The 72,089-nt window shown below is 41.4% G+C and overlaps 1 long non-coding RNA gene across 1 annotated transcript; it reads right to left on the bottom strand.

Moving 5' to 3' along the window:
- Positions 1–18,344: 18,344 nt before the first annotated feature.
- LOC118665840 lies at positions 18,345–32,866 on the bottom strand. The gene is made up of 3 exons (XR_004970745.1): positions 32,789–32,866; positions 25,262–25,419; positions 18,345–18,458 (listed from the first exon to the last, which is right to left on the bottom strand). It is a non-coding gene; the product is annotated as an uncharacterized LOC118665840 (long non-coding RNA).
- Between the last annotated feature and the right edge of the window lie 39,223 nt (positions 32,867–72,089).

Genomic DNA, 72,089 nt, shown 5'->3' with positions numbered 1-72,089 from the left:
CTACCTTGCCATAGCTCCCCCTGCCTCTCCCCCCACTAATCTCTGTAACCCTGCTGCCAGATGTGAGGCAGGCAGCCCACCTTAGGCTATATGCTTGGGGAAAGCATCCTCACAGAGACTCCTGGGGGAAAAGGAAAGACATAACTTTTTGATCTTGATCCATAACAAAGAATTTGTCTTGGGATCTTTGAAATCTTGGGAGGAAAAAAAAAAAAAGACCTGTACGTTCAAAGCTTTCCTTCTTTGATGTATTGTAGACTACGGGGGTGGGGGGAGAATTTTCCCCTCTGGGTAACTAACCCTTTATTCTGGGAAGACTCTACAATGGATATCTGGTTATTAAAAGGAAAAAGCAAATATTCTAGAATGCAGAAATTCAGACGCTGCCTTTCCAAGGGGATCCGGCTCACGCACAATAACATAAGAAGCTGTGTCATCGAGGGTGGAATGCAGCTCTGCAAATTGTTTTCCACAGGAAAGTGTTTCAACTTTATTTAGTCTTCAGAGTCTCTGAGAAAAATTGTTTCCCGTTCTTGGAAAATTTGTGGATGCTCCTACTGGAGTGGAGGCTGGAAGCTGCTGTGGGAGGGGCATGGGAACCTACCCTCACCCAGGCTGAGGAGGGATCCCAGGGCCAGGCTGGGCAGCTTGGGCCCTACTCTGCAATATTCAATCTAGACTAATTAACCCAGACTTTGGAAAAGGACTGATGTTTACTTTATTGTCTTCTAGTTCAGTGTCTTGTTAGGGATCTTAAGGCAAGACTGACTCTCCCTGGTGAGGACATTTCAACTGTTAATCATGCTGGGCCACATTAGAAGGGGCTCAAAAATAAGGGAAGACTTGGGGAACATTGAAACAGGAACGATAAGGCAAGGACTCCATGTGAAGAACCAGAGGGTCTCCCCCTCCCCCTCCCCCCTCCCCCTGTCCCTCCCCTCCCCCTCCCCTCCCCCTCCCCCTCCCCCTCCCCCCTCCCCCTGCCCCTGTCCCTCCCCCTCTCCCTGCAGCGGGTAGAAGGAAAAGCAGAGTGTAGGACTGGGGAAGTGGCCAGAGCGGGGCTGGGCAGTGAACTGCCCTGTGAGCTTTACAATTCCTCATTTCTAGGACCCGCTTTAACTCTCTCAGAGTTGTAATTCCTGCCCGTTCGCTCCAAAAGCTTATTAAAGTTTTATTATTCATTAAACTCAGGGTTAGCCATACTGTTGGGAATTAAAGGCCCGGATAATCATTAGCACTAGTTCACATTACAGGTTCAAGAGCGGCTGGCAGCAAAGTGAAGGAAGGGTCTGTGGAGGAACAGAGAATAAAGATATGGTCGGAGTGGTGGTTGGCGGCACAACTGTGGCTGCAGATTGGTGAGGCAGCTGTGAGGAGGCAATGCCCCTCCCCAGATATCTGGGAGGAGAAGGGATCTTCAGAGGGAGGCCAGGACCTACGAGATTTATGCTGGTGGGGACACCGTGTCAGCAAACAAGTGGGTTATATTTAGTAAAGTTTCTCCTTTGCCTAGAATGACACAGGGCAAAGGCTTGCAGGTTCAAGGGCTACACTTCCTTGCCCTAATAGGAAAGTGAAAAGCCTACAGACCCATACATTGTAAATGCCCGGATCTTGAACAGGTGAACCCCTGCACACAGTGTGATGGAAGCTTCTCCAAGTTGCCCGGGGCTGAGCTGAGCTAAGAGACTAAGAACCCTCAATTATTTCAGTGTCACGTGCTCTCCCAAAGACCCTGACATGCAGATGTAGATGAGCCATCAAAACCGTTAGCCGGAATCCTCTCTAGTCTTACATATTTAAAGATTAAAAAGCAATTTCCTCCAAATAATGATTAGGTCATCCACTTATTAGCTCAGCTTTATATCGTGTTTTAGGAGGCTTGGTCCCTGACTTTGGTGAGGGGAAAGCTACAGTAGAAAATACAAAAAGCAAACGGCAAAATTTCATATTAGATTCATCCCGAAGGTAAAAGTCAATGTCTTATCAAAGAATGGTCTAATAAAACTTGTTGAGAATGTCTTCTGTTAAACACAGCTGTCTAGGTCAAAATGCTTGAGATCAGGTTAAAAAGTGTAGATGAGAAAAGGAGCTCCTCTGGAAAGCAACCTCACAGGTTGATCTGATCATCCATTCCTACCTGGGTAGTCATAGTGGGTAGGCATATAAGTTCTTTAGTAAAAAGTTTGTCTTTGGCTTAAACAAGTCCTGCCATTGTTCCTATGCGTCTAGGTTAACACACCTTTGAAATAAACCGTAACCACCATCAAGAAAGCACATAATCTTGTTAACTACTCTGTAATTCAATCCCCGCCTTGCTTTCTCCCACGTTCACATGATCTTCCTTTCTTTCCCTTTTTAATTTCAAATGCATAAAAGCAGCAGCAAAACTTACTCTCAGGAACATTTGAGATCTTGCTCCCTGGCACAGGTCATCAGCTTGGCTCAAATAAACTCCTATAAAAATGTTCTACAGGTTTGGACATTTCTTATGGTGACAAAAGGAAAATAAAGCTACAAAAACCAGAGAGCGTAGCCCACCTGGGTATTTAAGTCTGCAAAGGAGCAGCACAGGGAACCCTGGTCCACTGGATCACGTCTACCCAACCACCAAGAGTGGCAGAGGCGCGGTAAAGAGAAGGGTGTTCAGGCCTGCAAGAGCCTGAGCGAGGGTGAAGTGAGTGAACTCACAGTGACTGAGGAATTCTGTTTTTCCAAAGAGCAGTCAGGTGCTACTTGAAATCCGTGGCTTGGATTCGAGTGGTAATAGTGAACATGGTGAGAAGTGGGTAGAGTCTTGATATATGTAGAATGCAGAGCCTACAGACTTGTGGAGGTTTGAAAGCCGGCTGCAGCAGACACATATGTTGGGGCAAGAAGGTGAGAATATAGAGAATTGTGTTAACGATAGACCTAGATCAGAAGACAAAGGTCGGGGGTTTGAGGTTGCATGTGACATTGGTTCAGATTAGGGAATTTACAGAGCCATATGATGATGACAATCAGGATGATGGCAGCCAGTGAAGAGAATAGGCCAGTAACCTATGGACAGAGCAATTAGAGTTCCATTAGCCAACGAATGCACAGAATCATCAATCCTGTCCCCATGGGATTGGGACAGATGTGGGAGATAGCAAAATCATGATATCAATCATTGGCAAAAGAGGACTTCAACTAAAAGGGCCAGTTGGGCCCTAACCGGTTTGGCTCAGTGGATAGAGCGTCAGCCTGCGTACTGAAGGGTCCCAGGTTCAATTCCGGTCAAGGACATGTACCTTGGTTGCGGGCACATCCCCAGTAGGGCTGTGCAAGAGGCAGCTAATCGATGTTTCTGTCTCATTGATGTTTCTAACTCTATCCCTCTCCCTTCCTCTCTGTACAAAATCAATAAAATATATTTTAAAAAAAGGGGCCAGTTGGCATGTTGAACCATGGTTTCAAAAGCCCTTGGGGAGATAGGGGTGGCCACTCAGGAAGCTGTGCTGCCAGGCATGGGGGGTAGAGCCTGTGAGGCTGTGGGGGAATCCTGGGTGCCAGTGGGGGCACAGGGCAAAGGAAGCCTGCTGTCACCCCTGCTGCCTTCAGGTACTGTAGACGGTGATCAGAGCATAAATAGGCAAGACCTAACCAGTGGGCTCACACCGGTGGTTCAAACCCAGGGGTCAGCAGTGAATAGCTGGTAGCCCAGAGCCCTGAACTTGTCCTCTATCCAACACAAATGAAAACCACTCAAAATTAGCTTGTTAGAAAACATAAAAACACTCTGCTGGCCCCATCTCAAAAGAAATAGTTTCTAGGCAATAGGAGTGGTCAGCACACCTGGCTACTAGTACACACTGGGAGAGATCCAGGTAATGGAACCCCAGATCACATTACAGACGCAAGTCCTAGAGTTACTCCAGGCATCTGATTGACTCCAAATAGGAGGGGTTTTAGAGAATAAGATAGCTACTGAAGAGGAGAAACAAAAACCAGCCCCATATCACCTGGACCAGGGCTCAGGGACCCCACTTGGACAGTAACTTTGGTGTGGGGGTTGAGGGAAGGAGACTCATACTTTTCTGTGCTCGCCCAGGTCTAAGGATGCTACTGAATTATGCGTTCTGGCCCCACAGCTCAGAACCTCGCAAAATTAAATTTAATTTTACTTTAGACTTTGCCTCAAACTTATTAGTCAGCAAGTCAGACCCTTGCTTAGTCCCTGGGTTATAAATATTCTATATCTTTCCATACCCTTATCAGCACAAAGAAGGTATACAGAGAAAAGTGCCTGGCTAAAAAAAGTGCTTTTTAAACCCAAGTGACTTACTTCTCAGTTTTCTTTTAGTTAAAGAAAGATTTCCCTTTTAAAGAGAGACGTGTATTTCTGATATCATATTTTTCTTTCTCAAAGAAAGGGCTTATTTACACTGTTCTTTCCCATCGGCTAGAATGCAGATCTCCTGGTACTCAGGCCAAGGTCACCCAGGACACATAAACCACAACTGTGTGCTCTTCTAAGTACTGGAAGCCACAGGCAACAAGGAAGGAGTGCACTCAAGCCCCACTTCACCCTGCCACACCCCATCCTGAAACCAGCGGGCTCTCCCTGGCCATCCTCCCTGTCTCCTGGGGGGCAGCTTTGCTGGGAGCCCTGCCGAGTTTAGAATTTTTGGCCTATGTGCGGTTTTTATTTTGCTCTTCTCCCACCGTCATTCCCTCTGATTGTTCTTGGTACCTGGGCAGAGTCCAAGTGTATACTTTTAGGGAAAGAAAGCATATTCACAAAGTTTTGTGGAAAATAAATTTCTAAATGTAAGTACATTCCCACAAACTAATGCTACAAATCCTGTAATGTTTTATCTTTTAGTTAAACTTGGTATCGGCAGTGGCTATTTCTCAGAGTCTTAGGTAGTCCTTGACGTTCATACAACTTTTACATCGTCTCCCCACTGTCATATGTTGGATCTCTGCGGATCAGACATTTATGCTCAGTTGACAAATGCATGCAAGGCCATGTTATGGTGGTTCTGCCTGCCAGCCAACATTCTATTTTTGCCAGTTATTATTTGTGGATGTTCATGCAATTATTTGAGTACCAATAGCTTTTTATTTTATTATCTTATAACAATGTCTGGAAGGTGGCAAAATGAAGGGGCCAAAACCAGTGATGATGCAGTTAGGGATGCGGAGGGCAGGTCATTGCGACCTTCAGTCAAATGCTCCATGGGCGTGAAATGGTTGACTGTACGTTTAGTCGTGGAGGAAAAGAACCATCGAGAGAGCACAGATGACATTCTGAAACAAATCAAAGACACCGTGTGCCCGTGGAGGAACTGGGGGCTGTGTAAGTGCTGGCTGAGAATGAGCAGCGATCCAAACGCAGGGAAAAATAGACAAGGCTTCAGAGACACAGCTTCCCACCCCCACCTTCTCAGAGAAGATGGTGCTGGCATCCCACGTGCTCCTGAAAACCAGTTTAAGAAAACTTATCTGACACCATTAAATAGCATCAGCTAGTCCTTACCCTAGCTTTAAATACGTTTCTTCTCTCGGCTGAGATATCTGGCCATTGAGGTAGGTAAGAAATTAGTTCAAAACATGTATTTTATCTATACTTTACTATTTTTTCATGTATTACATAATATGCACACATTGCACAGTCAAGCAAAAATAATTTTTAAATGACAGTTATAGATTTTATAATGTCTGGGCTCTCTAGAAGTAGAACCCACTGTGTTTGACTTTCTGATTTTCAAATACATTTTCAGGAATTCATTATATACAAATGGAAGGGACTTCCTGTGTGATGTACTGGGGGACCATTTATCTCTCTCATTAAGAATACAGTGGAGTTCTTTTGAGAAAGGATATTCCCTCCTATGATGCAAATGTTGAATCTATTTTCTGTGTGTTTGCATAAATAAATGAAGCGGCATTTCCTTTCAGTATCGAGGTCACTTGCTCACTGGCTTTCAGGCCAGCGACTGCTGCCTGGAGACATTTAAAAGGTAACAAGCAAATAACACCCTGAAGTCACTGACAGCTACAGACCTGACCATGCACTAGAAATATTGTTACTATGATTCAAGTAGAACTAACCATTTTATGTTGGAGAAACTAAGAATCAAGAAGATACTGTATAGTCTACACTGGAAAAAGTGGAGGTCCCAGTCCCATGGCTTGCCTTTACCTGGAGTCTTGGGTTCAAACAAAATCAAACCTTAAAAAAATGCTTAATTAACTTCAGAGAATTAATATAGATTCCTTTGCCAATAGATCTGTTTTTACTTTTTTCAAATATCTTATAGTGGAGTTGCTCACAGCAGCTTGCTCAGAATAGTTTGAAACTTGTGGTGACCTCTATTTTAAACCGTTCTAAAAATATGGCTTTCTAAATATGTTTTCTTAGTTTACATTTTGAAGTTATAATCCCTAGTCTATGACCAAATGTTTAGAGATATCAAAATAAAACCCTCTAGTATAAAACTCTATCTTTTAAAAAAAATTCTCACTGGAGGATATGTCTGTTTTGTCTTTTATTGATTTTAGAGAGAGTAAGGGAGAGGGAGAGAGAGAGAAAAACATTGATATGAGGAAGACACATCAATTTGTTGCCTCCTATACACGCCCTGACTGGGGATCTGAGGATTCCCACAAGCCAGGTATGTGCTCTGACAGGGAACTGAATACTCGCCCCCCGCCCCCCACCTCTCTGTGACTTTTGTTTGTTTGTTTGTTTTGTTAATCCTACCTGAGGATAGGTAGGATTAAAGCTTCACAGATGAAATGGTAAGTGGAAAAATACTTTGTTCCTTAAGCCTCTACAAGGCCAATTTCAATTCAAGAACTACCGGAAACCAGAAGAGTAGCAAGACCTTAACAGCACTACCTAGGCACTCCAAAAGTTTTCCTTTCCATGTTTCTACTTTAAAAATACCATTGCTTTTTAGAGAGAGTGGAAAGGAGGGGGAGAGACAGAGAGAGAGAAACATTGATTGGTTGCCTCCAACTCGCGTCCCAAACTGGGCAGAGGATTGAGCCTGCAACAGAGGTACGTGCCCTTGACTGTAATCGAACCCACAACCTTTCAATCCACAGGCTGACACTCCAACCACTGAGCCAAACTGGCTAGGAGTGAACCCTCAACCTTTTGGTGTACGGGACGATGCTCCAACCAACTGAGCCATCCTGTCAGGGCTAACGCTATATCTTATTTGCATTTTGAAGAAATTTAAAACATAAATATAAATATTTAATAATTGCATCCATTTGATTTCCTAGGTTAGGTTGTGTTTGAAAGTATTTGGTGCCTCTTTGAACCAGATTCCCACTGGAAGCTGAAGGTATTCCCATAATAGACAATTCAATTGAATAACATTACCAAAGGTGATGATAGATGGGGGTTTAAGTATTAACTAATATATGCGCATTGCGTGTTCAAGCAAAAATAATGTTTTTAATCACAATCATGGATTTTTATAAAAATGTTCTGAGCTCTCAGAAGCAGAACCCTCTTTATGCTTACTGTTTAACTTTCACTTTGTCAGAAATTTGAGAAGGTGCAACAGACTCTATATCTGAAAGCAATTTTGAAAACATATATAAATGCATGGGAAAGAAAAGTCTGAAAAGATACTAAATTGTTAACAATTTAAGAGTGGTTAAGTAACAGTGGTTATACCTGGTTGATGGGATTATGGACTTTAGTATTTCATTTCCTGTCTTTCCCAAAACTTCTAAAATAAAAGTGTATTTTTAAAGTAGAAACATGGAAAGGAAAACTTTTGGAGTGCCTAGGTAGTGCTGTTAAGGTCTTGCTACTCTTCTGGTTTCCGGTAGTTCTTGAAATTGGCCTTGTAGAGGCTTAAGGAACAAAGTATTTTTCCACTTACCATTTCATCTGTGAAGCTTTAATGCTTTCTTTACACCTAATAATAGACCATAAAGTTACTAACTAGCTCAAGTCCCAAACCTTGAATAAAACCTTTCTAAACCTGGAAGATTTAAAATACATTAAAAAATAAACTCAGAGCCGACACTAAGGTGGAGGTGCTTATGGTTAGGCATAAGTAGGTATTTGTAGATATTTATTGTAGATAAAATACATACTGAAGCCAAATATCCAATTTTAAAAGATGAATGAGTGGATTAATAGATTAAAATTAGTTGTGAGAAAACAGTTGGTTGTGACCATAGATAGGATTTTTTATAGCACTTGCCTGAGGAGTGAGAAGATGTGAATTGCTCTTCTTCACATGGTTTTTTACTCTCTGTGAATGCAGAAAAATCCATTATAAACCCAGGGTCTCTCCGTTTGATTTTCTGTAAAGTAAATGTGCCTTTCTGATCGAGATCCCTGGAAAAGAGCTTGTCAGTGACAACACCCCTGGGATCAGGGACTACCAGGAGTACTTTAAACAGTTATGCTAGCTCACACCGGGCCTTTAAGAATTTAGTAACTTTTAAATTGATTTCTTCGTACTATTTTTAAGCTGGCCTTGCTCTGCCAACGGTGAAAGTTTGGCGTCCTATCTCTCCCAGGAGAGCTTCACCCCATAGAATTCAGTTTACTTGTTTGTCTTGTTGTTATTGGTCCAGAGTCCATGTGCTTGATGTTTCAAAAGGTCAAAACTCAAAACATCAGAGTTAGGAGTAAGGAAGGGTTTTTTGGTGGAGAAGGTGCTGACAGAAATCAATAACAATTAAAACAAACAAACAAACAACTCCAACAGTGGAGCTGGGATGATGTTAAAAGTTGGCTACAACTGGAATTGTGCAGCAGATTTGAAATCCCAAATCTTAATGAACTTGCCTGGGTAGCAGACAACTTTACCCCAAGACTGGATAGCAGCAAACAAAGGAGGACAGCAAAGGCATTTGGCTTTCCCAAAGTAGTGGCGTAAGTGTCATTCCATTATTACACCATCTTTCTAAACTTGACAACAAAAGTAAAACATAACCAATGGACATAGACACCAGGGGGTGAGGGCATGAGAGGGTGTGGGGGTAGGGGGTGGGGTGGGGTGGGGGAGGGGCAATGGGGGGGATAAGGACACATATGTAATACCTTCACACACACACACACACAAAAAAGTAAAGGGATAGGATATGCTCTATTGACCATAGATTTTACCCACTTAGTTTCAGGGAAGGACTTTTCAATAGAGGCCAGGATCTTGGGAACATAGGCACTCCTCAGGGATCTTCACATAGAAACCAGTGGTTGGCAAACTGCGGCTCGCGAGCCACACGCGGCTCTTTGGCCCCTTGAGTGTGGCTTTTCCACAAAATACTGACTTCTGCGCATGGGTCACGAAGTTTCAATCGCACTGTACATGTGCGTCCGCACGTGGCATTTTGTGGAAGAGCCACACTCAGGGGCCAAAGAGCCGCATGTGGCTCGCGAGCCGCAGTTTGCCGACCACTGCTAGGCTGTGCTATCTTGGCATCTTACTAGACACCTTGGTCTGATCACTTGGGTTCCTTGTGGCATGATAACTCTGTGACAGCTATAAGCCTGCACTGTCTCACATCCTCAACTGGGCTGAAAGATGTGAGTGGGAAGAGGGTTCCTACTGACTCTAAATGCCTAAGGGCACACCCTATCCATCTTCTTGGGACTCTTCTGTTTTGATAGATGGTCTTTTAGTGTCACAGAGAATTTTCCTTGCATTTCTTTTTTAGCCCCAACCTTATATTTAACATTTAAAGCTATCTCCTTATCTGCCATCAAGTTAGATGATTTCCAGAGAACTTACTATATGTTACTTAGATGTAGAACAATTTGCATTTACACTCCTATTTATTTTATAGTCAAAACACATGGAAACCAAGAAAATGTTGTGGGTTGTCAAGAATGGGGACTTAAAGGGTATGTTTTCCCAAACCTCTCTACCTTATGTTAATACCGGGGGTTGTCCATCCCAAATGATAGCTTCTTATGTGTCAACAAACTGGAGACATTTTCCAATTCTGCAATTCGTTCTGCTTTTCTTACGTTTCACAATCGTTTGTGGGGAGGGATGGGATATGTTCAGGAAAGGAACAATTTACTTGACAGAGGGAAGCTCTGAAGTGGTCACAGGTTTGGGAAACAGGTATGCATGCAGCTTCAGGGTCTCCCTTTTTATGAGAGACACAATGATGATCCCAGTTTATGCCTGGAATTCAGAAAAATGCCCAAATCATGCAGCTAGATGGCATGTTGTCATGTGCCCTGAAGATAGAGAATGGATTGTGTCAGCTTTTAGTCTGCAGAAACTGGTGTGCTTAGGGGTATAGATTTGGCTCAAAGTTCCTTGGATCTAAAATTTTTGCTTCATTTATTAAATCTGGAGTTCTTTTAATAATTAAAAAGAAAAAAAACACACCAGAAGGGCAGTACAGAGAAGATGTGGATTTGGGAAAAGAATTGAGAAAAGTTCTGGAGTCATTAGAAAAGCCTTTAGATTTTTTGGTAATGTAGTCACCTAGAGAGACCAGACTGGCCATAGAAAGCTGAAGATTAAATTGCATAGTAACCTACAGTTTTGTATTTTTCCTTGCCACAAAGGGAAGGAGACGATAGTTGAATGTAGTCTGCCAGAAAAGAACAAAATTTTATTCAGTTGGGTGCCAAGCCTTGTGTTAGGTGTTCTAGCTACACATTTCAATTAATCCTCACCATAATCCAACCAGGCATTATTATGTTTTCCATTGAATAGTTAAGAAAAGTTATTAATCAGGAAGGCTAAATGCTTAAAAGCAACCCCTAGATCTCAGAAACATACAAATACAGATGTATTACTTGTCCAGAAAAAATTCATTGTGGATGTTTCTGGCTGGGTGGCTCTCCTCAGGGCGCTCCTCCAACTTATACCCCGGGGATCAGGCTGCTCCCATCATGAGGCACCATCAATGGGGGTGGGACAGCGAGGAGAGGGAGCAAGGAGAATCATGTGGCATCATTACAGCTAAGTCTGTAATTGGTGTATAACATTTGGATGCACACTCAGTTGACTAAACTGCTTCATATATCTGTCCAGATTCAAGGGTGGGTTGGAAATGCACATTAACTATGTTTGTGCCCACAGCTTGAGGAAAGCTGAGTACGGGTGAGCATTAGAGGTTTTGCCACAAACACTAACAAATGAGAGGTTAATGATTTGTTGATGATTTTCTGTCTTCTTTCAGAAAGATTTAAGGCAGAGGATGCAAGGTACATGCTCCAAGTCACACAGCTGTTAGGAGGCACAGCAAAGATTTGAGCTCACATTCACATAGTTCCAAAGCCTACAGTAGTCTGAACCGTTAGCTTCTCAAGCTATACTCTACCCAGGCGGAACTTTGTAGTATACCCTTTCAGACACTTAGGAGCGCAAAGCACCTTTTTCATACTGGCACAGGACACATTTCTTTCCAAAGCCTATTAGAGAAGACCAAAGACAAATGTGATTGAACCGTAAATGTTGTGGGTGTGTTTTCAGGATATGGGTAGGAAAAAATTTTAAAAGGGCAGAACTGTGGTCAGTTTTGTTTCCTTCGTTTTATTTTATTTTTCAGAAGTAAATTTCTTCTTGTTTACACATACTACTTAGACCTGTGGGTTTCTCTCACTCTTTTCATTTGGGCGTAGAGATGAGAGTGCTTCTGGAAAGGTTGCTTAGCCTCTCAACATTTCACTCTTGATATAATTATAGGCTTACTTCCAGCCCCAGGCCATCCAGGCACAACACCAGTTTTTCCCATACACCTGGGAATAAAAGCCTGCCATCAAAGCAAACACTTCTCTCTCATGTCAGTTTAAAAAAAAAAAAAAAAAGTCATTCAGGAAACGTCCATCCCGAGGCTAGAAAAGGATGTCCTTTCTTTCTCTCCCTTTCTTCCTTCCTTTCTTTCTTTCTTTCTTTCTTTCTTTCTTTCTTTCTTTCTTTCTTTCTTTCTTTCTTTCTTTCTTTCTTTCCTCTCATGGTCAAAGATAATTAATTCAAGGTCAAGTTGAAGACATTTGGGTTAATAGGTGCATTTCCCCCCCCTAAATAACCCTTTATTTAGAATGAAATTAAAGAATTCTGTAGCTTATGCCAGATGGCCCTGGGCAGGGCACAGGCAGTGGCTGACCTTGTCCTGTACCTCCTGAGAGGCCCCAGAGCCAGCAAACCTGGTGGACAGATTCAGACAACATGGAAGCACCTCCAAGAGGGACATACCCAAGGAGCAGACTCAGCAGGCACCAAAGCCCCACTAAAGCAAGTCCTACTCTGTGGGTCCTCCATGGTGGCTGTGGCCAGTCCTTGCAGCTTATTGGCCTGGCAGAAAATCCCTCCCATTGATGTGCCAACCGCAATTGAGGCTCAATTACAACAGGAGGGTGAACAGAGCCCACAGGAGGGTGTGGGGGAGGGTAGGGGGATGCACCTGAAGCTCCCAGCTGAGGTGACCAGGCAGGCTGAAGTGCTGGGTCGTACAGGACACCTATTATATAAGGCCACTCTACCAAGACCAGTAGACATAGCAGCTCTACCTATTTTATAGAAACAAACACAGGGAGGCAGCCAAAATGAGGAGACAAAGAAACGCATCCCAAATGAAAGAAAAGGAGAAAATCCCAGAAAAAGAACTAAGCAAAATGGAGACAAGCAATCTGCCAGATGTACAATTTAAAATATTGGGTACTCAGTGAACTTAGGGGAAGAGTATATGAATTTAGTGAGAATTTCAACACAGAGATAGAAAACATTAAAACAGAGAAAGAAAACATAAAAAGAACCAGTCAGAAATGAAGAATACATAATAGGGAATCAATAGTAGAGTAGATGAAGTAAAGAATAAAATCAGCAACTTGGAGGATAAAAAAGCAGAAAACACCCAATCAGAACAGCAAAAAGAAAATGAGTTTAGTTTAAGGAGCCTCTGAAACAACTGTAAGCATACCAACATTCACATCATAGAGGTACCAGAACAAGAAGAGAGAGAGCAAAGGATTAAAAACCTATCTGAAAGCTCTGGCCAGCTTGGCTCAGTGGATAGAGCATTGCCCTGCTGATTGAAGGTTCCCGGGTTCGATTCTGGTTGGGGGCACATGACCAGGTTGCGGGCTCAATCCCCAGTGTGGGGCATGCAGGAGGCAGCCGATCAATGATTCTCTCTCACTGTTGATATTTCTATCTCTTCTCCTTCTCCCTTCATCTCTGAAATTATATATATCTGAAAAAAATAATGACAGAAAACTTCTGTAACTTGGTGAAGGAAATAGACATACAAGTCCAGAAAATGTAGAAAGTCCCAAACAAGATGAATCTAGAGGCCCATGCCAAGTCACAACGTAATTAAAATGTCAAAGGTTAAAGACAAAGAGAGAATCCTAAAAGCAGCAGAGAGCTCCCATAAGACTGTGAGCTGATTTCTCAACAGAAACTTTGCAGGTCAGAAGGGATTGGCACAAAATATTCAAAATGATGAAAGCAAGGACTTACAACCAAGATTACTCTACCCAGCAAAGCTATAATTTAGAATTAAAGGACATATAAAAAGCTTCCCAGGTAAGAAAAAGCTAAAGGAGTTTGTTACTACCAAACCAGTATTACAAAAAATGTTAAAGGATCTTCTTTAAGAAGAAGAAGAAAAAAAGATAAAAAATATAAATAATAAGATGGCAATAAATACACAATCTATTAACAATTACTTTAAATGCAAATGGATTATATGCTCCAATCAAAAGACATACAGTGGCGAAATGGATAACAAAACAGGACCCTTACAAATGCTGTCTATGAGAGACTCACTTTAGATCAAGACACACATAGACTAAAAGTAAAGGAATGGAAAAATATATTTCATGAAAATGAAAACAAACAAACAAAATAAGCTGATGTAACAATATTTCTGCCAGACAAAATAAATTTCAAAAACAAAGGCTGTATATAATGAGACAAAAAGGATCCAGCAATTCCACATCTGTGTATTTATCAGAAAAAACCCAAAACACTAAATCAAAAAGACATATACATCCATGTGTTCATTACAGTGTTAGTTATAATAGCCAAGATATGGATGCAACCTAAACCTTCCATCAACAGAGGAAAAGATAGAGAAGAAGTGGTGCATATGTACAATAGAATATGACTCGGCCATAAAAAACAATGAATCTTTCTATCTGCAACAAGTCTGGGTTTGAGTGTGCCTCTTTCTGATGACATGCTCTTGAACAAGGTTATTTCAGCTTACTTACTGATCATCAACCTCTGTGTCTCTAAAATGAGGGTGGTAAAAGGAATAACCCTTCCTTGAAGGATGGCTGTAGGATTCAAAATAAAACATGCAGCAAGTCTGGCTCAGAGTAGGGGCTTCAGAACCAGTAGGTATTACCCACCAGCAGCTGGTTTGAATCTTAGTCAAATAATCATGGCAAGTTTCCTGCTAACCAGAATTGGCCCAGGCCCTGCTTAATTTGAGTGGATTATTCACAGTTATCCATCATTCATTCCCTTATTCACTCAATATGCCCATTCATAACCACTGGTAACTGATTTTAGAATTGTTCTCCGAAGTTAGGAGTAGAGGAGGATAAGGGTGGGTGTCAGATGATCACAGAGTAGGGACAGACCCTGCTGAATAGACCTTATTTCAGTTGCATTTTCACAGGGTGTATCCCCAAGCACAGGTGGGCATTTAATAAGTTTCCAGTTAGTCTGTGATTTCATATTATATCAGTAGAGATATAATTTATTAACCCAGAAACCTCACATCCTTCTAGTACATATATAATAAAATGCCATTTTTATTCAGAAATATAAATTAAATAATTGGCATCCATAAAAAAGTTTCATGACTCAATAATAATAAGATAAATAGCCCATTTTTTAAAAGGCTACACCATTTCAATAGACACAAAAAGATATGCAAATGGTCAAAATTAAATTAAAAGAATCTCATCATCATTAGTGATCAGAGAATTGTAAATTAAAACCAGAAAGAGATATTATGAGATAAAAAATCTCTAGAATAGCTAAATTTTAAAAGATTAAACTATCAAGTTTAATGATAGTTGATGAGGATGTGGAGTAACTGCAATTTTCTGTTTATGAGAATATAAAATGGTGGGCACAGTCACTTTGGAAGAAAGTATGACAGTATCTTATAAAATAAATATAGTTATATGACCTCACATTCTCACTTGTAGGTGTTTGTCCAAGTGGAGTGGAAATATATATTGACACAAAAACTTTACATAGATGTTTACAGTAGTATTATTCATAATAGCCCTAAACTGGAAAAAACTGGTGAATGGCTAAAAAAAAATTATGGTACAATGGAATACTGCTTAGCAATACCAAAGAATGAAATATTAATACATACAACATGATAAATCTAAAATATAGTATGCTAAGTGAAAGAAGTCATTCACAAAGCTACATATTGTATGGCTCCATTTATATGAAATCTTAGAATAGACAAAATTATAATGACAGAAAGCAGAGCAGAGTTTGCTTGAAGCTATGGATTGAGTATGGGAATCAATGAGAGAACTTTCTAGGTCAATGGAAATACTCTGTGAGTTGATTAGAGTGGTAGTAGTTACATGGCTGTATGTATTTGTCAAAAATCACCAAACATTATAGTTACAGGGGTAAATTTTATTGTATGTATATTACAGCCCAATACAACTGAAAAAAAAATCACGTCTGGCTTTAGGTAGATAATTTTTTAAAAAGAAAGGAAGAATAGTGATGAGGGTACTACACTTCAAAACTCACCAGTTTTAGTCCTGGTTCTCCAAGACAGATGCCACACTGGAATTAAACATGGGAAGTTTTTATTAGGGGAAATGCCTACATGAAAGGAAAGAGAGAAGAAGCCAGGGAAGGCTGGGAGAGCCATCAGACCAAGATGCAAGGCACATCAGATACCAGTAAATACTTACTGAAGAAATTAGGAGCTTCTTCAAAAACTTAGAAGTCAGGGGCTGAAAAATGAAGTTGTGTTCACATAACTTCTTATAGATAGTGATATTAAAGAATTTTAGGGCAGAGAAAGATCTTAGATCTAAACTAATCCTAGATCACAGCTATGGAAGCCAAGGACTTGACAGAATGATGGTCTTCAGAGGGTCTGTGCTGGGAACTGGATTGGAGCAGGTAGCTAATTTACCTGGGTGGCCAGAAGCAGACAAATGCACAGAGGGTGAGTGGGAAGTGTAGGTGAGGAGAAAAGCCAAGTCAAAACAGCTGGATGCATCCAGTTTGAGGAGTTATAAATAAGAGTAGGAGATGAGTCAAGTAATTAGTAACCCAGAAAATCAGGAGAAAAGAGTGCAAGGTGAAATGAAACAAAACAATTGAATCTCAGGTGATGAACAGACTTTTTTTTAAAAGAAAGTTTTATGGTACGGTACAGGAATAGGCCAGCTGGTTTCATGTTATTGATGAAGCCTAGAAAGATGAAAGTGATGCTTAATTCCACACAAATAGTCACCATTTGGATAGCAGTAACTACAATGACAGTTTTATTGAAGACTGCCTAGTGCAATCAGGTCTACAAAATATGTTTAGAATAATATGTGTGCTCTATGCATGTATTTAAAGACTTCCAAGGGCTGCTCTGAGTAATGCAAATGCATTTCAATGTGAGTGAAAAAATGAAGATAAAAAAAAAGGAAAGCAGTAACCTTGAAGGGCTGGCACAAAAAAATAAAAAACCAAGGAGATTAAAAATTAGACTTAAAAACCACATTATAGTATTGATTTGGTACACTGAAGAGAGTAGAGCATTAGCGGTAACTCAATAGGAGGGTAATTAGGGATAACGGGGTATCCACCAATTTAAGAATTTAAACATGTTTTGGCAATGTTTTCTCATTTATGGTTTTTATGAAAAATAAAATGCACATTTCCCATGAATTTTCTCCTATTATTGATCAGATATTTGAAAATAAGATGATACTGTCTGAAATGTAGAGACTATGTTGGAGCAGGAAAAACCGAGGTAGGGGAAATTAAGTAGGAAGTTGTTGCTTAAATTCCCACAAGAGATTGTGGTGGTCTAAAAAGCAGATATTAAAAAGTGTCAGTGGGATGGAAAGGAGTGGGTAACCTGACGATATGAAGGTGGAATAATGATTAGGACTTGGTGGTTGCTTGGGTGGGAGGGGAAAGGGCCGAGGGGTTAGCGACTATACACAGGTAAGGGGTTTGGGTATCCATGCAGATGGTATACCTCTAGGGCATCCACATGGAGATACTAGGAGGCAGCTGACTACAAGGATCTGGAGCTTGTTTTCCTATGGAAATCTGCACATTTAAGTCCTTTGTCTGAACACTTTCCCACAAACTCACATCATGGTACCCACCCTATCTGACATGTTCTGCTACCCCTTCTAATGCTCCATCATCACACTCCATTAATTTCCTTTCCAACAGTTCTGAAGCACCCAGGACTCATGTTCTTCTCCAAGTCCTCACAAAATCACCCCTTTCAGATTTTCTCCTTTCTCCTCATTTTCAACAGGCCCACTAAAACAAGCCAACTACACACACTACCTTGCACAGGAAAGAGCCATAACAGAAACACAGCCCTGTCTCCATTCATTTCACCCAGAAAGCATTTCTCTCTCCCCTTTATAGCCCCACCATCACCTAAAGCAGTGATGGCGAACCTTTTGAGCTTGGCGTGTCAGCATTTTGGAAAACCCTAACTTAACTCTGGTGCCGTGTCACATATAGAAATTTTTTGATCTTTGCAACCATAGTAAAACAAAGACTTATATTTTTGATATTTATTTTATATATTTAAATGCCATTTAACAAAGAAAAATCAACCAAAAAAATGAGTTCGGGTGTCACCTCTGACACACATGTCATAGGTTCACCATCACTGACCTAAAGCCACAACAATGAGAACCCAAAACAAACACAGAAATCTGAAGACATTGGCCCAATTGTATACGACAAATTCCATTTTCAAACTAGAATAACACAGTTTCCACACTAACAGTGGGCGGGTTCTTACTGTTCTACTTTGTGCACCTTAAGGACCCTTTTATGTGGTCTTTTGTAAAACGAAGTCACGGTCTTCCAGAAAAGTGAGTTGAAATCTCAGTCTTTAAAGGGTGGCATTGCTTGCAACTTTCAGAAGACAGCTCCCATTTAGAATCCCCCATTTAATTATATGATAATATGACCCAATGAATTATAATGAATATATTTTAGCAAATTGGCATCATTCTATAAATAGAAAAGCATGAAAAAGATAAAAATATTGGAAGAAAAATCCCCTGGCTTACATCAGTTAGGATTAGATTTGGCTCTGATAACAGAGACCCAAACAAGTGGCTTGGACATGAAGGAAGCTTGTTTTTCTCTTACCTCCGAACTGGAAGTGGGCATTAGGGGCTCTGCTCTTGGACTTCTAGAGACCTTTGATTCCATACATCTCTAGGCGGCAGGCTTCATTTTCATGGTGCAAAATGGCGTCAGGAGTCTAGGTTTCACATCCACGCTCTGGGCAGAAGGATGGAGGAGAGTCCAAGCAGAAAGGAAAGACAATCTTTTAGGAACTGAGTTTAGGAATTGCCATAGGAATTTCACAAGCCAGAACTTAGTCATATACCATGCCTAGTTGTAAGAGGGGCTGAGCTTTCTTTTTACCAAATGGCCATGCACTGGCAAAAAATGGACAGTTTCTATTACAAAGGAAAAAGAGAAAACAGTTTTTTTGAGGGGGGGGAAGACTACTAGGTCTGCCACAGACTGAATTTCTGAACATTTCCTTAAAACAGATTCCTAGATTATTGGGTTAAAGTGTATATGCTATATTTTAAAAGTTTCTAGCTGAAACAGCTAGCCATTCTTCTCTTCTTTCTGGACACACAGGCGCTATTTCCCAGTCTCCCTTACAGTAAGATACGGTCGTTGACTGAACTTGGCCTCATGTAATTTGAGCAGGAGTGATATATGTCACTCCCCGGCCTGGTCCTAGAAAGTCTCCCGTGTTTCTCACCTTTCCAGCTGGTCAGAATGGAGATGTGCTCCACACAAACTTGAAAGCCATATATTAAAGATAGAAGCTGGTGGCATATATTCTCCTAGATCAGTGATGGCGAACCTATGACACGCGTGTCAGAGGTGACACGCGAACTCATTTTTTGGGTTGATTTTTCTTTGTTAAATGGCATTTAAATATATAAAATAAATATCAAAAATATAAGTCTTTGTTTTACTATGGTTGCAAAGATCAAAAAATTTCTATATGTGACGCGGCACCAGAGTTAAGTTAGCGTTTTCCAAAATGCTGACACGCGGAGCTCAAAAGGTTCGCCATCACTGTCCTAGATAGTATTTATTATGTGTGCAAGAAACAAACTTCTATTGTTTGATTCATTCTGCTTTTGGGTGTATTTTTGTTATCAGAGTTAACCTACCTGAGGCTCTTCACAAATACTATGACATTCTTTCCAGAAAGAGTCCATCAGTTTACATCCCGTCAAACGGAGATTTACAGCAAGATGGAAACTTACCCTCCTGACTCCTCCTTTCTTTCTTCCAGCCCAAAGAGTGGCAGGAAGAGGGAGAAGCAACAATCCACTGAGAGAGCCATAAGCCACAAGCCTGTATCTCTCTGATTTTCAGTTTTACCCTGACTAGCCTCCAGGTAAGAGGAAATTGCTAATGAGAAATTTAGAAAACAGATTAGCAGCCTGAAATTCTATGCAGACGCTTTTAACCAGATGAGCTTTGTGCATAATAGCTCAGAAGCTTGTACACAGTTGCAAGGATTGAGGGGTGGGGGTTTGCTGAGCAATTCACATTTGCCAGGCTCTCCTGATGGGTAGTTCTTGACTGAAACACAACCTGACCAACACAAAGCATCTGCCAGTTCCCTCAGCATCCCGACCTCTGCTGAGGATGCTGTAGAGCAGGGCTCGCTCACCCTGGCTCTGGTAGCCTGCAGCTTGAAATCTCAGGAGTGTCTTATCTCTGGCCCATGAAGGGGGAAGGGAAAAAGGACCTGGATATCCTAGGGCTTATCCTTATGCAATGGTTGTTTGGTTTATTCCCTGGGTGTGACTAATTGGAATTCCCCTCCTGCTGTGTTTTTCATGGGTTTTGTTGTTGTTGTTTCAGGAGCCTGGGTCTGAACCTCAACTATAACTGACATATGGCAATAGTTGTGCTCTCAAAAAATGTTCTATTTAAAATATTCAGGCTATTGTAACTTCAAGTGGTTGTTTGTAAACTTAGAAAAACCTGGGAGAAGCAGAAATAGCTTTCTATATATGAAGTAACAAATTGGTAGTTGCTTTATTTCACACTTTTGGATAAGCACTTTTTTGTATGATATTACTGAGAAAGTGCTCTAATACAGCTTATTTTGTCAGTGCACATTACTTTTTTGACATTAATATATTGTGCATTACATTTTTTTCCCTATAAATACGCACATGCTCCACTCCCTGAGACAGTCTAAGATAATAACCAACAAAATGTAAAAAAAAAAAAAAAAAAAAAAAAAAAATTGTTCTAACTAGTTGGTTCACACCATAAACATTAAATGAACTATTTGACTGAATTTTCCATCTTCCAACTGGTGACTTTTGCATGTTTATAAAAGTTCAGCTTCCTGATTTATCAGCTAATGGCCTTCATTTAACAATACTGAGTGCCTGTTAGGCCAGGTATTGTTATAGTCCCAGGGACTTTGTTTTGCATAAACATACAATCTTTGCTGTCAGGGACTTGAGACCTATCAATGATAGATAAATAAGCAAATTAGAAAACAGATTGTCACAGAGTGGTAAGTGCTCCAGGGAAAGTAAGGAATGTACTGGAGAGTTCCTAGTAATCAGGAATTCAGCCACATGAAGACCTGTAGGAGCAGAATTCCAAACCAGGAGCCATGTTCCTGAGGCAGTGGCTGAATAAAGTGGCCAAACCAATGCAAGGGGCTGAACCAAGCTCTAGTCTAGTGGTCTCATTCATTCATTCACTCATTCAGCCAAAGAGAGCAACAAAGAGGTTCCAGCTCCTGTACTGGAGTCTAACTTATCTCTGAAAATGTAGAGGTCACTCTTCTAACCAACTCTCAGCTTTCAGTCATAAAATGCTCTCGTCTGAGGTTCTTCTAGTTTCTCAATGGAGATCTTTACACAATTAGGGCTTACTTGGCTCAGTTAATCTGCATCTTTTTCCTTGCTTTCCAAAAAGTTTCCTGCTTGCACACTTCAATGTCTAGCGCCAGCTGGTTGTCGGGTTCATTCCCTGGATCCTCAGCCAAGATCTCCATTTAGCTTTCTCACTCCTTCCTCCTAAATCTAGCATTGCCAGTTCCATTTACCTTGACATGGGTTATGGTAAAATGCTGGAAATAGAACAGATTAAAAGCACTGACCTGCAGAATTAGGGAGGAGTTAGCATTGTCCCTTAGTGAGATGTGGCTTCTGGGGTGAAGGCCTTGTGCTCTGCACTAAGAATGCTGGACAGGGGAGGCATCTAGAAGCTCTTGTGGCTCTCAGATCTTCCAGCCAAATTCCTCTCCAAGGACTTCAAGTTGTGCAATAGTCTTTAGTTGCTCACTGCCTAGACTACAGTTCTGAAACGTTTGCAAATAAAGCACCAAGCCTTTTATAATAATTCTTGGGGAATTTCAAGATATATTCTTTGGCTAGCACAGAATCTGAGATTTCTTACTTTGTCTTGACCATTTCTTCTCTGCAAGACTTGATGAAAAGAAGATGCACTTATTTTCCAAGGTCCCCTGAAAAGCAAGCAGGCCCTTGTCTTTCAAATATCTCTGGAATTCATTCACTTCATTCCATCACTACCACCTGCATTTACCATCTCCTTTCACCCGGACCACTGCATTAGACTCATAACTCATCTCCATTTCATTCATTCTCTACTCAGCAGCCAGAGCGTCCTGTTCAAAATGCAAGTCTGTTTTTGTCCTGCTCATGCTTAAAACCTCTCAATGGTGCTGCTTTGCTCTGTGATAAAGATAAAACAGAGAGGCTCCTACATGCTCTGGCCCCTCCCACATTTCTGGCCACCTTTCCAGACCTGTTTCCTTTCTGTGCCTTCCTGGGCAATTTAAACAACATCTTTGGGCCACAGTTCCTTTGTCTATAAAATACAAAGAATGACACCTATCAGCAAAGGAGATAATGTGTGCAAAAGCTCAGCAGGTATTGTGGGAGGCACAAGGCAAACAGAGAGGAACACTGAAGATGGAGGCGATCATGAAAACTGAGCAGCTTCAGCCCCATTCTTCAGCATTTGTTCAGAACTAAGCAGCCATTCCTCCTGGGGCTGAAGGCCCAGCTTACATAGAAGAACTTTGGCTCACAGTTCCTGACCCCCCACTCCCCCAAGTGAATCCCCAGGACCCCAAGGTTTCCAAAGTGATGAGCCAAGCTGGAGAGAGGATGGAGGGGTGAGCACCCACCTGGTAACAGCCACGGTACACCAGGCTGCTGCTTATTGGCCTTGTTCCCCTTGGGCTTCCCGCCTCCTGGTTGCCAGGGGGATCCCTCAATGCATCATCCTTGCTGGGCCTTGAGGCCAAGCAGTCATCTCGATACCACGGAGTCATTTATTATTTCTTGCCATGTCAAATAGCCTTGAAATGTTGATTAATTGCTAGGCAGCCAAGTCTCAGTTTCAAGGATGCAGAGACTGAGGTACTTATCAAGGATACACTCTCTGGTCTTGGGTGGACAAGTTTCCTTTTGGCATCCTGCAGCCTCTTAGTCACTTCTAGTTTCCCCCTTTCAGCTTTTTTCTTGGGTTACAGCCAACTCATCTCTTCAGCTTAAAATAGCAACGGGCAGCCAGCACCCTGGTGAGGCATGGCCTGCCAAAGGACAGCACTCACAAGCAGCCCGTCCTGGAGCTGGTGGTGACCCTGCAGGAGACGTAAGTCAAGGCCACAGTACCGTGTAGATGCTGACCCTCACGACCCTGTGTACTAAGTGCAAGCTCCTTGGTTGTCTTAAAACACACACACACACACACACACACACACACACACACACACACACCCTCCAGCACTTTCTACTTGCCAGACTTTCTACTATGCTAAGTACTTTATGCATAATAATTAATCTCTACCACAAATCTATAAAATAGAAACAATTGGAACTTCCACTTTAGGAAATAGCCACTGAGAGTTTAAATGATTTACCCAAGGTTATTTAACTAGTAAATGACTGGGACTGACTCCAGAGCCCACACTTATAATTATGGACCTTACAGACCTTCAATGTGTAGACCCCTCCAACCACAGGAACTGAACAAGTCTATAAATTTAAAGTACTCAAAGCAGTACCAACAGAGTAAGTGCTCAGAAAATGTGCTTCCATTCACGTAGCGACAGAGTCATAGTGAAAGAACGGGCTCTTAGCCAGGCAGCCAGCTCTGCCACCAGAAATGGGATCTTCGCAAGCTATCTCTTTCCTTCAATTACCTCATCCGTGGACTGGAAATAACAGGGCGGTTATTTCCTAGGGTCATAGTGAGAAGTAAATGAGTTAATAGTTGTCAGTCACTTAGGACAGAGCCTGGAACTTACCATGCATTTGCTACACTACATATAGGTACACGTGTATGTGTGTATACAATGAGCTAGGCATGGACTCTGTGTGCTTATAGGCCTGGATTACAAGTCCCGGTTCTTTCTTACTGTCTAAGTCGCGTTGGATAAATGACCTGCCCTGTCCAAGCCTCAGTTTCCTTACCTGTAAAACAGAATAAAAATATCTATGGATAGAGCTACTTGAGAATGAAATGAGACAAGGTATACATGAAAACAGAATGACGCACGTATTAGGTGCTTAATAAATGTGATTTCTTCTCCTTTCCCTAGCGGGGCTCTCCTTGTAGTCTCAAAGGTGTAAGATCATTTCTGCCCAAGCTTTGCTACTGTCTCTCCTATAATGCTCTCTTGTTTCCTTACTGCTCTCTCCTTTGTCATCTCAGGAACCTTCTAGTTGTACATAATGCTCTGGGAACCTTAGACAATCTTGGAGATGTTTAATTACAGTAATTTTGAAATTGTAAAGGGCCATGGGTCAGCTGGCATGTTTCTCGGCCTTTCCGGTTGAGCGGGGCACAGGCCACGTGTGTAGCCTCCCAGACAGACAGACGTGGCCTGTCTGCTCTGCTCACTCTGGACATTCCGACTGCAGTTGTCCATGGGACCCACATGGGATCCATCTAGTGCCGGTTCCCCCCTTGATGGTGTCTGTAGGAATGAGTTTGCTTGGGGCATATAAACACATATAAAGGGATTAAATAAAAAGAACTGCCAATTCTTTGATACCTGCCTCAATTTGCCAGCATGCTGTGTGCTCCTTGTTCAGGGACTTGTCTTCTTATTTTCCAATCTTACTCAGCAATTAGATTCCTATATTATTGTCCCCATTTAACCTGAGATGATTCACCCATTGAGCCTTCCAGCTGAGACAGATGGTTTCGGGGAGTAAATTTCTGAAAAGTGGCTGAGCATCAGAATCTTCTGGAGTGCTTATAAAAAAATCCAGGTGAATGACCATTCCAGACCTATGGCCAGTCAGGAGCCTATGCAACCAGGATACAGAACCAAAGACCCATGTTCAAATGCCGGCCCTGCACCCATAGTCTGCTGCACTTTATTGCTACTTGCAGCACTGGGGCAGAGAAGCAATAATCAGTACTTTCTAACAATCTGCTCAAGTTAAATTCAATGCTCCAGGTAGCACGGTATGGAACCGTTCTGTTTGGGCACAGTAATACATTTGGAGGGAAATGACATCTCCATCTGAATAATTGCACTTCATCTTTTTTCGGATCTTGATCAGGCATAGAGTTGCATCCTCAGGAATTCAACCCCAAAGAGACAGGGGTTTCAAATCCACCACAAACATGGGCTTGACTAGGCTTTCTAGTGCAACATCTTTTTTCTTTCCTTCCTTCCAGTCTTTATTTCTTGACTATGGCTCCTTTACCTTCTTTTTAAAAATAGCAGCTCTTTGATATCACAGGCTTTCATGCAAAGCTTCTGCAAATCCTTTTTGGAACTAAACTGGAATTAAGGAATAGGCAACAGTCCATGTCCCCTAAACTCAGCTATCTGGAGTGAAACAGGCCTTAATTAATATGAGACACAAAGCAGTGTTTTCTAGATTTACCCAAATCACTGTGTGGATGCTCCAACTAACTATCTATCCTCACATCAAGTTTATTCCTCAAAGTCTGGGAATCTCCAGTGATTCTCTACAGGCACTGAGCACCACGGCCCTGCTGTCACACGCACACCTGCTTGTGCTTACCGGGCTGAGGTCTCCATTGCTGCTGACCCCAAAGTGGCCTTTTGAGGCATTGCCTTTGGCACTGTTCATGCCAAAGCTGTGCCTGCCCAGGGTCCAGGACAATGATGTCTGCCTGGCTCGAGGCTGGTGCTGTAGCAGCTGCTGCTGTTTTCTGTCACCTAGAGACATTTGAGCAAAAATCTATTTTAGTTTTCACTTGCCCTTTTATTCCAACACCTTCAACTTAAGACTCAGGCACAAGTCCCTGGGTGCTAGGCCAGAAGACATCTGAGTGATAAGCACTGTGCTGTTTTCAAAATAACATCAGGACTACCCCAAATGCCACCCCAATCCTGGACCATTGCAATTGAGCCTAGTAGGTGTCCTCCACTTCCTCTCCCGGTGGAGTGGGTCCTTCCTCGGAGGCTTCTGTCCCTCAGGTATACAGACCCATGGTAGGCCCACCCCACAAATCATCCAGGCATTCCCAGACTTAAGTCTAAATCCTTACTGGGGGAGGGATGCTAGCTAGCTTAAGCTCAGATCCCAGATATAGGTAATAAATGAATAATTGAGTAACTTAATAAATAAAAGGGGGAGAAAGGAACAGAAGGAAAAGAAAAATGGAAGGAAAGGAGGCAAGTAAAGAGAAAAAAATAGAAGATTTTGGAAAGCAGATCTTTATTCAAGTTCTAAACACACACACACACACACACACACATTCTCTCTCTCTCTCTCTCTCTCTCTCTCTCTCTCTCTCTCTCTCTCTCTGTCTCCTTCATTTGGTGGGGGGTGCAGAGGAAGAGTTTGTGGGAGATCCCACACTGCAGTGCACATAGCAATAGCTGGATGTAGAGAAACACATGTAAACTAGAGGGCTAATGCTGAGGCTGAATGAGGTCCTCTGCTCACCCCTGGTTCTCAGGAAATTGGGAACCTCTGGGGAAGGCCAGCAAACCCGAACAAGCTTTGATCTCTTGTCAATTTATTGCTCTGAGAGAGCCTTGATACTTGGGATTTCCCTAGGACATCAAAGTGCAATGATTTATTTTAGCTTAATTTCATCTGTGCTGCTTGGAAGCTGTATGACTTCCTGGAATAAAGATTCCAGATATTCAGGCAATGAATTTGAGAAGCCAGAGCCTCTTTAACATTGCCCCGTAGCTCAGCACAGCACCACACACCATGCCGGAAAGGGTCACAGGAAAACCATGAAGTAATGCGTTCCTTTTTCCTCAGTCTTGGAGAACGAGTTGTCTACTCGTTCCTGAGGACTGGGGAACAAGCTCACAGGCTCCTTAGCTCCTTTGGCCATTGCTTCCCATTTGCAACATCTAAAGCTTTCATACACGCAGGTGGTCAAGTATCTGGCAACATGCAGGCCTTTAGCACAGCCTACTCCATGCAGGCAGAGCTGTTGGCGAGAGGAAGGAATGAACGTGAACATGGAGTGAGAACGTGAGCCTGCCCAGGGTCATCTTAAATATGGGGACTTAGCCTTATTGCCATCAGGGGAAGGGCCGGCTTCAGCCTCCCCCCTCCCCTTTTCCTCCACCTGTCTTTTACACATTCTGGCTTTGTATAGCCCCTAGTCGGCAAACTGCAGCTCGTGAGCCACACGTGGCTCTTTGGCCCCTTGAGTGTGGCTCTTTCTAAGCCTTAGGAGTACCCTAATTAAGTTAATAACAATGTACCTACCTACATAGTTTAAGTTTAAAAAATTTGGCTCTCAAAAGAAATTTCAATCGTTGTACTGTTGGTATTTGGCTCTGTTGACTAATGAGTTTGCCGACCACTGGTATAGCCCATCTTTCTGTAGTCCTTGCATGCTTCACCCCTCTTCCTTTAGGAATAGGTGAGGGACCTAATAGATACAGTGATCCAGTCTTAGGTGGCATTCAATATCTCTTTGATGAATGAATAAAGAATAAATGAATGAATGAATGAATGGATGAATGGATGAACAAGTGAACAAATAATGATCTAAATACACATATATTATGTGCATTTTAAAAATATGCATTCAGAATAATTTCTCTATCTCTATAGTATGAAGGAATGAAGATCAAGGGCTTTTATAATGTCTTGTTAAACCAGAGAGTTTAAGAAACATATCCTTTGGTACCTGATTTCAGAGTTAAATTATAGAAAATGAGGATTACTTTTTACTTGGCCATGGTGAGGGAAGAGGGGGTCGGGTAGGAGAAGGAGAGGCTTAAAGAAGGGGAGACGTCCATCTTGGCAGAGTGGGGGTTAGCAGCTGCCATTCTACTCCTCCCAAACAATTCCCAAGGGTCAACTTTCAATTCCCAAGGAAAGCCTGATGGATGGATGTTGACACCTGACGCTGACAAATCCACAGCACCTCTCCCCTCGGTCTGCTGACTCTGAGCATCTTCCTCTTTCCTGCTGCTGTGCTCTATATGTTCGTGTGCCCCACCCCCCATTCACATGTGAAATTCTAACCCCCAGGTGACAGTATGAGGAGGTGGAGCCCATGGGAGCCCTCATGAATGGGATGAGTGCCTTTATAAAAGAGGCTCCAGAGATCCCAAGCCCCTTCCAGCAGTGAGGCCACAGCGAGAAGGTGCTGGCTATGAACCAGGAAGGTGTATGTTGGAGCCTGGATCTTGGATGTAAAACTGCGAGAAAGAAATGTCTGTTGTTTTAAGCCTCCGGGTCTGTGGTACTTTGTTGTAGCAGCCTGAACAGACTCAGATAACGATTCTCTTCCCTCTTACTCAAACTTTGGGTCAGACTGAAAAGCAAGTCTGGCACCCACTTTCCAGATGGATTAAGGTGGCCCAGGTTTCAGAAACTATAGGGCCCCCTTGCTAATATAGCACCCTGGTAAGAATTAGAAATAGGGGTCCCTATGACTGGCACAGCTCCACAGGTGCATGGTGAGATGGGTGGAGATGTTGCTTTGTGTTAATTAGAAAAATACTCTGAATCAGTCCTGGTCCTGGCAGGACAGAGGTGACAACTGAAAACTGGATAATTGAGAGGAGCGTAAGGAAGGCACCATTTATAGATACGTGGGAAAGTTTCAGGGGAAACCACAAGGCATGGCACACAGTACCCTGGTGCTGGCAACAGTGGGCAGTCAGCACCCAGGTCTGAGGGGCAAAGGGAGAGAACCCTGTACTCAAAACCCAACAGTAGCTATGGGAGCTGTGACACTCAGCAAAGGAAGAAATAGAGACAATGGCCAATTGGGGGGCGGCGGGGGACGGGGAGGGGAGCCAAGAGAACAAATTCTTTCCCCTTCGATCTCCAGCCAGAAGTTGGGAGTGAGGGATGCAGTCCATCCAGGCCAGCCCTCCAGGCCACAGAGGAGGGCGGATGGAGGGGAGTGGATCTGGAGAGGCAAATGGAAACTCTGAGCAGGAAGTGTCCCCTCCTCCAGACAGCTGCGGCCCTGGCCAGCCACCCCTAAGGAGCCAGCTGTGCACTGCATTTCAGCACCACGGAGTCTCCTTGGCCAGATGCCCTTCTGCAGGCACAGCCAGCATCGCCATATGTGGGAGTCCTAAGAACTTTGAGGACTACACCCCTTTTCCTGTGCAAAAATAGTACAAAAGGATCCAGTGCCCAAAAGTAAACAGAGAAAAAGAAGACATTCCAAGGAGATGTCTCCTCCTCCCACTCTTCTAATTCTGCTCTACTTTCGCTATGAACCTCTTCCTTCCTTCACCAAATGGCACCACCATCCACCTGGGCACCTGAGGTACATCCTGGGATTCACTTTGACCATCTCCTCCTCTCTTGTCTTCCACATCCAAACAAACGATCGCCAGCATGTAGGCTCCCCTTTGGAAACGTGTCACCTCCTCTCTATCCCCACTCCGCTGCCAAAGGTCATTGTCATCTCTCCTCAGACTGGCCACTACAATCATTTCCAAACCCAGCCCCTGCTCCCACATGTATCCACTTTGTCTTCCTCTCTCTTGCAACATGGCTGGAGCTATCCTTCTATAGAGCATTGATGGGATCACACCATCCCACTGCTTAAAATCCTTCTGTGCTTTGCCTCTTTCCTTTGGCAAATTCAAATGCACTCCTCTGACAGAGAAGGCTCCTTAGGATCCTGCCCCCACTAGTCCCGCAGCTGCAGCCTCATCTCTCACCGTGTCCAGGCATGCTCCTCCTACTCTGAACCCTGACCCTCTTGCAATTCCTCCAGTGCCCCATGCTCCCTCTCACCTCTAGGCCTTTGCCCAGGCTCTTCTCTCTGCCTGCCATGCCCTCTCCCCAGGACAACATCCAACTCAGGTCCATTTCCCCATCGAGCCTTAGGTGAAGCATCTCTCCTTTTCGGAATGCTGCACTGGCCCTTCCTCTCTTCCCCTACAGGCCGCAAGGTGCACTGCATCTGCACCCATTCTCCACGCTCCATTAACACCTCTGCGCACCCCTCTGGATAACATTTGTGACATGTGCTCTCACTGTTAATTTTCTCGTTACTCTCACCACCCCTTCAGCCCCACTGCCAGGCCCTGCCTGCCACGGATCCTGCAAGTGCTACCGGAAATGAAGTGGCAATGAAACGAAACCTCCCCAGGTTGCTGCTGCTTGACTTCAATTCACTGAACCCATTACCATGTGTGACTAACGACTATGTCAACATGCTCTGCCTACCGTGTTTCTGACTGAGGGTAATTGGCCTGGCCCTGCTTTCCCCATGTTTTATGAGCTTTTAAGACAGAGAGAACACTATCTCCTACTTCTGAATGATTTTCTCACCCAGATTCTGTTTGAGCATTTTGTCAGACACTGGAAAAAGCCAAAGGAAATTAAGGACATTAATGGGGTTACATTACAAGGCCAGGAAACCGTCTCTCAGCTCTCTTCTCTCAAGAATAGGGCCTCAATGAATTTTTCAAATAAGCTGTTTTAAAAATACCCGCCTGCCATCATTTGCTTCATTCAAATCTAATGGAATGTGAATGTAACTGAGTAAGATATATTTATTTATCTCTCATTGATAGGAAGCTTGGATAAAGAGCTTGGGATACTTCTGTATTTGCTCCTCCACTCCCCTTACTTACTCAGCCCACTCACATTTGTGTCTTGTTTAATTGTCTGCCACATGCTTTCCTGGGGTATAAACCGGAAGACAACCATAACGGTCACAGTGGTGACGTTTGCATAGTGTTGGTAAGTTCTGGAGAGTAACAGAACTCTAGAGCACCTCATAGAACTCACACATCTAAGCCAGGCACTATCATCACTGCATCTGTTTTATAGATGAGGGGATCAGAAGCCTCAACTTTAAACCCTTTCATCCCACCTCTTACTCCAGTCACTGCCTCATCAGCCAGTTCTCTGCACTCCTGCTTCCTGCCCTGGGTGTCTCTGACCACTCAGATGAAGGATCTGCTGCATCTGGTGGAAACTCGTGTATTGTGAAACTTAGAATGGAGAGGGGTCTGTGCTCATGTGGGCTCCCTTAATCAGTGGGAGATTGGCCAACAGATAAATGCTCCCCTCAGTCATCTGAGACCCATTTCATAGGGCTCCTCCCAAGGCCCAGAGGCCCATCAACCTGTAGCAATGGCCAACTCAATAACCTATCCTTGTGTTGGCTCTTCCTCCTTTCTCATTCCACTTTCCATTCCTACTTCTACTCTTTGGGGTCTTTTCCCCAACAAAATACTTAGACACAGCCTTTTTAGCCTCAGCTCTGCTTCCAGGGAATTGAGACTAAGATAATGAGATTCAATGACTTGTCAAGTATCCAGAGGTAACCTGGAAGACAAATTCAGCATCAGGTCTTCTGACTCTAAATGTCATGTGCTTTCCCCTCTGTCCTCCTTCCACAGAGAGAACTAATAGTCTGAGTGCTGAGAGACTTGGGTATAGAAACAATTAACTACAAAAGAGAGGTGTCAATCAAAGGTAGAAGCAAATGAAGCAGAGAAAAGCGACTGAATCAATGTGAGGAAATGCTGCACAGAGTAGGTAGCCAGGAGGCCTCTCCTAACCGCACTCTCCGCAGTCAGTCCATTTTGGTATTTTCTCTCCTAGCACAATCATGTTCTTCTTAGAACTGATCACAATGTGTAAATAAATACTTATTTCAATTTGTTTATTTTCTCTTCCTCTCTCTCCTAAGAGACAGATGAGAATATTGCTCACCACAATATTGTCAGCGCTTAGCACAATACCTGGAACATAACTGGTGATCAGTAAATTGGCAAATCAAAAAATCAATCACAATTGGGAAACAAATCAATAAATTTGTTCCTGAATGAACAAATGGATGGATACATGAATGGTATCACAGGCAATGTGAACAGGATAAACAAAGGCGTGGAAGAGTATGAGGATACAGCCTGTTCAGAGAATGTCTATGGTTGGTTATATAGGATGTATTTGTCTGGAAGAGTGGGGAGGCCAGGAGTAGCTGGGGAAAATATTTTTTATGATAATATTGAGGCTGTGTAAGTATTCTAGCCATCTTCTTTGAAGTGGAAGATAATATTGCCTCTGCCTGGCAATGGGCTATGTAACTTGGGTTCTAAGTGTCTGCTACTGCCTGCGGTAGGTAAGTGTGCTTTCTTCTCTGTTAGGCATTTGGGACAGGTGTTGGCAGGGCCTGACCTTGTTTGCAGGGGTGGGCTCTCACATCCCAGGAATGCCTTGGACTATCTGCTGCTGTTGTCACCTGTGGCCCTTTGTGCAATTGGGTCCTGGCAGGTCCTGTCCTAATTCTCACCCACTGGCTGTCCTTCCAGTTCTGGCTAGCTCAGAGCGTCTGTTTAGGAGTCTCGCTGCCCTTCATTCTCTGCCTTGCTTTTCTCATGTGAGCTCTTACAGCATTTAACACCAGCCTTCAGATCCCTAATAATAATACAAGGCAGTACAGGATACCTTTCTATTCATTTATTCAAACGCGTATTAATGGTACACTGTGGGACAGACACTGTCAGGCTGGTCCCTGATTCTGTGCACACCGCACTGTTCAGATGCCCCTTCATTGCCTGACGATTCAGAGATTCATCACGGCGTTCTCTCGGCCCTGGTTTGCCATGGTGGACTCACCAAGCTTCAATTCTGTTCCTGTGCATTATGTGTCCCTAAGGAACTTGCTACAAAAAGATTAGATGATGGAAGAACTATTTCCTTGTGGTCCTGCCTTTAGCACGACTGAAGAAAAAAAAAATCAAGATATTCTAGCTATTCAGCAACCCTCCAAAAGCTTCTCTTCTCATTTGTAAAATCCCAGTTAGAAGTGAATAGGCACCTGTGTCTTCCTCACTCCTTGAGAGCTAAATTTACGCGTTTGGTGCACTGATATTTTAGGAACCAATAAAATTCACCTTTATCACTGTTTATTTTTAGTTTCCCTGCATTTATATTTAGAAGAGAAGCTCTGAAAGACCTCCAGGAGCTCCATTCCTGCAATTTTGCCGGAGCATGAGGAGGCCACAAGGACGGAAAGTGAGTCATGTGTGTAACTTTCCATTTATTTTCTGGAACCAGTGACACTGCACAGACACATGTACCAAAACAGATGAGGAGAGAGTGGGAGTCAGGGCTCACCTTCCGTTGCTCAGACCCGGCCATTCACCAAGCCTCCCAGCTGGCACAGGTCTGCTGCTTTACTGGGCGGGTTCCTGAAAGAAAAGGCAAGTCAAAATCTGAGGATCAGGAGAGGTGCTCACTACACACTGAAGTAACATCACTCCCAACCTGCAACTTGCCATATTTTTACTTCTTTCCTTTTCAGTTTCTACAAAACATATCCCAGTGTGTTTTTTAAAGTTCTAAAAAGTATTATACTCACATAGTGTACAATTCAAAAGGAAGGCTGTAACATATATATCAGAAAAGGGTTACTATCTTTAAATCTAAAAATACCTCTTAGCCCTACCCGGTTTGGCTCAGTGGATAGAGCATCGGCCTGCGGACTGAAGGGTCCCAGGTTCGATTCCGGTCAAGGGTATGTACCTTGGTTGCAGGCACATCCCCAGTGGGGGGTGTGCAGGAGGCAGCTGATCGATGTTTCTCTCTCATCGATGTTTCTAACTCTCTATCCCTCTCCCTTCTTCTCTGTAAAAAAATCAATAAAATATATATATATTTTTAAAAATACCTCTTAGACATTGAGGGACAACAGTCCAAAAAAATTGATAGAAAAATGAGCAGAAGACATGAATAATGATAGGGACATGTCGACAGGACACATGGGCCAAATTCAAGGAGCTCTTCCTAAATGTCAGATTATAACACACACAATAAAATAAATATCCATGAGTCTGGACATAAATACTTACAAAAACAAGCAATTAAAGTGGGAAAGGGAAGGCTCTCACAACAGACACCCAGTTTATAAGTGTAGGAGGAAAAATGTGTAGAAGGAATGATGAAAATAAAAATTACTAATTGGTAAATACCATTAATTATTGTAGACAAGAATCACCAATAGATGCTGAAGTTATTAGGGTAAATATGTTGAGAAAAATATTTGTGTATCCTCAAAGTATATCCCCACAAAGTAGGGGGAAACAATAAGTTTTTAAAAAATTATCTTTATTGTTGAGAGTATTATAGATGCCCCCCCTTTTTGCCCCTTCTTGCCCCCCTCCACATGGCTCCCACCTCACTCCAGGCCTTCACCTCACTATTGTCTGTGTCCATGGGTAATGCATACATGCATTTAAGTTCTTTGGTTATAACTTTTTAGAGGAGAAACCTGACTTAACTATGTGTCAAAGTTAAGGTCACCAGTAACAAGACATACTGACATCACATGCCTCCTGATATGATCAGCTGAGAATAACACAACACTGATTCTGTGCTATTCTTGCCAAAAAATGCATTACCTGAATTTCAACAGGAGGAAACATGAGACAAATTGAAATTAGTACCTTTTACACAGTAACTTGACAGTATTGGGCAAGGTCGTGAAAGTCAAATAAAGTTAGGAACTATTTTTAAATTGGGGACAACATGAAAACTTGAATCTGGAACAGAAAAAGGACATAATTGATGAAATCTGAAGGTCTGTAAATAGTTCATAGTATTATATTAAGATTAATTTTCTATATGGTGATTTTATAAGGTGTTAACACTCGAAAAGTATAATACAAAAATTCCTTGATATTTTTTGCAATGCTTTTCTAAGTCCGAACATTTTTCAAAATGAAAAATTAAAAAGTAAAAATGAATAAAAATCTAAAAGGAAGAAAAGGGTATGCAATGTTTCCATTAACCTATTCTCTATGAATCAATTTCTTCCCAACAGCTACTGTTAACAGCTGCTCGTATATCCTTCCAGAAATTTTGTATACAAATAAGTACATGTTTATTCATCATGTGTGTTTATGCATATTTATATATTAGAGATCCTCCCCAACATATTATTCTTTTAATGACTGCATAATATTACATAGGTAATATATATATTACTTTAATTACTGATGGTCATTTATGATATTTGTAATATTTGAGTATTAGAAACAATACTGCAATAAATGTTTCACTTCCTATATAATAGTACTTGCAGTATAAACTTCTAGAAGTGGAATTTCTGGTTCAAAAGGTATTAAGATTTTAATTTTTATTGATATGGCCAAATTGGCTTCACGGATATTTTGACAATTGTGTCTGGAAGATCTATCCGTTGATGTCAATAGAGTGTTGAGATACCCTACTGTGACTGTATTGCTGTGAATTTCATCTTTTATGTCCACCAAGATTTTCTTTATTTAGTTAGGTGCTTCTATGTTGGGTGCATATATGTTGGCAAGGGTTATATCTTCTTGTTGGATTGATCCCTTTAGTATTATGTAATGTCTCTTGTTATGGTCTTTGTTTTGAAGCCTAATTTTTCTAATGTAAGTATTACTGCCCAGGTTTTTAAACAATTTTTATTTCCATTTGCATAGGATATCTTTTCCAATCCCTTCACTTTCAGTTTGTGTGTACCTTTTTTTCTGAAGTGGGTTTCTTATAGACAGCATATATATGGGTCATGTTTTCTTATCCACTCAGATACCCTATGTCTTTTGATTGGAGCATGTAATGCATTTACATTTAAAGTTATTATTGATAGGTACTTATTTATTGCCATTCTATTCTTTATACCTATGTTCCTCTTTCTATTTCTGTTTTTCTTTCTTCTTATTAAAGAACACCCTTTAACATTTCTTGCAATACTAGTTTGGTGGTAATAAAATTTTTTATATATATTTTTTGTCTGGGATGCTCTTTATTTCACCTTCAATTTTAAATGCTAGCCTTGCTGGGTAAAGTAGTATTGGTTATAGGTTCTTGCTTTTTATCACTTTGAGTATTTCATGCCAATCCCCTCTGGCCTGAAATGTTTCTGTTGTGAAGTCAGCTGACGGCCTTAGGGAAGCTCCCTTGCAGGTTTCTAACTGTCTTCCTCTTGCTGCTTTTAAGTTTCATCCTTTGTCTTTACCCTTTGCCATTTTAATTATGATGTGTCTTGGTGTGGGCCTCTTTGGATTCATCTTGTCTGGGAAGTTTTCAGCCATTATCACTTCAAGTAGGTTCTTGATCTCTTGTTCTTCCTCTTCTCATTTTGGTACCTCTATGATGAGAATGTTGTTATGCTTGATGTTGTCCCAGAGGTCCCTTAGACTGTCCTCATTTTTAAAAAATTCTGTTTTCTTTGTGCTGCTCTGTTTGAGTGTTTTCTGTTACCTTGTTCTCTATATCACCGATTCAGTCCTCTGCGTCTCCTAACCTGCTGTTTCCTTTAGTGTATTCTTTATTTCACATATTATATTCTTGATTTCTGGCTGGTTCTTTTTTATGGTTTCTATGTCCTTTTTCATGCTTGCTATCTCTTTAATTTCTCACTGAGATCCAGTCTTCTCCTAACGTCCTTGAGCATCCTTATAACCACTCTTTTGAACTTGGCATATGGTATCTTGGTTGCTTCCATTTCATTTAAATTTTTTTTCTGGGGATTTCTGTTGTTCTTTTATTTGGGGCATGTTTTTTTTCCCTCCCCATTTTGTCTACCTTTTTGTGTTCATTATTGGTATTAGGTACATCTTTTATGACTCCCAAACTTATAATGGTGGTTTCATGTTAAAAGTCTCCTCTGGGGCTCAGTGGTGCAACCTTCTAGATCACCTGATCTGGGTGCTCCAGGAATGTCTCTTGTGTGGGTTATGTACACCCTCCTGTTGGAGTTGAGTTTTGAATGCTGTTGGCCCATTTGTGGGTGGGTCTAACCCTCAGGCTGACTGACTGTAAGTATAGACCTTGATCACAGTGTAGGAGCCCCTGTATGGGGGCTGACCCCCAAGGTGAAGTTGTTTCCAGCAGAGTCTGGTGCCTGCCAGGATGTCCTTTTGGTATGCCACTTGTGTGGTTAGCTGTGCTGAGCTCTGGTGTGTTCTGAAGCTCACCTCTAACTGTGTTTGTTCTGGGTCCACTTGGGTGGGGTGTCAGTGCAGGTTGATGTCAAATGCTGCCTGTAGCCAGTCTTGAGCTACCTGTCTGGAGCTACCACACAATTAGCTGTTTGTGGCTGCCTCTTGGGCCTGGGTGTGTGGGAGGGGCCAAGTTGTATACAAGGGTCGGGTTCCTCCTGCTGTGAGCCAGGGGCAGATCAGTAGAAGTTCTAAGGCACCCTGAGGTCTGCCTCCTTCTGTTGGCCACAGTGCCTCCCCTTAGGTTGCCTGGTCTTGTGTGACAGATTTCTGTTGAAATACTATAGAGTGGAGCTAGACTGGCTTCAACCACAAGGTGTGAGCTCGACAGAGCAGGGAAGGGGCTAGTAAGTCTCCTGCTTGGGGGCAGCATGGTCAGGCACTCAATAGGGGGAAAGTGGCCCCTACTCCAGAGCCATCCCTGTCAGTTTTTGCCAGCGTTTTTGATCCTAGCTCCCTTAGAAGGAGCACACTGCAGGTTCAGGTTGAGTGAAGCCAGCTGGCCCCTCTGCAGGAGCAACCACAGAAGGGTGAGCCCACAGGGACTTAGGAGGACAAATCGAAAGAGTCTCCTATTTGGGGTTGGTACCAACTGAGCATGCGGGGGAGGCATGAATGTGTCCTCCCCCCTCCACCCCCCTCCAGCTCCACCTCAACGGCACAACCCAGCGCCCATCTGATTCCTGGACAAGAGCCTCCCAGGTCCCAGCTCTGGAGAGTATTCTGATCCCCCTGTGGGATTGAGCTCCTCAGGGCAAGGCCACTGGGAATGGAAGGACAGGCCAAACGGTCCAATGGTGGGACAGGGACTTGGGGGGAGGGTGCCAGTTGTGGCATGAGAGATGGAGAAGAATGGCCTCCATTCCAAAGCTACACAGCTCAGTTACTGTCTGAGTCTCTGCCTTGTGGTCAGCTCTCCAAAGGAGATGGTTCCTTTAATACTACCCATGTGATTAGGCACTAGGCGGAGGGGTGACTAACAAAAAAGGGAATTAAAAAACCTGTTTCATTGGTGAAACTTCAGTCCCTATGGATTGACCAGACATCCTTGCACTTGTATGAATAGGAGAAAAAGCAAATGAGGGCAGAAGCCCAGCTCTCTTTGGAGGGCATTCCAGGCTTAGGCTTCTAAAAAACAAACAAACAAAAAACCCCCCCCCAACATACAGCCCTCCTCCAATGCAGGGAAAGCCCAGTTCTTTCCTCCTCCTGTGTGTCTCCTTTATTACTCACACCACACCTTTCACTTCTGATACCACTAGTCACCAAGTGGGTGGAGGTTTTCCCCACATCGAGCAATTCTCCACACCACCATGGAGTGCCCTACAACTTAACTCATTTGTGACACTGCCTACCTGGAGACAGTGTCATATGCCACAAGACTGCCCCCATCACATTTCAAGTGCCAATCGCAAGTAGTAAGTCCAGATATTACCCACAGCTTCTGTCCGACTTGGATACAAATCAGTGATTCCCATGACATCCTTCCGCTTTGGGTTTGATCAATTTGATAGGATGACTCACAGAACTCAAGGAAACATTTACTTATGTTCCCTAGTTTATTAAAGGATATGAAAAAGTATGCAGACAAACAGCCAGGTGAAGACATACATAACGTGAGATCAGGGAAGTCTGAGAGGGTCCTGAGTATAGGAGCTCCTGTTCCTGTGAAGTTAGGGTATGTCACCCTCCTGGATTGAATGTGTTTGCCAACCTGGAAGCTCTCTGAACCCTGCACTATTTGGATTTTATGGAGGCTTCGTCACATAGGCAAGATCAATGATTAACCCCGTTTCCAACCTCTCTTCCCCTCTCTGGAGATGGGGGTGGGGACCTGAAAATTCCAAGCTTCTGCTAATCATGACTTTGTCTTTCTGGTGACCAGCTCCCATCAAGGATCCCACCCAGAGTCACCCCAGTAGAACAAAAGGTGTTCCTAGTGCTCTTATGACTTAGAAAAATATAAGGGTTTCAGTGCCAGAAATAGGGGACAGAGATCAATGCATATTTTCTATTATCTTACAGTTTCCCTTTTGGTTTGTATGCCATCAGTTAGAAAATTGTCTTCTTATCCAACTAGATGTCTAGTGCATTTGCCTGACACTAAAGTGCTGTTCACAATCTGTGTGGGTTTTTTTAAAAACCTTTACCAAAGGATATTTTTTAGAAATTGATTTTAGAGAGTGAGGAAGAAAGAGAGACAGAGAGAGAGAGAGAGGGAAAGAGAGAGAAACATCAATGTGAGAGAAATATCAATTGGTTGCCTCTGTATGTGCCCTGAACAGCCGGGGATAGAACCCACAACCCAGGCATGTGCCCTGACCGGGAATTTAACCCGCAACCTTTTGGTGTACAGGATGATGCTCTAACCAATGGAGACACCTGGCCAGAATAAATCTTTTCTGCAAAGCACTTTTCAAGTGCCCAAAGATCAGAGAGCTGGAATTGAGTTTACTGGAAAAGAGGTCACTACTGTTGCTTTACCTGCTGGGACAGGCTTATCTGGGAGGCCAAATTCCACCTGCTTTTATGGTAGCCCAGCTCTAGGCAGTGACATTGAGGAAAAGACACAGAGTTTTCACTCACCTCTAATCATTCTATTCAATGTCTTAACCTAAGTCCAATTGCCTTAGATCAGTGAGCAACACTATTCCTTCCTCTCCAGGCTAGTGTCTCCAAAACCTCTGCATTCCCAATACTGTTCCCTCCAATCTTTGCTCACATAGTCGGTCCTCTGGCCAGTCTTTCCTGGGGCAGAGCTTTCTGTTTTTTTCAGGCCCCAGGCAATCCATCTCCACTTTGTACTATCTTTCCCTCTCTGGGCATCTCACATCCTCTGAATGTCACAGCTACCAGTTTAGCTGCTTATTGTTCTCAGATTATTCCATATGTGTTAATCTGATCTCCCTAACCAGAAGACAAGCCCGCAGTGGTTCTCAACCTTCCTAATGCCGTGACCCTTTAATACAGTTCCTCATGTTGTGGTGACCCCCAACCATAAAATTATTTTCGTTGCTACTTCATAACTGTAATTTTGCTACTGTTATGAATCATAAATATCTGATATGCAGGATGCTTTTTCATTGATCGTGACCCACAGGTTGAGAACTGCTGCCTTAAAGGATCAGGATCCCCCATCCCTCTCTTCCATCCTTTCCTATTTTAAATACTTATGGTCTGGCTGTACCCATGGCACCAAGATACACATAGTCCTGGTAAACAAGGCAGACATCTCTTACCAGTTTAGTGGAGGAGACAGACTAGAAAGTGGACAATTACAATAGACCATGATAAGGGCTAGCAGTTCACCCATTCATTTATTCATTCACTTAGGCACTGAGGGAGATAAGTGCTCAAAATGCAGCCTGTCCTTAGAAACTCACTAGAAGCCCAGTGCATGAAAATTCATGCACTGGAGGGGGGTCCCTCAGCCTGGCCTGCCCCCTCTCATGGTCTGGAAGCCCTCAGGGGCAGGAGGCGACCTGGCGATCAGGGGAAGTTGACGCCCCATCACACCTCTGCTGCTGCCACTGCCAGCAGCGCAAGCCTTGGCTGGCCCTTGTACCTGAGCCTTGGGTGGCCTTGGGTGGCTGGGCAGCCACCATCTGAGGATTGCCTGCGTCTCAGGTGAGCCCTGGGAAGCTGGGGGGCTAAGGGGACTGGGCGCCACCATCTTGTGGTTGTGGGCACTGCCATCTTTGAGGGCATGGCAGTCAATTAGCATATTCCCTTCTTATTGGCTGTGGGAACCACCATCTTTGAGGGCAGGACAGTCAATTAGCATATCCCCTCCTTATTGGCTGTGGGTGCCATCATTTTTGCGATGCGTGAGGGTCAATTAGCATATTACCTCTTTATTAGATAGGATAGTCGAGGAAAGAGGAAGTCCATGATAGGAGAGCTAAAGGTGGGTCAACATTGAGAAGGTGAGAGGGAGGTTGAGTACTAAAGAATGGGTAGTTAGAACTGAGATTGATAATCACCAATTGGTCGGTACTGAGCTATGCTTGAAGCTGCTGGGAATCCTCAGCTCTCCCTTCCCTCCACATATCTCTAAACCAGGCTTTCTCCTGGAGAAAATAAAACCAAGAAATAAATTACACAGATTGCATATATGCCATGTTGCACAGTGAGGGCACCCCCTTCTCCAGGCTAGTGTCTCCCAGGAAGCAGCTTCTGGTGGTGGAAATCTCCAGAGAACACACTAGTTTGGGGAGCAGGATATTCGTATTTTCCATTGAACAGTTGGATGTTATTTTCCCCTGGAACCTGCTAAGAATCCCAAACTACATGGATAGTCAACCCATAGCAATCCTTTTCTCCCTGAGGTTAAGTAATAGCCTATTTGAAGAAACAGATTTCTCAACAGGAATGAACACAGCAAAATGTAACAAGACCAGTAGAGTCACCTTCAATTCTTAATCTGTTTCCAAACGGCTCCAAGCTCCTCTCCTTTTGCTAAGGTGGATGAGGGGGGCCTGAACAAAGCCTGCATCCGGCCACAGGTCTGGAGCTCTGCTTGGCCTTCTACCACACTCCTACTCAGTGTCACACAGCGTAGGGTGTTCCCAGGCCCCCAATAAGGAAATTCTGCTGTGTGAGGATGAGTTGGCAGAATTTTGCCAAAGCTGGGGGTGGGAGGGTTGGGCCCTGTCACCTCTGCAACATGACTGGGGAGCTGCAGACTCATCCCTCCGCTTGGCTGGCTCTCAAGGTCCCAGCAGCAGGCATCACTCAAGATGAGGGTGGGGCAAATTCTAAATCCCCAGAATGTGTTCTGTATCCCCAACGTGACCATGCAGACCTACTCACAAAATTACAGGCAGGAGAATGTGCAACCTCTCAGCACCAAATAAACAAATAATACTAGTTTACATTTTCTGAAGAATGAAATGAATTTTCAGAGGTGGTGAGACCTATTTAGAGGGGAAAGCCAGCCAGAGGATAGAGTGGAGTGGTCTAGTTTTACAGATAGTTTCTTCCTCTGTGGTGATCTTGTATGTCTTAACACAAAGGCTTTGTTCTTCCTTCAGTTTTAGAAATTTGCCTGTTGTTTCGCTTTACATTAAACACATTTGAAACAAGCCACTGCTAATCCCAAAATCTCATTGGAGACAGTAATTTTAAACTTCTCTTATCAAGGTGAACAACCACGTACATATATTGATTCTATCTCCTTTCGCTTTTTAAAATTTCTCCTGGTGGTAATACTAACAAGCAAGGAGATTATTATTTTTTTAAAAAAGGGTACTTTGTAAAGCATTGAAACACACACACACACACACATTTCTCACTATGAGCCTCACAGCTTCTCTTTGTGGTGAGAAAGGCAGGTAGGTTTTACCCTCATCTTTCAGATGCGGAAACAGAGGCTCCGACTTAGCCCAAGTTGCACAAGTGGAAAGTGGCAGAGCCAGGTCTGAAATATTTTTTCTTTTTGTACTCCATGTTTAAGATTTGTTTTGTTAAAATGAGCAACAAAAAGGAAAAACTAAAGACCTGGATAATTCACAGTAGGATAACCAGTCCACTAAATGAGTTCATGGTTTGTTAAATTTTTAGTTACTGATGTTCCCTTCTTTTAAAATTGTGAGGGGCATACAGCTCACCAAATTTCCCACTGGTGTAGGATCACTGTACTAAAATGATTAGATGGCATTACGGAAACTCCTGAAAATACTACATGACAGTGTTGAAAGGGCCCAGGGAAGGATATGTTTTGATTTTTTTAATGACTACTCAGCTTAACTCAGTATATTTGTCCAGATTTTGCCCTCAGGCATTCCAAAATATTCTGCAGTTAGCTCAAGTGACAATGAATGATAACTGTTAAAAACGCCCAGTGATTAAAGCCCTCAGGAAAAGCTTATCTAATTAAGATGAAAGATGCAGGCGGGTATCCACTGAATCTTGGAGAAGACGAGGTAGCGCAGAGGGAGGGGAAGCAGGAGGGTTTGGAAAATGCGGGGAGAGGCACCATTGCTGAGGAACAGATTCAGTCTTCATATCTCCTTGTTGGGTAGAGAACAAGAAACTAGCTTCCATGGCTCTCCTGACTCCTGGATCCTGGTGTTCTCTCTGGCTGTCTAATAGCCTTTCTGCTCTCCCAGATTCCCTGGGGAGGAAGTGTTAGAGTAGGTAGCTAGATACTAATAAAGGAAGGGAGCAAAGGGAATTAGATATTTTTAAGCATAATCAAATAGGAACATAAGCCTGTTTAACCAGAAAGCTACAGCTTCACAAACTCCAGGGACAGTAGCATTGTCCCACCAAGGGGATTAACACCCCTCTCTTCCCCCATGTGGGGAGCAGGCTGCCCATGGGTACCTGGGGAGCAGGGGAAGGTAAGCACATTGGTAATTGCTTAGGAGGTTGGCCCATCGGAAGCCTGTGAAAGCTTGGGAAGTTGATTGGTTAGTTTGGAAAGAACTCCTGGTCCTTCCCAAGCCTGAGATAATATAATCCCAGCTAACAAAGCCTCTCTCTCTCTCCCTCTCCCTCCCTCTCTCTCTCCCTCTCTCTCTCTCTCTTTCTCACCCAGTAAAGCGTGCTTGCCAGTTCATTCATGTTTGTGTGTTCTCTCAGTACCAGCCATGTGGGTCTAGTAGCCACCTGGGCCTGCCGCAGATGGTGTGGCCTCCGAAAGACTAAGCTTTACTATGACAGAAACTCTGGACACTGGTCCTTGTTTGGGCCTTGATGAAGACAAGATTGAGCTCTTTCCATGGTGGGATGGACAGAGATGGGCCATTGGAAGCCCAGAGTCAGCTTTCCATTTCCACCTGAATAAATCTTAGCATGCCACAACCCATGGGTTGCTTTCCTGGTGATCCCGTGAAAAAACACCATTTCCACTGACTGCAGAAGGAATCAGTAATATTTGTCCAACTGATGACTTTACACACCCAAAACCATTGTTTCCCATCCATTCCCCTGAAGCCTGTGGGTGACTGGCTTGTGAACCAGATAAGACACTGCAGCTCTTCCCTTGAAACTTATTTGGAAAAAAACCTCCTACTCACCACTCATTCCATTTCCTGCATAAAGGGATTACATTTAGTGGGAAAAGCAGATGTAAAATTCTATCATTTGTTTATCAGTGGGATAAGTTCAATTGGAGGAGGCTCAGCACAGAGTACTAAGGTCAGACAGGCCGGAACACCATAGGTCCATCTGAGAACATCAAGCAAGGCACATAGGACTGGTATTCACCAGACACAGGCAAGGAAGAGCATTATGGGTAGAGGGAACAGTGTATGCAAATTCAGAGATGTGGGAAAAAGGCATGTTTGGCAGACAGCAAAAATGTCTGTGTTGTTGAATGTGTGTGTGTGTGTGTGTGTGTGTGTGTGTGTGTGTGTGTGTGTGTGGTTGAGGACCAGGTCAAGTTGGAAAAACCTCATGTGCTTTGCCTTGGAGTTTGCATTTGATTCTACACCAGTGAGGTGGGTTGTTAAGCAGGAGAGGGACATGGTCAGTTGGGAGATTTAGAAAGGAGACCCTGGTTCTGTGGGTTAGAAGGGGAAGAGACTGGAGGCAAGGAGGCCAGGTAGGACCAGTTGTAGGACTCTTAGGTATTACAGAGGACAGCAGGCCCAGACAAAGTGGGCAGTGACTCCACAATGACAGTACTTATGGGCACTAAAAAGGAAGATACCATTGTAAATAGTCCAATTGATTAGTAAAAGAACTGAAAATTCCTGAATGCCAGGAGTCAAATCAGGGGCTTCCATGGGAGGCCTTTCCCAAATAGAACTCAAGCAAGCTGTGCATTCAGGAAGACTAATGAAATGGGCAGAGGGGCTTAAGTTATTTTATAAATTTATTGATTTTTTACTTCAAAAGAATAATGAAAACACTTAGAAAGGTTTTTAAAACCACTGTGTTTATTTTTTTAAAATCAAGTTTAATTTCTTATCAGAGAGGTCTCTCCCACAGAATTTGATAGGGGGGCAGGATAGTTTTTATTTCATTTTGGCTGAAGAAATTTCTCTATTGCTTCTGCACTAATTTGTTTCTCCTGCAATTAACCTGCCACCGTGTGGCCTAAGGAGAAATTTCAATTTTCATAGATTGGAGAGGGAGGATCGATGAAGTAGGAATCAATATTCTCTTGGCTAATATAGCATTGACACACTATTGACTGGCAAGAATACGTCAATGCAAGATGCCTTCCTCTAACTATACAATGCTCCTCTTACCTGCAATCCACAGGGCATTCTGTAATTTCCCACGAACACACGGGATAGTAAGGAAGTGCTTTTTACACCTGTATGCTCTTGACTCCATAAAATGAAAACTAGAGTTTGGTCTTTGTATTCTAATGGAAAGAGAAATTGCCCTAAAAGCTATAGAGCCTCATAAGAATAATTTCAACTTAAAAAATTTTCTTAAAACACATAAATTGAATTTACAAACATAGATGAAACCTGGATTCTGAGCTCACACCCATTAAATTGAAATAAAAAGCGTGAACACAAACTGATGAGTGGCATCTCTTCTCTGGTAGCATCATGAGAGTATGTAATAATTGATCTTCCTGAGGAACTGAAAGGGCTGCTTCTGTGAGAGATGGGTGGTCCTTGATTCTACACAAAACAAATAAAAAATGACCCCATCTGGAAATATGCCCACTAGTCAGGAGTGCAGTGCAGTGCAGTAGGGGGGTAAAAGGGGCCGGCCCAGAGTCTGCTGGCCCCTGCTGTGTAGACTTTTAACCTTTTAGTTGCTGGAAAATAGCGAGGCCAAGAAAAGAGTCTCAGAGAAGGGATTTGGGGGTGGGGTGGGAGTGGAGAGAACTGAAGAGCCAGACTCTGTGAATGTCATCCTTGCCTTTACTTCAACCCATTCTCAACTTCAGAAATGCTGCCTTTATTTTTTTAATTGAAATATAATTGATATGTAATGTTATATTACTTTCAGGTATACAACATAATGATTGGATATTTGTATATATTGCAAAATGATGCAAGATATCTTTTAATAGTTATGTTCTTCTAATACAATATTTACAATATAAAATTGTTAACATAGATGTGGCTAAAATTTCTTTTTGCCCTATTGTGAAGCAGGGGTATGCAAAGCCAATTAAAAAGATAAATAAATTTAAAAAATTTACATATGTCTAAACTTTACATATGTAAAGTTACATGCTAAAGTTTTACATATGTCTCCTTTTTCCCCAATTGACCCCCCCTCCCCCCACCCTGCCAAGCCATTCCCATGCTGGGCAAGCCCCCACCGCCCCAGTGTCTGTGTCCATTGGTTATGCTACATAAATAAATGTTTAAAAGGATGTTTAAACCATCTAGTGCTAGTGATTTCCCTAAATTTCCATATCTGTATCTTTATTTTAATCTGACAACACAACTGCCATTAGTTCTAAGAACTATTTCAGTCAATACTCTTGTTCTCTAGATCTAAGCACATTGTTCACAAATGGTGATAATTAGTGTCTTCCTTCCTAATAGTTATACTTCGAATTGTTATATATCTTAAGGATTTGGTGCACAAACTGCATAAACTGTTTTGTGAATTTGATAATAGTTTGTTATCAGTGAGTCTTAATTACTCTTTAATACATGAAATAATGCAGTTTTGGGACAATGTGTGCTTCTGATTTCTTTTGTCTTTTTTCTTTTTTTACTAATTTAGAATACTGACTTCCCCCTCAGTTCAGATGATGATGATGACAACGATGATTTATTTCATTTGTGATGTATCAAAGAATGTGACAACTGGCAGAAAATTGAAAGGTAACTGAGTCCACTTAACTACTGTTTGAGTTACTCCTTTGGTTTTGATCTGCCCTGCCGTGCAAATTGATGGAGAGGAAAAGGCTACTGTGTATAGAATCATGAAGAATATTATGCAAATGATATGGAAACAAAAGTGATGATGCTTGGGCCCTCCCATAGAGAGAAGCCGAGGCAGGCAGCAGGCATGGCTGGAGTTGGGTCTCAGAGTCTGGGACAGAGGTAGTTGGAGTAACAGGGTCAGAACAGTGTACACCAGGGAGAGAGTGCTAAGGGTCACACAGTTGAGACTTGGGGAAGACATGAAGTAAGTACATGGATCAATCACTTCTCTTCGAGTTTGTAGCCTGTTGGAAGGAGTGCCCAGGAAAGAGAGGAAGTTGCACAGATTCTACTCTCAGCAGAGTGCAGTGAAGAAGAAAACTGGGTGGTGACCTGGAGAGTGGGGTAGATCAGTAGTTCTCACCCTGGTTGCACATGAGAGTTACCTGGAGAGCTTGAAAAATCCCATTGCCCAGGGCCCCCACCCCACTTTGGGAGTGAGACCCAGATATCTTACTTAAAGCTCTTCCGGTGATTCCAGTGTGAGGCCAAGGTTGAGAAGCACCAGTATATAAAACATTCTTAGGAGATTTCTACCTCCCAGCAGGTAAAAAAGGCTATGAGATCTCAGAAAATTAGAGGCCACATAGCTATTGGCCTGCCTTTCCCAGACCCCTGAAAAGAGGTACTCTAACCTGTAATCTCAGCTGTAAGGAGCACTTGATTTTGTTCTGACCAGGGCTTGGATTTAATTCTGCAACCCCGATCTAATTCATTCCCAGGCACCCCATTCTCAGAGAGTGTCCTTCTCCCCAAGTCCTCCTGACTGGTGTTTCTGCGTTTCATTCCTGTGCCTATTAGAACTAGAATCATGCTCCACACACCACCAACTTTACTGGGATTCCCTTCTCCCTAGAGCTAGACTGTGACTCTTTGTCAACAGCTGCCAACTGAAGGCTGATGGATCTTACCATTGGCTCACCAGGTTGGACATCTCTGGTGTCAGTTCTAGCATGGAAAGAGCTGAGGTTCTAGAATCCTCTGGGACATGGGATCTGTATTGCCAGCTCCTCTGTGGAGGCCATGCCATGTCTGGGTAATTTTCTGGAGACTGAATATCCCGGTCCTCAGTTACCTCCCTTTTTCACTGGCCCACTGCTGCCTTAATATTGTGCCAAATGGTTAGAACTCAACATCATGCCACCCAGATGGTGGGAGGGTAAATAAAGACTGAGCACTCCTCAGGCAGTTCCAATGTTTTGGTGACTGTGAAGTCTGTGGGAAGGTGCTTAAAGAACACACATAGTATTCCATCATCCAGAGTCACCATAAAGGCTTCTGAAGGAAAGAAAGGGGTGGGGCAAATGAGATATGAGTAATGAAGGTAACAGAATTGGAAAGGTAAGGGGCGCCCTGCTTAGAAAGTTGTCTAAAGCAAAAGTGTGCAATCAAGGCACCGAGGGACCTTCCCGTATCCAAGCAGACCCCACTCACTGATTTCAACATTCTTGCCTCCTGCACCCAGACTTGGACTTAAAATTGATCTTGATATAGCGTTCTGGGCATTCACAGTGAATGAGCTGTTAAAGTTGAAGACCATCATCTAACCTTTCTTCTTTCTAAGCCACCAACATAAGGTAGATCTGCATGGATGAGGGGAAGTCAAAACAGGAAACCAGCCCTGACCGGTTGCTCATTGGTTAGAGCATTAGCCTGCAGACGGAAGGGTCAGAGGTTTGATTCCAGGTCAAGGGCATGTACCTTGGTTGCAAGTTCAATCCCCAGCCCCAGCTCTCTCATGTTGCTGTTTTCCTCTCTCTCCCCATCTCCCCCGCTCCTTTCCACTCTCTCTAAAAATCAATGGAAAAAATATCCTCACTCCTTGGGTGAGAATTAAAAAAACAACAACAGTCAGGATACCAGAGTGGGAGCCAGTGCAATGGTGAAGCAAACTAGTTTTGAAAGGTCTTATAGTATTAGAATGTAATACTTTCTCTGTGTGACCATGGCCAATTTACACAATCCTTTTTTTCTAATTTCCTTTTTACACCCAATGCCATTTCCCCTCAGCACAGTTTCTCCCATAATCCCATCCCCCTCTTTTTTCTCTCTAAATCGGTATGGAACTGGGGAACATGGCTGCCTCGAAATCCCTCCTGACCCTCAGGCAGGCTGCCAATGTGAGGCTGTGCACAGAAAGGGACTCAGGAGCAGTCATGAGATCCAGAAGTGCCTCTCCATGCTGAGTGGCCATTCATTCCTGTTGGAATCTAACTTGTGATCCTTTCCCAAGCCCTGCCAATGTTCCCTGAGCATGTCCTTTCTCTCAAAGTCAAACAAAAACACAGGAAAAGAACATGCAGTCCGATGGAAGGGAAAGAACAAACACAGAAGCTGAAAGATTGCTTTCAATGTGGTTTGGGGTGGGGGTGAGGGTGGAGGGCTAGATGAAATTTAAGGCTGTTACCATTCCTTTAGAACCTACCAACCACAGTCTGGCAGCCATTCCTGATTAAAGCTGTTTTCATATTTCCAACTGTTGGCAAAATGTATCCACTTGGATGTCCCACTGTCAACTATGAACGTTACCATCATTATCCCAGCCCCCCCCCCCAACTGAAACCTCGGAGTCATCACTGATTTTCCTTTCTGCTTAATCTCTAGCATCTAACGGCATCAGATTCTCCTCTGAGAATGTATGTAGATACACTCCTTTCTCTACTTGTGACTGCCACCTGTCCTTGTCCTCATGGCTTCCTTGAATTATTGCAGCCACTTGGTCTCACCTGCCCTCCAGCTTCAACCCCCTTTACTACCAGATCAATATTTCCAAACTCAACTTCCATCTTTCTACCACCCTCCTCAATAATCTCCAACGGAGTCCCATGCTGACATTCAAACCCTAAAACTCTCTGGCTGTGCTGAAAATCCTCAATGCAATAGTCTCCCCTTATATTTTGGGGATACAGTCTAAGACTCCCCAATGGGTGCCTGAAACTGTGGTTAATACCAAAATCTGCATATACTATGATTTTTATCTACTTATATACTTGCGATAAACTCTAATTTATAACTCAGGCACAGGAAGAGATGAACAATAACAAGTAATAACAAAATAGAACAATTATAACAATATACTTTAATAAAAGTTATGTAAAAGACACTGGGGCTATTGTTAGGTAAAATAAGGGTTACTTGGACACAAGCACTGGGATATCTCCATAGTCAGTCAGATAATGGAGATGGCTACTACGTGATTAATGGGCAGGGAGTGTATACAGTTGGATACGGTGGACAAAGGGATGATTCACATCCCTGTGGAGCAGGACAGTGCAAGATTTCATCACGCTACTCAGAATGGTGTGCAATTTAAAAACTTGTGAGTTACATCTTTCTGTAATTTTTCATTTCAGACCAAGGTTTATCATAGGCAACTGAAACCATGGAAAGTGAAATGGCATATAAAGAGGGCACTATGTAATCGGTCACCATATTTCTTATCTACATAATTTCTAATTATCTCCTAATGGCTGCACGTGTGCTTCAAAAATCATGTTTTCACAGACACAGTAAGCCCCTTGCTTTTGTACCAGTAGCCTTCCACTTGCCTTTTAGCATCACTGTGTTCCTAGCAAGACCTCCCCACCCAACCTCACCACTACCTTCAAGGCTAATTTTATTCTGCCTTTTAGCATTGTGTTTGTCTCTTTGAAAAATCTCAGGTTTCCCTGTTCATCTCCATCTCTGGGACTCCCTTTTCTTACCCCACCTCCCACTGTTCCTTACCTCCTGAAAGAATTTCAATATGCCTTTTGGAACTTACTGTCTGTCAGCAGTAAACCTTCCTATATGCTCAACTTCTCCTCTGAATGGAGAAGATGAATCTCCTTCCTCTTTCACTGAAAGTCAACTCTCTCCTAAAGACACAGCTTAGATAAAGCTGCTCCTACAGCTTTCTCAAATAGGGGCTGCTTTCTGTTCCACATCTCTCAGGCCAGGGGGTCTAGGGGAGGGACAGGGTGGGCGGAGGTTGGTGTTTTCCTTGTTGCTATTTGTTACTTCTAGATCATTCTCCTTCCTCTCTAAAATCATCCAGCTTTTACTTTGTGCCATTATATTATATTGCATACTGCTCTTCTTTGTGATAGTTACCTATCAATTCACTGGTTATATTCCATTATTCCATGAAGATTTCAACTCCTGACTTATTGTCACCCTCCAATATACTCCTGTTATGATTATTGATGATGTCAATATAATTGATCCTCCCAATAAACTGACTCCTCAGTTCCTTGATCTCATCTCCTCCAAAAGTCATATTATAGATTTTAGATCTACCAATAACTATAATCTTCCATATTATAAATTTTCAATCATCACTAACTATCTTTAGCTTACTTCCTCTAGTGCCTGGTTCCCAAGAATCTTCAACCACATCAAAACACAACGTATTGTTTCCTCCACCTTTTCACTAACCCTTGCTCCCCTCATATCCTCATTTACCTATTTTCCCAGAGTAAGTTCTATGATCAATAATTATATTTACTCCCTTGCATACACCCTGAGTTCTCTTGCCTCTCTTTAAATTTGTTGTATTCCCTTGTTTTAAAAATAACATTTAAAAATTTAAAAACTGGACTCTGTTGCAAATATTAAATGAATAGAGATCAAATATCTTATTCAACTAATTAATTAATGAGGGAATTAGGAATAAGTTACGATTAGTTCAAAAAGCATTTAAGAAGTTAAGTATAAGATTTCTAATGAGATACAAACCTGAGTAACATTCAATAAGGGTCATTAACTATGAGTTCCACTAGGCAGAGATTATTTGCATTTCTACTACGACTTAATATGCAACTTCACATATTACCTTGGACCTTGAATTCATAGTTAACAGTTAGTTTAACTAAGTTCATTCCACTAGATAATCCATGGGTGGCCTCATTACCATGTGACAAAGAAGGGATTGAACTCACAGTTCTGCCTTACTTTCAAGTATCAGGAAATTTTTCTGAGAAGTGGTAAAATCCCAAATGCGGTTAAACTCAACTATTCTGCACTCATACTACACAGTTAAAGATGTCTGGAAAAAATAAAACCAATGATCTGGCTTGAAACTCATGAAGAACATGTTCTATTACACGACGATCATGCTCTATTTACATGGCCCATGGTCTTTCACTCTCCTAGATAATTATGTCACATTTTCTACCCTCCTCCCTACCCCCCCCCCCCCCCAACCTCAAACACCTCTGCTTCTATCCTCATTCTAATGTGGCAATTTTCAACTGGTATGCTGCAAAACTTCTTAAAACATGCAATACCCACCTGGCTGTTAGTCAGGGGCACTGACCTCTTTTCCCTTAGGTTGTTAAATTAAAAAATGTCCGCAGCCAACACAACAATAGCTACCTGGTGTGAATGGATCAAAATTATACATTTTTTGGACAGACCAGCAAAAGAACATATTTTTGGTGTGGGGCAGAATTTTAGTAATTAGTTTATGTGTGCCATGAGATGAAAAAGTTGACAATTGCTACTCTAAGCCAATGATTTTGCAACTATTTTACTGACAAAATAGAAGCAATAAAAAATAAAAATCCTAAACTGTCTTCACCACATGTATCTTCTTGTGTGCATCTGTAACCATATATTTTACATTCTCTTATATTACTGGCTCCACTGTCCCTACTCCAGAAAAGGTCAAGGACTCAAATTTAGGAGTCTGGCCTTAATCGGGTAAGAGGCCTAGACTTAACTAACTTTTACCTTAAACAACATGAACACGAGACAAAATATATGAAAGAGCAGAATTCAGGTATCTGACAACAGGCAGCACAGGATAATGAACTTCAAGAGAAGGGACACAAATGAGATGAGGCCTGCTATGCCCCCGCTTACTGTCCAGAGGAGTTTCAGACTATAGTGCCAGGAGGGGAAGCCAACTAAAGCTAGCAGTCTTACTGAGCTGAGGAGACATATACTGGAGTTTGGGCAGATCAACATATCTATAAAAATAATGGGAGACAGAAGTCCTCCTGAGTCTTGGACTAAGTCTTGGTCTAGATATTTGTGTGGGAAAACCATCCAAAGCTGAAAAAAAACCCCACAGGAATAGAGTAGGTAGAAAAATCAATAGGGGTCACACAGAACTGATTATAATTTGTTTGCACCAAACTAGAGTAGAAAGATCTCCTAATATATAGGACATCTGGTAATGTCCCCAGGAGTGGGGTTGAATTAGCCCTGAAATAAAGCCTTGAAAAGATCAAACTAACTCCAAGTAATTCACAATGCCCCAGACAAAGCCCAAAGATATTAAAGTGATACATTAAATCTTGCACCCAGTAATATAAAAGTCACAATGTCTGGCATCCAATTTAAAAAAAATAGAAATACAAAGAAGGAGGAAAATGTGACCTACATAGCCAGGAGGAAAAAAAGCTTTCAATAGAAACAGACTCAGAAATGACACATATAATAGAATTAGCTAACAACAAAATTAAAACAGCTATTATAAATATACTCCATATGCTCAAGAACAAAAGCAAAACAAAGATATTTCAAAAGATCCATTTTGAAATTCTAGAAAAAAATATTTGAAATGAAAAATACACTGGATAGCAGTAATAGCATATTACACACTATAATAAGTAAATTTGAATACATAACATTAGAAACTACCCAAATTAAATACAGAAAGAAAAAAAGACAGCATCAGTGGCCTGTGGGGCAATGCTGAGCAGCCTAATATACACATGTAATTGGCGTCCCAGAGGTAGAGAGAAACAGAAAAAAATATTTGAAAAATTAATAGCCCCAAATTTTCCAAACTTGATGCAAGCTAAAAACCCACAGTTCCAAGAAGCTTAATAAATCCCAAACATGAAGAAAAATCACACAAGGCACATTACAATTAAATTGCGGAAACCCAATGAGAAAGAGAAAAAATTTTAAATCAACCAAAGGAAAAAAAAAAGACACATTCCCCATAAGGGAACAAAGATAAGAACTACAGCAGACTTGCCTCAGATTTGTAAGCCAGATGGTATCTGTAAGGTACTAACGGACAAAAGCTGTCAACCTAAAATTCTGCATTGGCCAAATTAAGGCAAAACCCAAGAGCAATGACATGCACACAAAGGTTCACAGCAGTTTTATTTGGAACAGCTGAAACCTGACAACAACTTGTATGTCCATTAGCAGGAAATGGCTAAACAAATAGTGGCATATGAACTACCAATATATGTGACAACATGAGTGAAACTCAAATAACTATGCTAAGTGAAAGACTCCAAATACAAATGAATCTATACTGCATGGTTCCATTTACATAAACTTCTAAAAAAAAACCTCAAACAGCCAAAACCGGTTTGGCTCAGTGGATAGAGCGTCGGCCTGCGGACTGAAAAGTCCCAGGTTCGATTCCGGTCAAGGGCATGTACCTGGGTTGCGGGCACATCCCCGGTGGGGGATGTGCAGGAGGCGGCTGGTCGATGTTTCTCTCTCATCGATGTTTCTGACTCTCTATCTCTCTCCCTTCCTCTCTGTAAAAAATCAATAAAATATATTAAAAATTTTAAAAAAAAACAACAACAAAAAAAAACACCTCAAACAAATCTGTACTCACAGCAAGTACATCAGTTCTTGCCTAGGGAAGCAGGGGCTAAAAGTTGAAAGGAATTAAAAAAGGAAATGAGGAAACTTTTGGGGTGATGGGTATGTTTATTATTTTGATAGTAGTGATAGTAGATACATATGCCGAAGCTTATCAAATTGCACAATTAATTTTTTTGTATTTTCTTTTTAAATTTATTTTTTCCAATTACATTTGACATTTAATATTATATTAGTTTCAAGTGTATAGCATAGCATAGTGTTCAGACATTTATATAGCTCACAAAGTGATCCCCCCGATAAATCTAGTGCTCACCTGGCATCATACATACTTATTACAGTATCTATAATAATAAAAGGGTAATATGCTAATTAGACCAGACGTCCTTCCTGACAAAACTGGGACCCGAGGGAAGCCAGTCTGGGCCCTGGGTGCCTGTGGGTGGCCAGAGGAAGGAAGCCCGGGTCCCGGGTGCCAGAGGGAAGCTGGTGCCAGCAGCCAGGGGAAGGAAGACCTACTCTTGAACGAATTTTTGTGCATCAGGCCTCTAGTTATTAACTATATTCCCTACACTGAACTTTACACCCTCATGACTATTCTGTAATTGCCAATTTGTACATCCTAACCCCTTCACCTTTTTACCCAGTCCCCTAACCCACCTCCCATCTTGCAACCATTAGTTTGCTCTCTGTATCTATGAATCTCTTTGTTTTGTTCATTTATTTTGTTTTTTAGATTTCACATATAAGTGAAATCATGTGGCATTTGTCTTTCTCTGACTTATTTCACTTAGCACGACACTCTCTATGTCCAGCCATGTTGTCACAAATGGTAAGATTTAATTTTTTAATGGCTCAGTAATATTCCATGGTATATATGTACCACATCATCTTCATCCAATTGTCTATTTCCTATCTTGGCTATTGTAAAGTAATGCTGCAATGAACATATATCTGCATATATCTTTTCAAATCAGTGTTTTGAATTTCTTCAGATAAATACCCAGAAATGGAATTGGTGGTCATAAGGTAGTTCTATTTCTAATTATTTTTAGAAACCTCCATACAGTTTTTAACTGCAACAATTTTCAGTCCCATTGACAGTGTATGAGGGTTTCCTTTTCTCCACATCCTCACCAACACTTGTTTTATTTATTTATTTATTTATTATATATTTTATTGAATTTTTACAGAGAGGAAGGGAGAGAGATAGAGAGTTAGAAACATCGATGAGAGAGAAACATCGATCAGCTGCCTCCGGCACATCTCCTACTGGGTATGTGCCCGCAACCCAGGTACATGCCCTTGACCGGAATCGAACCTGGGACCTTTGAGTCCACAGGCCGACGCTCTATCCACTGAGCCAACCCGGTTTTGGCAACACTTGTTGTTTTGTTGATGATAGCCATTTGACAGGTGTGGGGTGATACCATATTGTGTTTTAATTCGCATTTCTCTGATGATTAGTGACTGAGCATCTTTTCATATGTCTACTGGCTATCTGTTTATCTTCTTTGGGGAAATATCTATTCAAGTCCTCAGCCCATTTTCTAATTGTATTGTTTGTTTTCGGTATTAAGTTGTATGAGTTCTTTATAAATTTTGGATATTAACCCCTTATCACATGCATCCTTGGTGAATATCTTCTTCCATTTAGTAGGTTGCCTTTTGGTGTTGTTGATGATTTCCTTTTATGTGCGGACACTTTTTAGCTTTATGTAGTCCCATTTGTTTATTTTTTGTTTGTTTCCCTTGAGGAAATATATCCAAAAATATATAACTAAGATAAATACCAAAGAGTTTGCTGCCTATATTTTCTTCTAGGAGTTTCATGGTTTCAGATCTTACATTTAAGTCTTGAATCCATTTTGAGTTTATTCATATATATGGTATAAGAAAGTGCTCTAATTTCTTTCTTTCCTTCGCTTTCCTTCCCTTGTTTCCTTTCCTTCCCTTCCCTTCCTCTCTCCATCTCCCTCTCCTTCTCCCTCTCTCTCTCCTTCTTGATTCAGTCTTGGAAGACTGTATTGTCTAAGAATTTATAGGTTTCTTCCAGACTGTCCAGTTAGTTGGCACATAGTTGTTTGTAGAATTTTCTTATAACCCATTGTATTTCTGTGGTGTCAGTTGTCACTTTTCCTTGTTCATTTCTGATTTTATTTATTTGGGTCCTCTCTTTTTTTGATGAGTCTAGTTAAAAGTTTATCAATTTTGTTTATCTTTTCAAAGAACCAGTTCTTTGTTTAATTAATCTTTTTGCATCTTTTAAGAATCTATTTCATTTATTTTCACTCTGATATTTATTATTTTCTTTCCTTTACTCATTTTGGGCTTTTTTTGTTTTGTTTGTTCTTTTTCTAGTTTCTTCAAGTTAGATTGTTTATTTGAGATTTTTCTTCCTTCTTGAGGTAGGCCTATATTCCTATGCATTTCCTTCTTAGTGCTGCTTTTGCTATGTCTCATAGATTTTGTGTCATTGTGTTTTCATTTTCATTTGTTTCAAGTATCTTTTAATTTCTTCCTTGTTCTCACTATTAACCCATTCACTGTTTAGTAGCTTGTTATTTAGCCTCCTTGTTTGTTTCTCAGTATTTTTTTAAAATATATTTTTATTGATTTTTTACAGAGAGGAAGGGAGAGGGATAGAGAGTTAGAAACATTGATGAGAGAGAAACATTGATCAGCTGCCTCGTGCACACTCCCTACTGAGGATGTGCCCTCAACTAAGGTACACGCCCTTGACCAGAATTGAACCTGGGACCCTTCAGTCCGCAGGCCGACGCTCTATCCACTGAGCCAAATCGGTTAGGGCTCTCAGTATTTTTTTTATTGTAATTGACTTCTTATTTCATACTATTGTGGTTAGATAAAATGCTTAATATGATTTCAATTTTCTTAAATTTATTGAGAGTTGTTTTGTGGCCTACCATGTATTCTATCCTGGAGAATGTTACATGTGCCCTTGAAAAGAATGTATATTCTGATGCTTTGGAGTGAACTGCTCTAAAAATATCAATGAAATCCATCTGATTTAATGTGCCATTGAAGCCATTGTTTCCTTATTGACATTTGTCTGGAAGATCTATCCATTGCTATCAATGGAGTGCTAAAGAACCCTACCATAACTATATTATTGTCAATCTCTCTTTTTATGGTGGTCAATATTTGCTGTATATATTTAGGTGTTCCCACATGGGTGCATAAATGTTTACTTAAGTCCTCTAGTTGGAGTGATCCCTTTATCTACTGACATGCTCTTATGAGACCAGTCTCATTCCTTTCTGGTTTAGTCCTGACTCCGTACTATCACAGTGCTCTAGGAACCAGACGTTAGTTCTCTTCTCTGTTACATCTACACTCGTTTCCTTGGTGATTTCACTGAGTCTTGCAGCTTTAAGTGCCACATGTATGTTTGGTAATAACTTGTAAATTTATATCTCTAACCTAAATTCCTCATTTATTAAAAGGACTTAAACATTTAATTACTTATTTATCATCACGAACCAGATATTTAATGAGAATCTCAAACTTAACATGTCAAAAACGAAAAAAAACCTACTCCCTCCCAGTCTTCTTCATGTCAGTAGTGATACTTCTGTTCTTTCTAATGCTTTTCCCTACACCTTGATGTTCTCCTTTATGTTACATTCTGTTACATATTATAGCCAATCTGGCAGCGAATTCTGTCAGTCCTGCTTCCAAAATATATCTTACCATCTTCAATTGTTATCACTTGGTCCAAGTCACATTATCTCTCACCTAGATTATCACAATAGCTTCTAACTGATCTCACTGAGTTCACCCCTGACTCGCTTCCATCTATTTTCAACATCAGCAGCCAAAATGGTTCTTTTAAAATCTAAGTTATTTTATTCCCATTTACCCAAACTCACCACTAGATCCCCATATCACTTAGAATAAAGCGACGGAATCTGCAGGCCAGGGAGAGACCTCACACTTGAGTGATAGGGCCTTGTGTGAGAAAACAAAAGAAAGGCTGTGAGCACTGGGCCTGGTACATTGCAGGATCCGGAGAAGGCAGACCAGTTTAAAAATCCTGCCACAAGAGGGAGCAAGTAGAGCCAGAGAAGGTCTGAGAAAGCCTCAGAATTGCTAGCAGGCTGATGGAAGGTATCTCTCTCCCAAATGCAGTTAGAAAAGATTGCAGGAGGTGACTAAGAAGACATAGATGCAACACTTCCAGGAACGTGAAAAATTAAAGCAACATGGCATCAATAAAAATATCACAGTAATCTCCTGATAACCGAACCCAAAGACAAGGAGATCTATAATTTACCTGATAAAAATTTCAAAATAGCTGTTTTTTTAAAAAACTCAACGAGCTATAAGAAAACACAGGGAAACAATTCAACAGAAAGTCAGGAAAAAAATACAGGAACATAGGAGAAGTTTAACAAAGAGATAGAAATCATAAAAGAGGACCAAGAAATTGTGGAGATGAAAATTTCTTCTCAAACTCTTACAAAAAATTGAAGAGAAAATACTCCCAAATTTACTTTATGACACCAGCACTACCCTAATACCAAAGTCACGTCAGAACAGTACAAGAACCCTAAATTCTACTATCCATGATATAGATATACAAATTTTTAACAATATATTAGCAAAACAAATTCAACAATACACTGAAAAAATCAGACACCATGACTGAGCAGGATTAATTCCAGAGATGCAAGGATTTTCAACATATGCAAATAAATGATACATCACATTTATAGAATAAAAGATAAAAATCTTATTATTGAGATACATGCAGAAAAAGCATTTCACAAAAATACAACATCCTTCCATGATATAAACATTCAACAAATGGATATAAAAGGAACATACCTCATCATAAAAAAGGCCATATATGAAAAGCCTACAGTTAACATCATATGCAATGATGAAAGGTTAAAAGCTTTTTATCTCACATCAGAAACAAGACAAAGGTACCCACTCTCCCCACTCTCAATTCTAGCTAATACTGGAGGCCCTAGTCAGAGCAATGGGTAGAAAACAAAATAAAAGGTATCCAAACTGAAAAGAAAAAATGTAAAGTTGTCTTTGTTTGCTGATGATATAATACTTATTTTATATAGAAAATCCTAGTTAGAACTAATCAACAAGTTCAGCAAAGTCGCAAGATACAAAATCATCATACAGAAATCAATTGCACTTCTATATACTAACAATGAAATATCTGAAAAGGTATTTTTTCTGCCTCTTTCTTTCCCCTCCTTCTGGGATTCCAAGTACATATGTTGTCCCATAGATGTCTGAAGCACTGTTCTTTTTTTCTTCAATCTTTTTCCTCTCCATTTTTCAGGTTAAATAATTTCTATTGATGCATCTTCAAGTTTAGTTTCTTATTTCCACTATCTCAAATTTACTGTTGAGACCATTTAGTGACTGTTTTATTTTGGTTATTATAATTTTGGATTCTGGAATTATCATTTGGTTCTCTTCTTATAGACTCAATTTCTTTATTGAGATTTCCTATTTGTGAGTCATATATTTTCCTTTTAAAATTATTTAAGCATGGGTTCATTTAATTCTTTTAATATATTTATAAGAGCAGCATTGAAGTCTTTGCTAAGTTCAACATCAGAGTCAGTTTCTACTAATGGCTTTCTTCCTGGCTATGATCACATTTCCTGTTTGTTTCATTCCATGTCTCAGAATTTTGTGTTGGAAATTAGAATTTTAAATAAAATATTGTAGCAAGCCTGGATTCTAATATATTGATACTAGAGGCCCAGTGCACGGATTTGCGCACCAGTGGAGTCCCACAGCCTGGCCTATGCCCTCTTCACAATCCAGGATCCCTAGAGGGATGTTGGACTGCTGGTTTTGGTCTGATCTCTGGGCCAAAACTGGCAATCTGATATCCCCCAAGGGATGTAGTAGTGTGTAAAGTGGCAGGTGGCTGGGGAGGAGCCTGAGCCCAGGCCAGGCACTGTGCTGTTCCCACTCATCCCAGCTCCCTTGCACCTGCCACCACGGCTGCAGCTTGGTAGTGCTGCCACGGAGGTGGGAGAGGCTCAGTGAGCTGCAGCTGCACTCACCAGCCCTGAACCTGGCGTCTGTCACTCATAGGTCAGCTGAGCAGCACTTCCATTGTGGGAGCACACTGACCACCAGAGGGCAGCTCCTGCATTGAGCGTCTGCCCCCTGGTGGTCAGTGCATATCATAGCAACCAATCAAACAGTCGACCAGTCGCTTTAGGTTTTATATCTATACTAATAATAGAGGAATATGCAAATTGTCTGGGACGCCATCACAGTAACGACCGAACAGCAGGCTGTATGGGGCGACCAGGCCTGCAGGGTGGGAGGACAACCAGGCTGGCGGGCGGGGGGCAGTTGGAGGTGACCAGGCCAGCAGGGGGTGGGGGGTGGGCAGTAAGCAGTGACCAGGTGGCGAGAGGGCAGTTGGGGGTGACCAGGCTGGCGGGGGGTGGGGGCAGTTAGGGGCGATCAGGCAGGTAGGCAGGTGAGCAGTTAGGAGCCAGTGGTCCCAGATTGTGAGAAGGATGTCCAACTGCTGGTTTAGGCACGATCCCTAAACCTGCAGCCAGACATCCCCCAAGGGGCCCCGGATTGGAGAGGGTGCAGGCTGGGCTGAGGGGATCCTCCTCCCATGCACGAATTTCGTGCACCGGGCCCCTAGTATATTGATAAGCAGTTTGGTATAGTTTTAAGAACATGTAATGTGTAGCTGCTAATGTTCCTGGCCAGTTTTTGTTTCTTTGGTGTGTTTTTTGTTTGTTTGTTTGACTCTTTTGTTTTTATTTTATTCAGACTCCCTTGGAATCACACCTCTTTGTGCATCCTTAGCGGTTAGCCAACAATTGGTCCTATTTTGTGTTCAATCACTTCTGGCCATAAAGCTTCCACTCTCTGTCAGTGGAGCTGGGTGTGGATTGGACAATATATACAAAATTCAGGCATTTCCAAGTCTGCTTCAACTTTTACTTTCTAACGGACTCTTGTGAGCTTCACACACACAGGCTCACCTCATCTCAGTCCGCCTGGATGTATAGAGAGTTTGTGTAATACTTCTTTGGTGCTCTCATTTCCAGTATCTCTCTATACATTTTTGGCTCATTTGCCATTCACTCTGACCAGATCACACCTTTGTCTTGAAGAGCTATGGATTTTTCCTATTTGTTTCCTACCCAGTTTGCTACTTATATTGACAATGACTCTGGGCATGGACTTTTGCTCTCTGCTCCCAATCAAGTCAGTCCCCTCCAACTGTGACGCTGCTGGTCTTTACAGCCAGCTCTCTTCTGGAAAACTACATTTCTCACCAACTGAGCTGGAGGGCATGGGAGCAGCCCCAGGCAAGAAGGCTACGAACTCCCACTGTTCTTACTCAGAGTGCTAGTAGTGTTTCAAGAATACAAGCTTCTTAATTTGGTGTTTGCCTTTAGTTAATTTCCAGAGCCCTTAAGTGATTGTTATTTTTTGACAATGTTGTCCCGTTTTATACTTGTTTTTGGACAGAAAAGTTTTTAATTTCTTCACTCCACCGTGGTTGAAAGTCCTGCTTCAAAAAAATATTTTTACTACAATTTTTGGTTAATTCAATATTCATCATATACATACTATAAATACATGATTTTATCTCTGAAGTAAATAGTAAACTATGCTTATTTCATTGTTCACTTTGGTTTTTTTCCTGAAGTTAAAAATAGTTATTTCATTTGCTTAGATTAAATCTTCCTAGGCCATCATCTCAACAGAGTTTTACTATAATCAAACATACCAGATAGACTATCACCTTTTTCCCACTGAAGATATTCTTCTCAGAGTCCTTCATTCTTCTATTCCAATCTTGACTATTTTTCTTTGGGTCTGTTGTACAGCTATTATTTCCTTTGTCTTTTCTGAGAACTTTCTTTGTCTCTTTTGACTGGGTTAGACACATTATTTTCTGGGTAAAATGTCCCTGTCTTAGAGGCCATGTGAAATAGTGACCTAAAACATGGCTCTGCAGTTAGACTTCCTGATATCAGATTCCAGCTTTACATATCAGTTTTGCTACTTTCAAGGCAATGCCTATATTTACTTCAATATTCCCATCTGTAAAATGGTGGTGAAAATACATTCAGTTGTCCTGAAGATCAAATGAGCAAATATATAAATATTAACTACTATCAACCTGGAGCAGGTTTTGGTGGAGCATGCGGAGTTTTTGGAGAAATGTGTAGGAGTATAATTTTTGAGACTTTGCATAGCTGGTAATTCTACTAACACTTGGTTATCTGATTGGGTATAGAATTCTAGGTTGAAACTCATGTGTTCTCAGAATGTTAAAGTCATTGTGCTTTGCAGCTTTGAGCATTGCTCTTGTTAAGTCTGATACATTCTGATTGTCATCCTTTTGCGTTATTTGGGGGGTTTTAGGGAAGTTTTTAGAATATCTTATTCTTGGTGTTTCAAAATTTTATATGATGTGCCTTGGAATATTTCTTCTTTTATTAATTGTGCTGGCTACTCCATTGACCCATTACTCCAAGATTTGTGTGTGTGTGTGTGTCTGTGTGTGTGTGTGTGTGTGTGTGTGTATGTGTGTGTGTCTTTGATAATTGCCTCCTCATTTCTCTTTTTCTGTTCAGGCTTCCTGCAACTTGTATTAATTATACATTCAAGCCAGGGATTGAGCCCCTAGTCAGATTATCTTTTTACTCCTATTGTCTTAATGAAAAACAAATTTCTCATTCTGGAAGAGTTCTCTTCTAATCTTTCTATTGAATTATTCTTCGATTTCTACTATCATGTTTTTCATCTATAAAAGCTCTTTTAAAATTTTATTATTTTTATTTTATATAACTTTGTTTTGTTCCATGGATGTAATAATCTCTTATCTTTCTGATGATGTAAATACTTTTATTTTCTCCTGCTCCATGACTTATCTGTGTTTTATTCTCAAGTTTTCTTTCTTTCTTTCTTTTTTGTTGTTGTTGGCTTTGTACTTGGCCTCTCAAAGTGAAGGCTTTCTCAACTATTTGGTGATACTGAGCTCTTTTTTTCATACAACAGTGAGGCACAAACATTTCAAAGAAGATAAGACTTGCTGACTGGATAGCAAGAAGACTTTTTTTTTTTATCATGTGATCCCCAAATAGCAACATAGGTCTTTGTTTTTGAGACTGATCAGTGTCACAATAGTTAGCTTAACTAGGATATGCTAGGTTAGCTGCAGTAATAATTAAACTTTTAAAAAAATTTCAATGGCTTAACACAATAAATGTTTACCATTCCTCCTATGTGTCCAATGATATTTGGTGGTGAGCTTGGCTCCAGGTAGAAAATTAGTCCAAATCATCTTATGACAACACTATTTAGTCCTAATACTTCAAGTGTTTGTCACAGTAGGGAAAAAGAAAGCATGGAAATTTTTTAATTGCCCATTGATTGCTTCCACCCAGAAGTAATACACATGACTTCTTCTCATGTCATTGGCTAAAGCAAATCACATGTTCACTAACCTCAAGAGTGGGACAGTCCTCCCAAGTGTCCAGAAGGAGAGAGAATCAGCAATACTTAAGGACAGCATTAATGTTGATCACAGTAATTGAGTCGCTCCCTTAACAATCTTATTCTTGGTTTTCTCATTCATCCTTAGCAGATTACTCAGAGACTAAACATCCACTTACCTAAGTATTGGGAAGTAAGTTGCTTCCTTTTTTTCTGAGGAATAAAATATATTGACTAAATTAAACAGAACTCAAGAAAAGGTAGGTGTAAACAACAACAAAAAAGGCATTCTTTTGCCTCCTAAACTTCCTACAGAAGTTAGAAAGCAACGAAAGCCTTTGTTTTTTTCATTTTTCATTATCCTGTGTCTTCCTGAAGTCACTCCTGATCTTACCATAGCAACAGTTAAGAGATGAAACCAGGTGGAACTGAAGGTAGCAACAAGTAAGCTGTAGTTTGGCCAGCTTCCAAATGACTCCTTTTGCAATTTATCATTAAATTTACACAGCTACACATGAAAAGGAGTGAAGCTGACAAGAAAGGCTCTCTGATAGAAAATTCTTTTGGAACCCACAGTCGCGAACAACAATGGTGACCATTTATCTGCAGTGATGGTAGAAATTCAGGTTTTCAGGGCAGAAACAATTTAGATTCTTCAGTGATAGAGGCCTATATCACTTTTAAACCCTGGAGAGTGAATATGTCCCAAGCATTACTGTTTTGGGATACTAGGCACGATAGTAATTGCAAACCAGGCAAAATTGTCTCCGCAAGTCTCCGAGAAAACTTTAAAACCAATCTGATCCTCTGCCTCTGGTTCCAAATAAACTAATGGCTCAGGTTGCACATAAATGGTTTCTGGCTCACTGTCGTTATTTATTTTAATGCTATTGGATGCTAAAATAATAATAAACAACCACATATATTCACTGAGCAAATACATGAAGCTTAAATTAGCATCTCTGTCTTAAAACATTTATTTGTTCCAAAATTTTGACGTAGACTGGCCAACAAATAAATGAATGCCCTAGCTTTGTCTCTCTACGGGGCCCTCTGGGCACAGGCCAGCCCAGGCTCATCCCCAGTATGGATAGAAAGTAATAATAAAAAAACCTCTGGGAATCAGTGGAAAAAATATCCTCAGGTGAGGGCTAACAATAGAAAACAACAAAAAAGAAATAAAATTGTCAGTATTTTCAGTTATTATATATATATTTTTTAAATATATTTTATTCAATTTTACAGCGAGGAAGGGAGAGGGATAGAAGTTAGAAACATCGATGAGAGAGGAACATCGATCAGCTGCCTCCTGCATACCCTGCACTGGGGATATGCCCGCAACCAAGGTACATGCCCTTGACTGGAATCGAACCCGGGACCCTTCGGTCCGCAGACCGACGCTCTATCCACTGAGCCAAACTGGTCAGGGCTCAGGTATTATATTTAAAAAATCTCCAAAGACCCCAACAAAAAGACTGTTAGAATTAATGATGACTGAATTCTATAAAGTTTCAGGATACAAAATCAACATACAAAACTCAGTTGTGTTTTTATACACTAATAACAAACTATCAGAACAACTGAGGAAACAATCCCATTTACAATTACTTAAAAAAGAATAAAATACTTAGGAATACATTTAACCAAAGATATGAAAGACCTGTACACTGTAAGACATTGATGAAAGAAACTGAAGACCACACAAATAAATAGAAAGGTACTGCATACTCATGGATTAGAAGGACTAATATTGTGAAAGGTCCATACTACCCAAAGCAATCGACACATGTAATGCAATCCCTATGAAAATTCCAATGATATTTGAAAGCTCTGGTAAGTAGTCACTCAGCTTATGACTACGAAGACAACTATTTCTGTCCTATAATGATGCCTTCTGCTATGGTATGGTGAGTCCTAGTACACGGCACGCTCAGTAACACTGGTTAGGCTAACTGGCCTGATATTGCTGTGCTGCTAGAGGTCTTGAGTCTTTTTAAAAAAATTACACTTTCTGTCTTCTTCTTCCTATTAGTTCTCACAGTTGATTGTGCTCAGCACAGTATGTTGGGGAAGAAGTACATTGCAGCTGTAAAATGGATTATGCAAGAGATTCTAGACTCTAAAGAGTGGGGAACCGGGGGAAATGTCAAGAACCAGAGGAATTGAATTCCTATTCAGCTTTGGTTTTCTTCATGCCCACAGAAGACTGCAGTGCACAAAGCACAGAGTCAGCAGGACTGACTACCAAGAGGCTGGGACACCCTGTTCTATAAACATCTGTTCTGAGACCAAAATAGCCCATGTCTTTAGTGGCCAAATTTTAACAGCTATAAACTGCCTCCTGCTTTCAGTATAGAATCTCTAACAAAATTCTCATTTTTCAGGTTCCACTGTTTTAAAACATTAAAAATATAAACACCACAGATGTATTCTAGGAAATACAAATATGCACAAAGAGGAAATTAAAAGTCACCTATAATCTCATTACCCAATGAAAACCACTAGTAACATGTTATGACATCCTTTTATATATTTTTCTTATAGTTTGCAGTTTTATAGTACTCTACTATTTTACAACCTTTTTCTTACCAGTACTTTGTGTCTACACAAAGATAATAAGATAATGGATATAATTTTACATTATTTTTGTTAATTATATAACACTAGAGGCCCAGTGAACAAATTTGTGCACCAATGGAGTCCCTCGGCCTGGCCTAGGGGATCAGGCTGAAACCAGCTCTCCGACATCTCCCGAGGGGTCCCAGATTGCGAGAGGGCGCAGGCTAGGTCAAGGGACCCCACTGGTGCATAATCGGGGCTGGGGAGGGATGCAGGAGGTTGGCCAGCAGGAGAGGGACTGCGGGAGGGCTCCAAGGCATGTCTGGCCCAATTAGCTCAGTCCCGATCAGACAGACCACAGCAGCAAGCTAACCTACTGGTTGGAGTGTCTGCCCCTTGGTGATCATTGCATGTCATAGCGAGCGGTTGAGCATCCTTAGCATAGCATTAGCATATTACACTTTGATTGGTTGAACAGACAACTGGATGGGCAGACACTTAGTATATTAGACTTTTATTATACAGGCAGCCCTCAGGTTACGTTGGAATCGACTTACATCGTTTCATGGTTACGTCGCCATTTACAGTATTTATTTAAAAAAAAAGTTTCGTCATTTTGATGTATGTGCATATGTGCTTTATGTTTTTTATTATTTATTTACCACAAGTAAAGGTCAGGAATTGTTATCTTTTAAATTTTTTTTACTGTTTCACTTCATTACTGCTGTGTATGTGCTCCATGTGAATGACGTAGGTGCTTGTGTAGGTGGGTTCCGACTTATGGAGAAAATCGAGTTATGTTGCACCGTGGGAACGGATCTCCAACGTAACCTGAGGACTGCCTGTATGGGATTCTCTTGTATGAATGTTCAAAGGCATTATTTTAACTGGATTGCATTCATCTACACTTTTCTCACCCTCTTAGTCCCCCAGTGAGTTCTGGGCTTTCAGTTGCCCAGGTCAATACATTTTCTCCATGAACCAGTGCTTCCCTCTCATTAGGAAAACCTAGTCTCATGTTGACCTAGGCTGTGATGCTCCCCTCGCCACTCGGCCCACTTCCCAGGACTCTCTTCATTTCTGTCCACAGAAGAGGTTCGTGTTCAGTCACCTAGTTCTTATAAAAAGGGGAGCTTCGCTAATGAGGTCATGGTGCCCCGTTCCTGTGAGGCCCAACAAAGAGGAAAATCTTCCTTTCCCAGGTCTAATCTTTTCCAATCATGTCACCAATATATGTGCCTAGAGAAATAGAGTAGGGAAAAGGAGAAGGGGGTGAGGAAGACAGAAAGAATGGCCGGCTAGTTGTAAGTCTATTGCCACTGGGAAATAGAACATAAAGACCATGGCCGACTGGTGCTCAGTCTGCAATATCACTTAAATTTATACTAAAGTAACCTCTCTCTTTAGTATAAAGTCTTTAATTTTGGGAAAATGGAGAGCATAAAAGCACTGTAATGTTCGGTGTTGCTGACAGTTGGCAATTCAATGATATGTCAGGATTGATGCCAGTGGGTAAAGAAAGGCTCTAGAGAAGAAGGCTACCCAACATCTCCAAGTGGTGGAACAGACAGGTAAGGAAAATTGTATAATCTTGGCTGAGTTAATTATAACTCCTCTACACATAAATTGCTGGATCTATAAAATTAAGTCGTATATAGGAAGTGCTCAACACCATTCCCCCTCCCCCCCATATATCTCTTCTATCTCTATGTCCAAGCTCTTAAACCAGCTTCCATGCTAACTTTAGCAAAAAGCTGCCATAATGGAACTTACATATTTTGGAATAACTTCAGACACAGTTACAACCTTAAAGAGATTCAGAATCTATAGGAATAGTACATCACCTAAATTTTAGTACAACTGATACTAAAAAAAAAGTTGCTGCTTTTAACCCACATTACCTTACCTGGAAATCTTTTATAATATGGACCTCTACGTCTAGGTGAACCAACACTCTTACTGTTGTTTTTCCCATAGATCAATAAGAACTGAACTAACATTTCTAAATCCAGACAGTTGTTGGCTTGGTGGGACTGGCAGGGACAAAATTACTGGCTATTCAGGAAAGGTAAAAATTTGCATGTAGGATACATCATGCTGTCATAATGTCATGCTAGTTATTGGAGTAGAACTTAAAAATCATAAGCCCTCACCCACACCCCTCAACTCACACCTTTCCCCAATGATTTCCAAGGAAACTAGACTCTGATCACATATTTATATTTTTACCTACGGTGACCTTGGGTAACATAACATAATTATATATTTATGTGTAGGGAATGTGGAGGAAGGGGACAATAAGGAAAGAGCCACCTATGCTTTTAGGTATGGGTAGAGAATAAGGGAAGAATGAAGAAGTCTGGAAACTACGTATCCCCTTATGATGTTCAAAAACGAAGACAATGACAAAAGAGACTGAAAATAATTTTTAAAATTGTTTTTGTTGACAGGTTATGCATTTTTACCCTAAAGTAGCTCTATACTGAAAAATATGGCTCAAAGCTTTGTAAGCATTACATGTATAGAAGTGTTAGAAAGATATTTGCAAGAAGATAAGCAGTTTTGTGTAAAGCCCTAGACAGATTTCAGGAGGTATAAAAAGAACAAAATGATAATAATAATGAAATGATGATAATAGCCACTGTTTACTAAGTGCCAGAGACTATGCTAAGATATACATAATCTCATCTAATCTTTACAACAATCCAAATTACCTTCTTTTGCAGATGAAGGGACTGAGGCTTAGAGAGATTTAGTAAACTGCCCAAGATCTCATAGCTGCTAAGAGCTGATGCAAGAATTGTAACATAGATTTATCTTCTCCAAAAAACCCATGACTTTCTTCATCGTAGATGCCTGTGTTTGCGTCTTTGCCTGGCTACTTCCTGGCTTTTACCTGCAGCAAGTAACTCAAACTCTTCTTTCTTGTGAATTGACCAAGATATGAGTATATAGTTCTTAAGATTATTGAGAAGATTAACAAGTGTAGTTAAAGTACTTAAAATATGACTCTGTTGCAACATGGTAGCTGTTACCCATGTTGATGGCACCAGCTTCCTGTGTGGGTAGAATAACCACAGAAACTTTATCAGCGTCATTTTTTCCTTTTGGGTAAAATGAAGAAGTTGAGCTATGTGAAGGCTCTGACCACCTACGATCATTTTTCTCTGATAAAGCAACTGTAGGTGGCCAGGAACAACTCTAGCAGCACCTGGAATGAGGGATGAAGGAGAAGCAGGCAAAGCATGCCTGGCAGCTGACTCCTGCTTCTGGAGTGTGGGTCAGATTTGAACACTCAGACTCAGATTCATGGAAATTACCCTTAGCGTCCAGGGCAAATTCTACGACTGGTAAAGGAGACCTTTGTCGTCATTTATATTTAATTTCATCTTCACGCTGGTGGGAAGGCTATTCTTATTTCTTTTTTAGAATTATAAAACACAAAGACTTTCTTACTTAATTCTTTATCTCCTTGCTCTTGATCTTGAAAAAAAAAAGAGATACTAATAGTTTTACATTTATTGTAGCTAACTCCACAAGAATATATATCCTGCAAGTAGATTGATTTATCCCATTTGACTGTCAGCTCTGGATTTGTGGAGTTAAACCGTTTCTATGATTTGCTTTATTTTATATGGTTTATATGTTTCTCCAGCCACAATAATACATTTTACAAAGCTGTTATTATGTCACCATGACAATTTAATGTCAAAGAAAATCCATGGGAAGAAAAAGGAATCCATTTAATGTGGTGAGAGTTGACCCACCAGCTTTGCCATTTGAAACATATTATTATAGCAAGTTGTGCTGACATATTTTGACAATTCAGAACGACGATTTACTCAGTAGCTAACACCCTTTTATCAACAAGGCTTTTGTAGAACTACTTTTAATCAGCAACATCAGAATTTATAAACTGCCACCGAGCCCTTGAATAGTTTGAAAAGGCAACCAGGAGGGAAAGGGGAAAGATGCATTCAGCTGAGGAATGGCCAATGCCAAGTATATACTTGGATTCCTTGTTTCTTCATTAAGAGAGAGAGAGAGAGAGAGAGAGAGAGAGAGAGAGAGAGAGAGAGCCTTCTACAGTAAATGTCAGAGTTAATAAATTTAGTTTTATTTTGTATGAATTGTTGATTCATTTGCCAGAAAGTTCTGCTGTCCCTAGGTGGCTGTTCACCTGAGGTTCCCTGTCTCCTGTCTTTTCATGGTGATTTATGTTGGAGATAAAGGTGTGAATACTTTCCTGACATTCGTATAGGAATTATGCTACCAAGAGCTTTAAGTGATTCAATATAAAACAGCAGCTGTCAGTTTGGCTGTAAGCACGGTCCTCATACTTCCCTTTTCACCATGCCACCCCAATCTACGCCCAGTGTCCCACTCTGGCCTGCTCCTCCATTGTAGACCTTTGTGCATGCAATCCTGTTAGAATGCCCTTGGCCCCAGACACATCCTCAGTCCACCAGTCACACATCACCGAGCCAATTCATTTCAGATTTCAGTCCAAGTAGCAGCTCCTCAGGAAAGCTTTTCCCCAAGGCCCACCCCCAACGCTGGTCTGCCTCAGCTTCCTTTATTATACACTTTCAGAGCATATACACATTTTTCTCCATGCACGTAACCTCGGTTTGTGATTATTCATTTAGTATGATTATTTGATTAACATCTGCCTCTCTGACTCAGCTTTGACAGAATTGTGTCCTACCATTGTGTCCCCCTATCTAAATTAGTGCCTCACTCTAGGTAGGAGCTCAAACGATATTTGTTAAGAGGATAAATGAATCAGTACCTCTTTATTCTATTTTAATGAAGTCTGCTTTTCAATGTACACAAATATTGTTGGTACTTTGTGTAAATCTATTCTAAATATTATTTCCTCTCAACTCAAAACTTTAATTTTAATATTTTTCATCCAACATGAATAGTATCTCAGTCCATTGTGGGTTAAATTACCTTTATATCATGTTTCTGTATCACCTGGGGGTTTTATTTGAAAATGTAGATCCACAGACCCTTTGCAGAGCTACTGAATCCACACATCTCTGGGTGGGGTCTAGGGTTCTTTTCTTTCTCTCTTCTCTTTTCTTTCTCCTTTCTTCCTTTCTTTCTTTCTTTCTTTCTTTCTTTCTTTCTTTCTTTCTTTCTTTCTTTCTTCTTCTTTCTTCTTTCCTTCCTTCCTTCCTTCCTTCCTTCCTTCCTTCCTTCCTTCCTTCCTTCCTTCCTCTCTCTCTCTCTCTCTCTCCTTCCGTCCTTCTTCTTTTATTTTTTTAACAAGCACCACATTATGATTCTTCTATTTAGTAAAGTTTGAGAACAAATGCTGTAGTAGTTTAGCCTAGAAATCAAGGAGAAAATGTATGAGCTTCTAACAGACTTCTAGAATAAAGCCTGCTTCTAACTGGGAGAATGAATTGACTATATTCCACAAAAAGGTCACATTTTTTGCTTCTATAAATAAGCAGGAACAAAAACCCAAAATATTTTTGGCTTTCCATAGGCTTGATCCCCAAATCATATGGGACAATAAGCCAAAGGAATTCCAACATGACAAATGAGACAATGAGCAAAGGATTTGGCCAGAAGTAACTCCTGAATATGAATTTGCATTAAAAAGGCAGGTTAATTCAACTTTCTTTTTTTCTTGCAATTTGGTGTTCAAAATTTGCTTTTCCACCAGCTTAAAAAGACTGATAAGTAAGTGTAGTTTCTAGTATATTTTCAGGCTCCTTATGACAAAAGACACAATTTAAACACCGTCTCAAGGAGAGCCTGACACACTGTTGCCTGCCTTGTCATGGACTGCAGGCAGCGGACACTAAATGTACAAGCAGAAATAGAAACGAAGAAGAGTATTTGTCCCCTACTGTCAGCAGTTGGGTGCCTGTCAGCCTAGTGGGCCCATGTAACTAAGTGGCAAACACCCGAGAGTATAAAAAAGGGAGGAGCAAAGCATTTAGGGCAGGC

This window comes from Myotis myotis, unplaced genomic scaffold (genome assembly GCF_014108235.1).
Source record: "Myotis myotis isolate mMyoMyo1 unplaced genomic scaffold, mMyoMyo1.p scaffold_m19_p_11, whole genome shotgun sequence".
NCBI classification, from domain to species: domain Eukaryota; kingdom Metazoa; phylum Chordata; class Mammalia; order Chiroptera; family Vespertilionidae; genus Myotis; species Myotis myotis.
Note: the sequence above shows the minus strand (reverse complement) of the source record. Positions and strands in the feature narration are given on the sequence as shown.